Below are 72,089 nucleotides of genomic sequence, written 5' to 3' on the forward strand. Positions count from 1 at the left end.
GCAACAAACAGGAGCTGTATTAATTGACTGCTTGTCAGTAGGAAGGCTTCTGTCCATAGGAGGCTGTTCATGCCTTAAATGAAGTCACATTGCATTAGGACGTGTGTCCCAGGCGTGCATCGTTGAGAATCAATGTGAACCTGCCGCCTCAACCCCCCCCCCCCACTAAAAGTGTTGTTCTGTTCACGGCATCGATTGTCCTCTTTATCCCACTACCCATCTCCTACCCCTTCCCTTTCTGGTGGCCACTAATAGATCATATAGTCCAAAAGCTTGTTTTTCTTTTATTTATTTCATCTGTTTGTTATCTCTGTGAACCGCAGAGGAATGCCGTCATGTGGGATTTGTCTGTCTTTGTCTGACTTATTTCACAACAATAAGCTGCTAATAGTGCTAGGGGAGTCACAAGTTATACTCAGATTTTTGACTGCGTAGGGGGGTGGTGCCCCAAACTCCTGAGTCACTCAAAGGCACCGTGATGTGGATCTGAACAGCAGCCACGCAGCCTGGCTGGGGCGGTGGCTTGAGAGGAAAGCATTTAAAGTGCCCACAGCACACAGTAGGGTCACAATAATTCATTTTGGTCGAAGCTGGCTCGTGGGTAGTTCCGTGTACACTGGGCTGAGAAGGTTCTGCACACTACTTGCAAGAGGGCACTTACACCCCTTCGGCGCACACACATGCAATTGGGCTCCTGACAGACAGGGGTGATTACTGTTTACAACGGGGTGTTGCGCTTTCAGCTGCTCAGCTTCCTCAGGCCCAAAGATGACACAGGTGTGCTCCATGGCTTGTCAGCTCCACACACAGTTCCCGGCGCTGGCACTCTGGCTCCAGGGTGAGGAAAGCAGTGTAGCAGGGCGAATGTCCTGCCGGGTGATCTTGGCTCAGAACCCGTGGCTGCCCCTTGAGCTCGTCTACTGAGAAGGGGTCTGGCTCCATTTTTGCCATGTGGTCCTGGCCATTCATGGCTCGCCCGCCCCCTGCCCTCTGATGGTATCAGCTGATAAGAGAATCAACCACCTGGGCCAGGGGCACCGGGGCCTTCCTGCTGAGCCCAGCCCCTCATCACTAAGCAAACAGAAGCCCTTTTGCACACAGCTTGGGGGCTGGTCCTGCTCCACTAGAGAAAGTTCCATTACATGAATAATAAACCTCTTCATACCATCTCGGTGCATGTGAGTGTCATCAATCTCACTGGCAGAGCACTTGGGGTGGAGGGTTGCTGGTCCACTATCCTGGCCGACCACAAAACATTAGTTTTCCCTTTAGATAAAACATTAGTTTTGCCTTCAATACTCTACTTTGGAGGCTAAGGAGGAAAATAACATTGAAAGGAGGTGAAAATCCTAGACTCTGAGTCTTCTTTGAGCCAGTCATCACCTGTACGGTGTCAGAAATGGCTCATATGCTCTCCTTGTTTTGAGATGGGCAGTGTGGGGAGTCAGGTGAAGGTGGATAAAGACTTGGAGATGACTAAAGCCAAGTTCTCTTTCAGTAGTTGCTGGACTGTTTGGCTGATTCAATGACATAATGACTTTGAGAGGTTAGAATATGAAATAATGACTTTATGGTGTTTGAATGGTGCCGCCTGGCACTTGCAGGTTTTCAGCAAGTTAGCTTTTTTTCCCTCTTCTCTACCCTCTCTTCTCTTGATATTGTTCTGTGTGTTCTGTCCAAATGTTGCACTGGGTGTCATTTCTGAAATATCCTGGTACCTTCTGAAAGTAAACTCATGTCACAAGAAGGCCTGTGATTTCATGAAGCTAAAGAGCTGAGTGGTTCTAGGGCAGGGGCAGGACAAGGAGTCAAAGGAGTTTCCTGGAGTTGTCCTGCCCTATTAGATAACAAGGCCTTGGGGCAATAATTGATCATTTCCACAAGGTCACTTGATAAGGGGAAACCAGATTTGGGGGTTTCACTGGAAATGGGTGTGTCTCATGGCAGAGCAGAAATTCAAACCATGGACTCAGACTTCCCTGGGAGGGTATTTCAGAAAGGAGCAAATGAGCAGCAAAGAGGTAAATCAGACTTTGGGGTGGATCTATGCCAGGGACATCTCCATAAAAGGAGAGGTGCCATTTTCTCCACCCCCACTTAATTTGGGTGGAGCCGAGTGGCCAGATAAAGCTCTCTAATCAGAAGATAGGTGAGTTCAGGGAGAGATACCTGGAGCAGAAGGGAGCTTACTTCATGGCTTTGGACTTGCGCCAGGGATGGAGGAGACACATGAAAGAGAGACATGTAGAGACACTTGAAAGAGACTTGTAGAGAGGATGAAAATGGCAGCCATTACTTTGATTTGGACTTTGAGTTTGCTCCTTCAGTGCCAACTTTCTGGGATCTGCTTCAGAACCCAATTCCCATGGTTCCCCACCAGAAGGTGTCTTAGACTTGTGGCAAGCTTTCAGGCCTCATTGGCCCTGCTTCTGACCAACCCATTTGGCTGGGCATTTACCCACAAGGGGATGAGTGACTGTGGGTGTTTAATTGGGCAACTATTATCCTTTCTTCTCTCTATGCACACTTATCCTATTAAAGTTCTTTCAAGCTAAGAAAGAACTTTGCACAGATGACCAGACCCCTTTAGAGTTTGCCAGTTGGGGTTCCCTAGGTACCCCTCAGTCACACACAGATATAGGTGGGGATCTCACAGTTTGAAATGAAAAGGCAAAGGTTAAAAAATGAATCTCATAATATTTATTGTGGCTATGATTATAAAACACTATAAATTTAGGGCCTTGTAATTTTGAAGACAGCAGTAAAAGTAATGATAGTTAATGTAATCTACTTTTTCTATGAAATAATAAAATTATAAATGACTATCTTTTACTTTTTCAGTTTGATAACACTATTGCATATTTGAACGTTATAAATTATTTTGGCAAAGAAAGTTTTCAAGATTCACTTTCAGCAACTTTCAAATATACAATGTAGTATTAGTAACTATAGTCGCCATACTGTAGATTACATCCCTGGGACTTAACTATCTTATAACTGGACGTTTGTAACTTTTGACCACCTTATCCATTCTGCCCACCTCTGGTACCTGACAACCACCAATTTGTTCTCTGTTTCTATGATCTTGTTTATTGGTTTGTTTTACATCCCACATACAAATAGGATCGTGTGGCTTTTTGTATTTCTCTGATTTATTTCATTTAGAATAATGCCCTCAAGTTCCATCCACATTGTTCCAAGTAATAAGATGCCCTTTTTATGGTTATATAATATTCCACATGTTATGTACGTGCATGCATGCATGTGTCACATATTCTTTATTCCTCCACCAATGGATGCCATGGTGGTTTCCCTTTAGATAAAATACCCAGAGGTAAACTTGTTAGATCATTTGGTGGATCTATTTTTAACTTTTTAAGGAAACTCCATACAGGTTTCTTGAGTAACTGAACGGATATAAGTTCCCACTAACAGTGTACATGTGCCCCCTTTTCTCTATACACTCTCTAGTACTTATTACTTGACAGGAGTGAGGTCACATCTCACTATAGTTTTGATTTTTATTGTCCTGATGATTAGTGCTATTGAATTTTTCACATACCTGTTGGTTATCTGCATGTTTTCTTTGGAAAGAAATATCTTTTTGGATCCTCTGTCCATTTTTAATATGGTTTGGGTTATTGGGTTATATGAGTTCTGTATATATTTTGGATAGTAACTCCTTATAAGATGTAGGATTTGCAATGATCTCCCAGTCAAAAGATGGCCTTTTAATTTTTTGATGGTTTTCTTTGCTCTGCAGAATATTTTCAGTTTGATGTAGTTGCACTTGTTTTTGCCTTTGTTACCTTTCCTTTTGATATAAAAAGGAAACCATCACCAAGACCGATGTGTGGGTACTTCCAACCTAAGTTTTCTTCTGGGAGCTTTATGGTTTCAGGTCTTTTGTTCAAGTCTTTAATCCATTTTGAGCTAGTTTTTTGTGTGCATTGTAAGATAGTGGTCTAGTTTCATTCTTTTGCATGTGGCAGTCCAGTTTTTCCAACACTATTTAGTGAAGAGGCTGATATTTTCCTATTATATATTCTTGGATACATTGTCAGAAATTTATTGACCATATATGCATGGGTTTATTTCTGGGCTCTCCACTCTTTTGGAAACCCTTTTCTTTCAAAGGAATGGTTCTATTTTCTGGCCAAATCACTTTTGTAGAATAATAGAATTCCAGATTATCCAGGCTAGAGTTGTTCTGTAGATGACTCTACAGAATCCAGCTCCTTCTTAGAGATGCAGAGACCAAGACAAATTTAGGTTACATCATTTGCCCAAAATTATACAGTCAATAATCACATATCTTGATTTGTCCCCCTGCTCTACATTCTAGACAATTGATCATTTCTCAGTATGATAAGGAATGTTATTAATCCATCTATATATTAATTAAACTTGATTTTCCCATTAAATTTTTATCTGGGTCACAGAAAGCACATCTTGAAATTTATCCTGTTATACTTTGTGTCCTTTCATTGAACCTGAAAATTAGAGGACAACTTGAAAGTGATATTCCTTAACACCTCATGCAGTGTGGAGATTCCCTTTACATTTCTCTTCATTGAACTTTTACTTTACTTTAACAATTTCAGTGCCAAAGACCCAGCCTAGACTGTAAGTCATCTTGCTTTTTCTTAGTCATTTTTAACACTATTCTCGCTGCCTAAACCTACCTATTCATTCTTCATTTTGGTTTATCCTGTTCCAAAGTTTAAACCTATTATTCTTTGGCCAGAAATATTTTCTCCAAAAACATTGTCTTGGTTCCTTTTAAGTCTCATTGACCTGTTCTATTGTTTACTTGAATGTGTCATCAATTGTTTGAGTCTTCTAAAAATCAGAGCCTATTGTAGAGCTTGAACGACTTGTAAAATTGCAAAGTTTTACCTATTTACTTTCATTTTGATGTTAGTGATTGATATCTCTTTTTAATGTCATAATAACCTCATGAAGGGATGGCACAGGGGCTATTGCTATAGATGAGAACAAGGCTGAGCAAGGCTACTTGAATTACTTACATCCACGCACATGGTGAGCAAGAGATGCTGGACTCACCCTTTAATCTAAACCACTCAAACTCAGTTCTGTTCATAACAACCTCTTGTCTTCATCCCACTGAAGCAATGTCTTCACTAGTTTGGAGATGGTAGGAAATTTGGGGGATGTTCCTTGTGCCCCTAAAACTAACCCACAACTATAATCCCCTCCCCCATACTTGATTTCTGAACATCACCACATACTGCATGATTTTTTATTTTTTATGCTAGGTCTATTTTGAGTAGCTGATTCTCTTTCTCTCTCCCCACCATCATATCTGGCCTAGATCTCTTTGGAAGGAATCACAGTTTTTTCCAGATTGTGCATAACTTCCCAAATTTTTGACAACTGTTTGCTTTTGATTTAACACTGGAATCTTGCCGCTGAAATGTGTCCAACTGTTCCTAGGTAATTTCTCAGTTTTAGGCTAATTCCAATCATATTGAGACAAAATAGGCTTGTGAGACATAAGCTCAGCTTTTAGTTTCTGAGAACTGGTGTTTTTTCATTCCATTCTCAATTTATAAATGAGTTGAGGGAAGGAATGGAAAATGGTAGGCAGCTCTTGGCACCTGGCAGGTGGGGAGTGGTGGTGAATGGGTAGGAAGAACAGGTAGGGCCATGGATCTCCCATCTCTCTGACCCTTAGCATCACCCTTGGGTAGAGGTGCATGCTGGCATATATAGACCCACAGGATGGCAGGTAAAAGTGCCCACATGGTGCCAGAAATATGCAAAGTTCTCAATAAATGGTGATTTCTTCTTTCAAGACAAATGAGATCAGGCATGATAGATGAGAACTGGTGTTTTTTCATTCCATTCTCAAATTATAAATGAGTTGAGGGAAGGAATGGACAATGGTAGGCAGTTCTTGGCACCTGGCAGGTGGGGGGTGGTGGTGAATGGGTAGGAAGAATAGGTAGGGCTTCAAAAATCTCATTGTTATTGTTAGTTAGTTCTTAGGTGCTTAGAGTTTCACTCCTTAATTAGGGGACACACCCTTAACATTTTTAAAGAACATCATTCAATCACAAAGGCTGCCTTTGAGCTCCCTGAATAGGTCCCACTCAGATTTTTAAATACAGTTATAATCGCCAACTAATCATAGTGTAAATGTGCACAGCTTGCTGCCTAGGAAGGGGTAACTCAAAGCCAGTATCCTTCCCCATCAGGTCAGTTTCTCCATTCCTGGATTAGCCAGATAAATATGAGAAAGAGCTCTGATTTTCCCTGATGGGGAGTCTTCCTGCAAAACAAGTCATTCTGGTCTTGGAGGCTATGCTTTCCTACCTTGTCTCCAGGGCTGGGGGACAGGGGACAAAAAAAAGGAAACAGGAGTCAGCGTAGTATTAACAAGCATGCCTCTTGGAATCCCACACAAAGGTTGATTCAAATCCGAGATCAGCCATTCTGTAAGGGGAGCCACTATGTTCCCCATGCCTTTCCATGCTGCTGCCTAGAACCACCAGTGCCAGAGGCTCACGGGATTTCCTGAGCAAGGAAGCTAGGGTGGGGTCAGCAGCCATGTTCGATGTATGGCTGAAGCATTCAAGTTGGGCTTTCTTCTTGTTTTTGTGACCTTGACTCACATTCTGGTACCACTTGTTAGCAGGACAATGGTATTTGACCATGTGTTGGCCACGCCCCCATCCCTCACCCCCTCCTTTCTCCTCCTTTCTAGATGCCTTAATAAATAAGCCTTTATTTACCCTTCATTTCTCTCTGTGTGTTTGCTTTTGGGTTCATCTCCAGTTCTTAAGTGTGCAGGTGAGGACTCACATCCAGGGAGCCCCCGTACCCTGTGGGGTGCCCTGGAACAATTATCCTGCTATAAAGTAGTCCTTTCTTCCTTATTTACAAAAGGGAGACCGTATCACCTCCTCATTGAGTCGATTTGAGATCAAAGGAGATAGTGTATGTGAAGCTCTTGTCACATAGTAGAGGCTAAATGAATGTCAGTTTTCTTTCCAGACTTCCTGTGTATGCTCGGATATCTGTTTCATCAGGATGCTTCTCCATCTGATGCTGGGAATCTGCCCCTCCCCAGTGCCAAACAGTGAGTATTTCCATTTTATGATTTCACAGTCTGCGTAAAGTACCAGAAAGAAGACTATATTTTTATATACTTATCCATTCATTTAACTTATTGACTGTATTGAAATCCTGAGATATGAGATACAGGTTAATTAGAAATTATATTTATTGTTAAAATGTCAACTAATCTCTTGTATTGTTAGAAAATAAGCACAAAAGAGATACATTAGGTCAATGACAGGGTTTCTAAGATGTTATGTATTTTGGAAATGATATAAAGTCTGCAGAAGCTTTTATGAAATGAATCTTGTGAATGATTAATTTACGTTTGTATATCTCAAAAGTTTGCAAAACTATTTTGAGGGCAAATACAAACGTGCTTATACACACATATGTGTGTGTATGTGTGTATACATATATATACACAATTTTATATGTTGTAACTCCACATTAACTGTGTGTGTGTGTGTGTATATATATATATATATATATATATATATCTAACATTTCATTGTGGGTAATAGTTGTGTCATAGTGTCATACTTACATTATTTAGATAGATCTCTGAAGATAAAATATATTCTGTTATTTATTAACAGAATAACTCCAGATTTATTTTGGAAGGGAAAAGAGGTGTCCTGAATGTTTGTGTCTCCTCCAGATTCATATGGTGACACTTTAACCCCAATGTGATGACAGATCAGGAGCGGGGAGCCCTGGTGATGGCATCAGTGTCCAGTGTTGGAGAGAAATAAAAGAACTTACTGCCCCCCTCTCACTGCCTTGTGAATGCAGATGAGAAGCTGACTTCTGTACCCCAGAGAAACCTTCACTAGCCCCGACCATGCTGGTGTCTTGATCTCAGATTTTAGCTTCCAGAATATGAAATATATTTCTGTTTAAGTCACTTATTTTGTTATAGCAGCTGGACTGACTGAGACAAGGTGGAAAAAACTGATTAGGAGAAGTGATTAAGTGGTATAAATAGATTCAAAACATGAAAGGTGAATGCCCAGGATATAGTTTGTTTATTCCAAAAATCCACAAGCCCTCCTGAGTGTGACTGTAGAGCGGACAGAGATACAATGTGAAAACTTTCCTTCCCTTAAGGAATTTTGTCCATGGTAATGCCCATTCCAGCATTTTCCAGGGTCTAGACAAGGATTCATTTCATTGGCATGTCTCTAATGTAAACATAGACATACCCAGCAGTCATAGTTTAATACTATTTGATATTTAGGTTATACAATTTCCTCTCTTTTTGATTCTTTATGAAAAAAATATACTGACTAAAATTTGATTCACCACATTATTCTTCTATAGGGATAAGAACTATTTGTCAAAAGACATGAACAGCTGCTCTCCTTGGCAGTTATATTTTTCATCGTAAATTAATTAAATGACACAGTGTGGATTCCTCCTTGACAGACTGATTCTTTCTTTGCATCCTGGGGAGAAAAATTAGGAGCTGACCCTGGACAAGTGAAATAAAAGCCTACTAGGGGGATTCTGACCAAATAATTATTTAATATCTTGGTCTCTCTTCCCTGAGGAACTGACTTGGGTTTGAGCAACAGAGAGTAAGAGAGTGGAAATCTGGAGGGCATTATGGGGCAGAGAAATGAGGCCTGGCCAGAAGTGGGAGATGCCCTAGCTCTTGTTCTGTCATAAACTCACGGTGTAATCCTCAGCACATGCTGTAAAAACTGTGCGACTGTTTCCCAATCTGCTGGAAAAGAGAAAGATCTTGCCCTCAGCCAGCATTTTACTAAGAATCTAAGGCTAACTCCTGAAAAGTGACTAGAGAAGAGTATCTGTGAAAAAGAATCACCTTTGCAATTATCACTCCTGGCTATGTGAGTCAGAATTACCTGTGGTGAATTTTTATTTTATTTTTTTTAAAGATTTATTTCTTTATACAAGCACTGGGTACAGTCAGAAACGTGGGAGGGTGAGAGAATTCACCAGAGACAGAGTGGGAAACAGAACAGGCAGACTGATGAAATACACTGCTGAGGGGAGCAGGGGGCGTGACAGGAGAGGTCTGCGTGCCTTGTGGGACCCTTGCCAGTGGCTGGGGATCGAACTGGCACTGCAGAGGCTGCAGAGGCTGTGGGCAGCTTCACAGCCCAGCGCTCAACCACTGCACCACCAGGGAAGGCCCTGTGGTGAATTTTTAAAAGCACAAATAACCAGGATGCTCCTTAGACTGTTGATTCAGTGAGTCAGCTCACCCTCTCCCCTCAAACCCTACCCATGGAAAAAAAGGATAAAATGGTTAAATACAGCCCAGCGCTCAACCACTGGGCCACCAGGGAAGGCCTTCTCTGATCTTTTCTTGACCTGTAAAATAAGGTAACATAATATGGAGGCCATTTATGTTTTCTAAAGTGTGGATTTTTGAGAGGTAGAGTTGTTTGAGTTCTGGCCTCAATACTTATGTTTGATTAAGTGGCAAATTAAGTGCACCTGGGCTGTTCATTTCCTTCTGGTTTCTTTTCTTCTGATTACAATGTCCTTTATGCCTAACAGCCTCATTCACTCCTGGTCTCCCTCCTGCCTCCCTTGCTTACAACTAATTACACAGAGTGACAAAAAGTAGATACGTGATGAATGGAGAGATGGTCAAGACTATGATCAGACACATTTGGATCTATAAGGTCTGGAAAATGCAACCTTTTGCATTTTCAAATGCAAAAATATGTATCAATTTCAAAATGCGTATCAATACATATCAAGACAGCGCCTAAGAGGAGGTACTGGAATACTAAACACCCTGTCAGCCCCATTGTAGTTGACAGAGTCCTTTGAGAAATGATCTCATTTGACCTTTCCAGCCATCCTGGATTGTTTTTCACTTTAGCTGAGGGTGCAACTCAAAGAAATTTTAAGTAACTAAGATGCCTACTCTAGCTTCTTGTGGATAACAGCCCTGACCATTGTTATGAAACAGCAATGCCCCTGATTGGAACAGTGTCCTGCAAGGTTTAAACACCTTTCATATCTTATTGTGTCATCTATAAACAATACATCAAAATATATGTTAATTTTACTCAGCCATCTTACAGTCGAAGAAACCCATTCTTGGAGAAATTAAAATTGTCGAATTTCAAAAGAATGAGTAGTGGCTTCAAGAATTCAATTTGCAACATCTTGGAATCTACTCTCATAGTTTCTTTCATTACTTCTGCATTTCCATAGATTCATAATCTTCTCTGAAGAGTTAATGAACAGACTTGAGAAAAATTTGACAACAAAACAGAAGGACTGTCCTGTTTGCATTATTTTATTCTTCTGAGAAATTCAGTCCGTATCAAGAGAAAGATTAGTTCACCAATCCTAAAGGTTCTTAAAAATTAATTCCATTCTATGCCCAAAAATAGTTCCTGAACCCAGACGTCAGCAATGTAAGTGGTTAAATACAGATGATTTCTGATTTGCCCATCAGGGACACCCCACATATGAGAGAGGGAGGAGCATTGGGTAGGTAACATTTTCCCTACCCCACAGCAGGCAGTTAACTTGGATTTTGAGTCCTGGAATGCCATGAACCAGGCTTCCTGAATAGGGGGGCAGCCAGGAAAGGGCAAAGTGGTTCCTTGCCAGAAAGTACCTTAGACTTGTGGCAAGCTTTTGGGCCTCAGCCACCTTGCTTTGGCTGAACCTGGTTGGCTGGGCATTTGCCCATGAGGGGATGGGTAATTTTTGGAGTTTATTGGGAAACTGCTATTTAATATTCTTTCTTCTTTTTCTCTGTAAGCACACCAGCTCTATGAAGAGTCTTTCACATTCAGAATATACTCCCTTTGTCTTTGTGTACAAAATGGAAGGATCTCTTGTAGAGTGTGCACCCTCTACTTTAATAGTCTGGGGTTCCTGGGTAACCCCTTGGTCACATGCTAACAGTGTCAGAGTACTTCAATTTGACTGATTGATTATTGACTTGCACATGAACACTAGGCATTGAGAAAGTTATTGATCTGAATTGTGTGATGACTGCTAAACCCCAGTGTGAGTTTCCAAACATGCCAATTAGCTCATCTAGCTCCATCCACATTTTTCCCTTTTCCTGAATGGTGGTAAGCTGGTTGATATTAACATGTTCAGTTCTTATTTTGTTGTGTATATTTCTAATCTTTCTCAAAATAGATTACCAATGGGATTCGAGTTTCTGTATTAACTTGGTACAATTCTGCATCAAATTGCTAATAACCCATCACATTTGTGCACTATTTTCCCATAAAATATACATGTTTCTCAATTCCTTTAACTCCTATGTACCTTGTAACATTGAGAATAAAATATATTAGGATTCTCACTTTATACATGAAAAAGTAAATGTTGCAAGATTGTTGCTATAGTAATAAGAAACTTGAGAAATTGACTGTGAACTAAGTTCTGCTAAGACTCCTGCATTTCTTTCTACCCTACATATGTGATATGTCTTTAAGGTACCACATATTTGACTATTTGTTATAATCTGATTTTTTAACTGTGTGAGAGTAATTAAGTACTTAGCATTTACCCAGATTGTTCAGTGGCATAAAACACTATAGCTTTTGGTGTTATTAAAAGATGCAATAACAAAAAATTATTTTAAGGTTTGGCAATTCTGAAATGAAAAAAATAATCTCAGCTTTTCAGTGTTTTCCCTCTATGCATTTAATCTAGAGCCTTCTTTATGTGTTTTTGCTCTTACTTGGAGAATTCTTTCTGCAGCTCTTTGTTCTCCTTATCGATGTATTGTGTTGAGTCCCCAAATGAGAAAAAACAGAACGAAAAAAAAAATACCGTTTACATGTTATGATTTATTGTCAAAATGGTTATGGCGGTGAGTGGGGATTCACTCTAGTTTATGAATAATATATTTACACTATTAGGTCTCCCAGTGAATTTATAAGATTAATGCTCAAAAGAGAGACTCTAAGTATGATGAATCGCTACCACATAAAGGTAGTCAATCTTTATCAGCTTCCATTCAAAATGAGCTAGAACCACCGCAGAAATTCTGAGAGAGGTTTCCAATTGCTATAGTCTTACAATTCCTTTAGAAAAAGGATCTTGAACTCCAGATCCATATTTTGTGAAAATTTGGGTGGGCCTAGCAGCAGTATATGCTGGGACTTAGTAATACAGAAGAAGAGGCAAAATCTATTACTCAGAACTGAGCCTCTTGGAGTGACTGAAGGCTTGAAGTGTCGGCACTTGAACATGCACTGCACTGTACTCAAATAGGCTGTGAATTTCACTTAGATTCTAACTGGTGTACAAAAAAGGGATCTAGATGGAGCCAGGCAGCATCAATTTTTGTAAATTACTTTTTATAGCTAACAGTAGCATAGATTCTTGTTTCCTCATTTAACTTCTGTTTATTTAGTGCCCACCATGACCCGCATTGCTAAAGGCATTTGAATACACCAGAGAACAAAGGGGAACTGGCCTTGGTCTCTGGAAACTTAGGTTCTACTTGATAAGAGACAAATAAATGGCTGAATAATATGTAGGAAGTTGGGTGGTGAAAATGACTGTGTTGAGAAATGCAGCAGGGATGGAGAGATAGTTGGATAGAGAAGGAAGATTTTTCTTTTTCGTTGATTAGGGAAGAGCCACGGAGAAGGGACTATCTGAGGAAGGGCTTGGAGGGAGTGATGGAGGAAGTTAGGTGGATATTTCCTAGGAACATTTTGGCTAATGCCACAATCCCCTGACCTTGAAGGGGTAAAAGTGGGCTAGCTGTTGGAGATGATTAGAATAGGAGAAGCATAAGGAATGGACAGAGGCAGTTCTGTGTCTGCTCTGTCCACACTGATCTGTAAGTGACAGCCTGGACAGGAGTTCGGGTGCTCGGCTCCAGGCCCCTGACAATGGTCAGGGCAGGAATCACTGTGTCCTGCACAGACCACACCTTGCAGCAGTTATGCGCGCCCTTCGTCCTTCCATCAGCCCAGTCATGGATGCGTTTCCAGTGCTCTGCTCTCCGGCATCCGAGAGAGAGACCCCAAGAAACCAGGACCTTATTGACAGCGATGCCACCCTCAGGGAGGAATCCATTTGGGTCAGTCATTTCCCCTCCCCAGAGTCCTTTTAAAATTGGGATGGGCCCCCACAGGAGACTATTTTAAATAGGCACTACCCAAAAGGAAGAAAATTCTGGGCAGCAGGGGCTCTGGGAGCCCATGGAGCAAACACCAGGGCTCTGAGGGCAGAATGCCCACACGGCTTTGTGTTAGCTTTAAACTGGGAGCCAGCACTGGCCTCCCCAGCTCACACATCACAGCCCCTGCCATCCCTTCTCCTAACACTGCTGCGGCCACACTTACCTACGTGTCTGGGCCTGCGTGGTGTCGTGGTGGTTCCATGTGGTGACACGGCCTGCCCTCCCCTCGGCTCCCTGCATTTGTTTGTTCGGTGCTTCCTTGCCTCGGAGCCTGCTGTTGGCTGCGTCCTCCCCGAATCTAGCCCCGCTGTTCTGAGCACGCCTTTCCCCTGGGCTCTCGTCACCACGTGGCACTGGGTGATGTGTTGCTGTGACTCTGTGCAGACCCTTTATGTGTGTCTGAGGAGAGCAGAGGGAGGGAACAGGGCTGTGTCCTAGGTTCCCCCTCATAACATGTGGCGAATCTTGGGCTCCCCCTCCTAAGGAGCTGACCTGCAGGGAGATGGTATTAAATGTCCTTCCAAATATCGAAAGCAAGAGCCCGTGGTTCTGAGACATCACACTATTCTCAGGTGGGAGAATGAGTTCACTGTTTCTCCTGGGATCTGAGCTCTACCCCGGAGTTAGAACCTTGGAGCGAATTCTCAGTGCACAGTCATAAGTGTCTGCAGGTTTTAGCTCCACCGTGAACTTCCCGCATGACCTCAGGGAAGTCTCTTCTACACACTTACTCTCATTTTCCTCCTCTACCAATTAGTGATAAGAATACCTACCTCAAATACCTGCGGGGGAGGATTAAATGAGATAAAGTATAAAGGTAGAGCACATGTGATAACTGAAAAAAATGTGAGTTACAGCTACAAAAAGGAGATGTTCAGCACTTGTTACAATTGAGGTTTTATCTGGTTGGGGTTGACATAATTGTAACTATCAGCAGACGCTCCATTGTCTGAGATGCAGCTTCTTCTGTTCCAGAGATAGATTATTACACAGTATAACTCAGTGGCAAGGCTGCTGCTGAGTTTGCAATCAGAGACATTCTGGAGAATCCATAATTAACTCAGCATTTAGTAGACTCTTTTTCATACTTTGCAATATTCAGCCAAAGGACATGTATAGTGATACTTGAAGTTCCTTCATTAAGAAAAAATCAATGGCTTCACAAATACATCTGTAATCATTAAGAAGCTGTTTTCAGTAAATCGTGTAAATCTGTAAATCAGTAAATGAAATGTATTATTTCACCTGTAAGACTAAATGAATCTAGGGATGCAGAAAGGTCATCAGCTGACCTCCCCAGTCACACTACCCTTTCAGAGCTGTCCACTGCAACATATTCAGGGGTGATGTATAAAAAATTAGCTCAAATGACTTCACGTGACAACCTTCTGCTAAAGACACTTTCTCCCAAGTGTTTTTTTGTTTTTGTTCTTGGATTTCAAAAGAACTTGGGGCAGTTCTGAGTGGTCCCTTAAAGTGTAGCAAGCTTAATTAAGGAATGCAAAGAAAATGAGCCTCCATTTCAGAACATTAAAACCTGGGTATGCTATCATCAGGTTGAAAAGGGACCAGAAAACATGGCGAAAGGAATAGTCACACCATTTAGCTGACATTTATTCATTGAGCGTCTAGCATATGTTAGAGACCAGGATTTGTGGAAACACCTGGCACTTGCCTTCAAGATAGTCCTAGGGCAGCTGGAGTGACCAGCATTAGCATCTCATGGGGAATGTGCATGTAGGATGTGGCACTTGAGAGGCATCTTAGGCCCCTATGGCTGCTGTACTAAATTACCACTAACAGTTCTAGAACAACCAAGTTTATTGTCACAAAGCTCTGTAGGTCAGAAGTCCAGCGTGCCTTTCACTGGCTAAAACCCTGGTGTCAGCAGGTCTCTGTTCTTTTTATAGACACTGTAGGAGAATCCTTCTCTTTGTCTTTTCTAGCTTCTAAAGACTGTCCACAAGCTTATGGTCCCTTCTCATAGCCTCAAAATTCAAACTGAGTTCTTCTCCCTTCGCTTTACTCTCATGTCCTCTCCTGCCCCGTCCCCAGCCTTGCAGGTATGTAATTTGCTAGAATTACAGGTTCAAAGACACAAATTGGCAGTAGAGGGGACAGATCCTGGAAGCAAGCTCCTGACACTTTCGAGGGACGAGATGGAACTAACGTGACCTTTATCTCTGTACTCCCAGCTCCCCCAAACCCTTGATAAGAGAGGACCCCAGCCTGGTCTGCCACATTAGGGTACACTCTGTCTTCTAGCCAGGACCCTCCTGATTAGTGCATAATCTGTGGGGTCCATCTCAAGCTGTGTCCTTTCTAGAATACACTCCAGGTCCTTGGACCCTGAAATTTCTGCCCAAACAGGCTGAGTGAGTCTGCTTCTTTGTGGGTCTGTGTGAGTCTTTTCCCCATGTCCATTCTGCCATGATGGATTGTGCCAGTGGAGCATGGCCCCTTAGGCCAATGGAGTGGCCAAGGAGTGGCTATTTTCTGTGGCTGTTTACTGGACTGGGATACCTCTCAGTGTGTGATCTGTGCTGCTTGGATGGTTCCTGGTGCAGAACAGAGTTTGGTGGGAAGAGAAGAGGAATAGCAGACAAGGTGAGTCCTCTGGAATGTGGGATACATTGCCTCCCCCTCAATATTCCAAGGGCAACTTGGTCTACCATGTGAGTGTAGAAATGTACTTGTCAGGGAAGGACACTGTAACACATAGAGTAGGCTATTTTTATTTATTTATAACATTTAGAATATATGATCCTCCATCTGTATTCTTTCTCAAGACCTTGCAAATGTTAGGGGCAATTCTGCTCCCTGCCTTGGGCTCAAGGCCTGTCTCCTAGTAATTGTAACTTGCTGGGCGCTTGCTAACACAGCAGATGGTCCTCTAAGCTCTTTACATGTATTAACTCATTTAATCCTCACAAAAACACATGCCAAGTAAATTGTGGTGAACGCTTGCTGGAACACAGAGCGAAAGGAAGAGAAATAGCTACCAATATCTCTTTGTTTTGCTCTGCAACACAAGCCAGGATTTATCACAATCCTGCATGTTTATCCCCATGTCCTATTTTACCTCACAGCTAAATTTACCCAGCTTCCTACATGAAGTGTCTAAATTTCTTCTTCCTTTTACCACAATGGTCAGCCAAGTCTGTGTTGGCTTATCGGAATCCCTAATAACAATGCTTAGAATGCTTGGGGTCAGGGTAATGTCCCAAAGGTGTCCAGATACTGATCCATGGATGGTATAAAATTGTTACCTGGCATGCCAAAAGGAGTTTGCAAATGAGATTCAGTAAAGGATCTTGAGGGAGGGAATTATCCTAGTTACTCATGTGGAACCAATGAATCACAGGGTCTTTGTAAATGAAAGGGGCGGCAGGAGAGTGAGAGAAGGTGTGAAGATAGAAACAGAAGTTGGAGCAGTGCAATGGCTGGCTGGGCCATTAGCCAAGGCGTGTAAGCAGCATCTGGACAATGGAGAGAACAAGGAAAGCTTTTCCCTTAGAGCCTCCAGATGGAACACTGCTCTCCCCAGCTCTTGATCGTAGAGCCTGAAGACCCATCTCAGACTCCGGACCTCTGCATTGTAAGAGAATAAACTTGTCTCGCTTTGAGCCAATTGTGTGGCTTGCAGCAGCAACTGGAAAGTAATAGTTTTATTGTATTCAGCTTTACTAAAACCAAGTTGAATTATAAGCAGCTGGTTTAGAAAATCTCCAATCTCAGCTTTATTATAAACTACCCAAGTAAACCTGGACCAATCACTGAGCCTCTCTGGGTAGTTTCCTCAACTATAATCTGCAATACCCATATAGAGGATTAATAGTGGGATTAATAGTGTTTGCAGACATTGAAGGGGACTTTCTATTGTCATTTTCAAGGTAGTTTCTCTGGGCTCTGCTGTGTTTTTCTGCTTGATTGACATAAAAAGTTCTACCCACAGGGGTTCCCCAAAACAATTAGTTCTTGGTAATTTCGTTCTTCTTAATGAACAAGTTCATCATTTGCCTAAATGTCAAAAATGTGGTTCAAATAATTTTCCAGCTATTAAAACGTATCTTCCCAATTCCCCTCAAGATTAGAGTTAGGTAAAACTGCATGGTTAAAAGTAATATATTTTAGTAAATTTATCTTTTTTTATATAAATGCTATATGCTTACTGTAAAAATAGAGCTAACAACTTAAAATTGCCTGACTATAATAATAACTACCCCAATCATATCACTGAGCCAATCACAACCATTTCAGTAAACATCCTAGAGGTTTCTTTTTTTATGCACACAAATATATCTGCAAGAATGCTTTCATATTTTTGTCCTCCTTTTTGTTAAGTGTTTCATATTTCATATTCTATTACATGTACTTTGGTGGTAACTAGTGTGTTTTTGCAAAGTATGTGTAATGATCAAATGCCATAATATTTTCTGCATGATTATTATAAATGCTAAAGTGAAAGAAATTTTTCAGACAGCAGTTTTAATAGATACATATTTATACTTTGGCATTTTCCATTCCATGATTTTCTTCATCTGCTCAACTTGGAAATTTATGTTTTAGGTATAAACACTTTGTAATAATGCCTACTGCATGCATTTTCAACACTAGCATTTCCATCAGACTCACTTTGGGTCAGTGTGCACAATAAGGCCACACCAGTTGTTAAAATGTAGAAAATTTGTACCCACTGAACACTGATTGGTGTGTACTACTTGATAATGACCCCTTTGTGCTTCCGATCACCATCTGCCAGGAGTCCTGGCAGCCTGGAACCCAAGGTCTGATACTTAACTCGGGGTCCCAGAGCATCCTCATGCTACTGTGGCTTTAATGTTGGATAAAAACTAATGGATGGCACTCGTTTTGATAGAAATATATATCTATTAAAACTACTTTATGCAAAATTTCTTTCACTTTAGCATTCATCAGCTCTTGATGGGCCATTTATTTAATTAATCACAGCTTACAACACTGCGTATTGCTAATCTTTAGTTTCTGTGAAACTTATTAGGTAAAGCTTTTTATTTTATTTCCATTCTTTAATAATTGGGAAATCAAGCATTCTTTTGTATGGTTACTGGTCATTTTTTTTAATTTATTTATGCATACAAGAGCTGGGGTACAGGCCAGAGATGTGGGGGGGGCGGTGAGAGGATTCACCAGAGACAGAGTAGGGAATAAAACAGGCAGACTGATTGAAACACACTGCTGAGGGGATCCGTGGGCGAGTCAGGAGAGATCTGCTCCACCATGTGGGTTGCTCCCTGGCCGGCTGGGAATCGAACGTGCTGCAGAGGCTGGGGCCCACTTCAAAGTGTGGTGCTTTACCCCTCGCACCACAAGGGAGGCCCTGGTCATTTTTTTTAAGAGGGTCTTTTTGCTCAAATTTTCTTTGAGTCAGGTTTATGGAGGCTTAATTATTTTCACAACTTTATTGCTACACTATGCATCTGGAATTCACAATCTGTGATAGTCACCATTTAAAGCATGCAATTGAATGGATTTTAGTACACTCACAGATTTGTGCAGTGATCATCATAATCTAATTTTAGTACATTTCTTCCCTCCAAACAAGGATGCACTTATTAGCAATCACTCCTTATTACCTTCTCTCCCCCAGCTGGGGCAAGCATTAATCTGCCTTCTGTCATTTTGTATTTGCCTACTACGCGTGTTTTATATGCATATAATCATACAATATTTTGTTACTGACAGTATGATGTTTACAAGGCTTATCTAAATTGTAAAATGCATCATCCTTTATTCTTTTTTATTATGGGATAATATCCTATTGTGTGGATATGTCATATTTTATTTATCCATTTATCAGTTGATGTCATTTGAGTTGTTTCCAATTTGGGGACTAATATGACCTATCCTGTTATACACATTCTCATACATGGCCCAGCCATTTCACTTCTGAGTAAATATACAAAAGAATTAAGAAATATTTGTACATCCATGTTGACAATGGCATTATTCATAATAGCTACAATGTGAAAGCCACTCAGGTACCCGCTAGGTATGAATGGATATGCCTAATGTGGTACATACACACAGTGGCATATTATTCAACCTTAAAAAAGGAAGGACTTTTTGTATTAATTTATTTTTAGTGAGGTAACATTTGTTTACAACATTTAGAGGTATATGCTCACACCTCTTCAGATGTATGTTACCGCACCACACCCAACATCAAAGCAACCATAATCTCCTACCATAATTTGTTGGATCCCCTACTCCCTCTGATCTCCAAGCCCTTTCTCCTACTCTAGTAGTAACAGTTCTTCACTCGGATCTTTAGGGCTGTTTTAGGGTTTGCTTCTGTTTCTTTATATTCCACATGAATGAAATCAGATGGTATTTGTCTTTCTCCTTCTGACTTATTTCACTTAATATCATCCTCTCCAGTTCCATTTTGTCACAAATCACAAGATTTCATCTTTTTTATGGCTGAGCAATATTCTGTTGTGTATCCATACCACATTTTCTTAATCTACTCATTGGCAGCTGGGCTCTTAGGTCGTTTCCATAATGTGGCTAATGTAGGTAGTGCTACAATGAACACAGGAGTGTACAGGACTCTTCAAGTTTATGTGTTTGCATTTTTTACTAGTATAATTTCTAACATGCTATAATGCAAATAAACATTGAGCTCATTATGCTAAATGGAATAAATCAATTACTGTATGGAATAAATCAAATACTGTTTGATTCTACTTGTAGGAGATACTTCAACAGTTGGAATCATAGAGACAGAAAGTAGAATTGTGGTTTATAGAAGCTGAGGGAGAGGGGGAGCATGTAATTATTTTTTAATAGGTATAGAGTTTTACTTTTACAAGATTAAAAATAAATTCTGGAGATGTGGTGATGGTTGCAGAACATTGCAAATTTCTTTAATGGCATTGAACTGTACGCAAAAAATGGTTAAGATGGTAAGTTTTGTTATATGCATGTTACCCTAATGAAAACAATTAGGATAAAATTTATGTGTCATTTTGTGTATACACATATATCTTTCTCTTGGATGTATAACCAGAAGTGGAATTGCTGTGTCATATAGAAATTCTGTGTTTAATATTTTAAGGAGCTGCCAAACTGTTTTTTAATGCATCATTCTAGTTGCATCATTCTAAATTCCCACCAGGAATGCATGAAAGATACAATTTCTCCACACCCTTACCAACACATGTTATTTTCTCTATCTCTCTCTCAGTTTTTTAAATGTAGCCAGGATCCACCACCATAATCAAGACAAAAAATTGTTACCCTGCCCCACGAAATTACTTTGAACTATTACTGATCTATATTTTATTCCTATTTTTTTCCTGCTTTTTCAAGACTATCATGTAAATAAAATACCAGCAATACCAGATGTATTTCTAGTTTTAGTGAGTGGAATGCTGTTGATTAGTGCTTTGTGTGTGTGTGTACATGTAGATAGGCATAGATATAAACATATGTGTTCCCATTTATTATTCCTGGCTTCTTTACCTTTGCTTATGTTTTGACTTTCAGGATTTCTGTCACTTAATTTTTGTGTGTCTCCTTTATATGTTTACAAGTATGTAGATACACATACCTCTGTGTGTGTGTGTGTGTGTGTGTGTGTGTGTGTGTGACACATCAAAATCTTAACCTTCTAATCAGGAATGTAAATTTCTAGGTTAAATTTTCTCTTAAGTTGATAACATTAAAGAACATTTAATAAAGAAGCAGAAATTACCAATGGGCTTGATTGCTAGTTCTCCAGCTTTTTTTGAATAGGAGACTATTTACTTTAAGTGAAACTTTGAATAGACTCTCAATATAAAGCAGTTTCCCTTTTGAATTTGGAATAGAATCCCAACCCACACCTTCCTCTTTGCTTCAGAGCACAGTTTAAGTACCTATGACCTTGCTCCTGATTTAGCCTGAGTTGGTCTATGAGGATTAAGACAGTGGTCATCAGTTCAGTGTCTGGATGAGGAAGAGGGAGGGGCCTGAGAAGCAATTAGCTTCTTTACAGGGTTCTGCTCTCAGGCAAATGGTTTTCCTACTGTGCTCTTTACTGCCCTCAGCTCCCAAGAAGAAAGGATACTCAGGAGCACTGACAACTAACTGTTCTCACACATCAAAAGTTGATCAGAGCTCAAAATCATTCCAGGAGATAGATCTGGAATAAGAGTGGTTAAGCAAACATAAAAGGGGGAAGAGTATTCTAAAAATAAGATCAACTATGGAATAAACTCCTTTTGAATGTGTTTGAGGTAGTGTTTTTATTCTTTATGAAAAACTGGAGCAGATCACGCAAGTTTCCTCCTAGCTTTGTATCCTGGGTCTGCGGGTGCTTGAACACATAGCCCTTCTGTATAGTCCACTCATGTGCTACCTTGCCACTTCCTGCTGTCTTTTTCTAGAGGCATAGATTGGGGGTCTTAGTGGCCAATGATAAGTATACCAAAGTAAATTTTTCTTTAAACCAGTTTTTAATTCCAACTTTATAAAAATTCATAACCCTCAAACTCAAGAGTTTCTAGTGTGCTTTACTTACTACAGTAGCATAAAATTAATTTCAGGCCCTTTCCTATGACATGAGAAATATTTTCAGAAGAACAAGAAGAAATCTAAGCCATGCGTGTTTGTGTGTATGTGTGTTTGTGTGTGTGTGTGTGTGTGTGTAGAGGCAAAGAGGGTGACTTACAGTGAGACATCTCTACTGTTGCTGCCTTTCTACAAACATTCCCCTTCTGACACTGCCTGGGAATATGGAGCTCTCTGGTTCTGCTGATAGCCACCATGGGATTGCACCCATTTATCCTTTGTCCTCTGTGCCTCCCATTGGATTCCCACATGTCCACTGTGATCCTTTTAGCATTAGACCATGTCTACCTGTCAATGTAGGGGTGCTCTCACTTGTTTCTTTAATGAGGCTGCATGGAATGATACAGTACAACACAGTAATGCATTAGCAAGTGATCTAAAGCTCAATAATTCAATATAATTATTGAACTGGTCATTTTATATTTGGAATTTGGGTTTTATTTTGTATTTTCATTGTTTTTTATTCTTCATATTTACCATGTTGGCAGGTTCAATTTGGTATAATTTTGCAGTTTTTAAAAACAAGTGTGATGGATTTAATCAGTTGATGTGACTGTGCCCCGTTTCTGTGGGTCTGGAGTCCAAACACAGCTTAGCTGAATCCTTGATTGCTCACGTTCTCACAAGGCTGCCATCAAGGTATTGAAAATCTGTGTTCTGAAATGAAGGTTCAGATGGAAAAGCATCCTTTTCCAAGTTCATTCAGATTGTTGGCAGATTTAATTTCCCTGTAGTTGTTTAGGTGATCACCTGGCTGGAGGTAACCATCTTAGCTTCGAGGCAGCCATCTTAACTCTTAGAGGCTGCCCACAGTTCTTGCTTCCAGACTTTCTAAACATGGCCACATTTCTCATCAATCCAACAAGATAGGCTCTCACCTTAAAAAGGGTCCAATCTCTCTTTTTAAGAGCTTTCCCCTGACTCAGGCTGACTCAGGATATACTCACTTTTGATTAAATCAGAATTGACCCATTTGAGACCTAAATTTTATCTGACAAATCCCTTCATCTTTGCCACATATATTGGCTAGAAGCAAATCACACAGCCTCCTACACCCAAGGGAGATTTTGTACAGGGTGTGAACACAAGAGGGTGGCAATCTTGGTGGTCACCTTAGCGCCTTCCACCATGGGTATAAACAGAATTCACACTGTGAGCAGCAAGAAGAGGCTCTGGAGTTGATGTAGCTGTGATGCAAGGAATTAAGGTGGTATATAGAAATGAGTTCTAAGAAAGCCATTGTCCGCTCTGGGAAAAGTTCCAAGATGGAGACTGTTGAATTGAACACCTCAGACAGAAAAGTAGTGACTGAATTCCATAATCAAAAACCATCAGGGGGCCTCCCCGGTGGTGCAGCGCTTGAGCACCACGCTGCAAAGCTGTCTGCAGCCTCTGCAGTGCCTGTCCGATTCACCACCAGCCAGGGAGAAACCCACATGGCACGGCAGACCTCTCCTGCCTCACCTGCTGCTCCCCTCAGAAGTGTCTTTGGTCTGTCTGTCTGTTCTGCTCCCCGCTATGGCTCTGGTGAATTCTCTCACCCTCCCACACTTCTGACCTGTACCCCAGTTCTTGCATAAAATAAATAAATAAATCTTAAAAAAAAAAAAAACATCTGGGGGGAATGTTCGAAAGCATTCAAGTTGTCAGCAGGGACACAGTGGGCTAAACTCAGAACAAAAGTGCCCAAAGCTACAGCTTGGTTTTTATGTAACTCTTGAACCTTATTTCGTGGGCACATCAGCTACTTTTACAGGGTTCACCTCTATTGAAATTGTATCAAGCACTATTCTAGTCATTCAAACACATTCTGTCATTTCACTGTGTTTCTGTAAGGATAAAGGACTTTGTCAAATGAACAGTTCTGAAAAACAACAAAGATCTGTTGCCATTAGGTGGCTTTCTCAACTTTCTCTTGGTGCTGCAGTTGTCTTTAGCTCCAAACCCTGGCCTGCCTAATCTCCCGGCCAAGGCCATGGGCATGGCTAGTCTGTCTCTGCATCCCACCCCTAGGGGCTTCCTCACGGGGCAGTGAGGGAACATGTACGTTTAGGGCCAGGTGATCGGGGCCTGCCATAGCAGGTGGGATTGCACTGTGTTGTGGGCAAGTGCTGACTTCTACGACTGAGTGTCAGAATGAAGTTTGTTTAGAGGGCCAGACCAGGCTAAGGCCCTACAGGCTTCAAAGTTTAAGAAATAATAGTAAGGTGTTGCTCAGCGGTGCAGTTGGTGATGTGGGGCCCTGCTAGGGAGCACATAGGGCTTCACCAAACAAGGCAGGAAAGCAGAATTCAGTCCCTGGGGATCCTCCCAGGTGGCAGATGATCATCAGTTCCAGGGATATTTGCTATGGGCTAAATATATATATATCTCCAGCATTTTTGATTGCTTACTGTGAATCAGGTATTGTTCCAAATGCTTTACACAAATTAATGCCGCTGTTCCTCATGGCCATCTTAAGAATTAAGCCTGTTTTACAGATGAAAAATCTGAGCCTTAGAATGAAAAACAATTTGGTCAGGGTGGGCAGGCACAAAGCAGCACACTGCTGTCCCCGTGTGTACATGACGCCCTGCATGTCTGCCAGTCCATGCTCTGCCCCTCCACATCTACCACCTTGGCGAGTGGTGGCAGCTAAATAAAAGTAGGCCCCAGAAGCTAGACTCAGAAGAACACCGATGGCTGGGAGAACTGCAGAGAACCACTTAGGGCCCTTTTCCTAATTGGAGGGTTGGCTTCAGGGAGCCAGTAGCCAGAGCCAAGAAGGAGACGTGCAAAAAGCTGACTGCAGGATTTCTCTCTCAAGGTTGCTTCACAGGATCACCCTAAACTTATGAGGAGGGCTGAGCCTGCGGGAACATTCCAGCTGAGTCCTGGAGGGCAGCGAGCCAAACAGGCCAATTAACTGAACAAGCACTTACCTGTCCTGTGTTAGGGCCTGTTTGGGGTGTGAGGAATTCATCGGGGAGCAAGATCATTCCTGCCCTGGGATTGCTCCCCAGTGTGTGGGCCCACTTGCTATTTAGTCTACATGTGTGTCAGACCCTGATTTTGACCTCAGAGAAGTCAGACCACCATGGCGACTGCAGTCTATCAATATTTCATGACGAAATGGGATTGCATGTGCAATAGGATTCATGGTTTTGGTTTTTTTAAAGATTTATTTATCTATACAAGAACTGGGGTACAGGCCAGATGCGTGGGAGGTTGAGAGGATTTACCAGAGACAGAGCGGGGAGCAGAACAGGCAGACTGACGAAATACGCAGCTGAGGGGAGCAGTGGGCACGACAGGAGAGGTCTGCGCGCCATGTGGGACCCTTGCCGGCTGGCTGGTATCAAAACGGCACTGCAGAGGCTGGGGACGGCTTCTCAGCGTGGCATTCAACTGCCTGCGCCACCAGGGCAGGCCCGGATTCATGGTTTTAAACTTCAAAAGATATTTTGCAATTTTGCTCTTGTTGGGTATTGATGAGTTGACTCAGTCACTGCCTACTCATGTGAAGCCATGAAGTATAATGTGCCAGGGAGGAAGGGGCGGCTGCTTAGAGCGCTGGGCAACAGAGAAGAAGGAAGAGGTGATGGAGAGCAGTACCCAGGCCACAGAGAGCAAACATTGAAAACCTTTTATCTTAAAAAGAGAGAGAGAGTTTTCTAGATTCCTGCTATGAGTGAGACCATCCGGTATTTTTCTTTTTCTTTCTGGCTTATTTCGCTGAGCATGATCCCTTCCAGCGCCATCCATGTTGCTGCAAATGGCATGTGTTTATCTTTTTTGATTGCTGAGTAGTATTCCATTGTGTGGAGAAAGACTAATTATAATAAAGTAAAAATCAAAATCAACAAGCAATTATAAGCCAGAGACACACTACGGGGGACGGGGAGGTAGGTAGAAGGGATTATTGTCAAAATAAGGGGGGTAGGAATTGTATGGGGACAATAACGAAGATGTAAAAGCATACATTGTACAAAAATGAAAAATGATGTAAAACTATATAAAATAAAATAGAGAGAGAGAGAGAAGAGACTAGGGCAAAAGTGAGATTCTGAAGTTTTTTCTTCTTCCTTGGGTGATGGAAAAAAAAGTTTTAGCCTCAGGGTGCTAGAGGGGAAACGAGTTTTTGCACCATTTACCACTCGGGACTCTGGGTGGCATCCACCTTCCAGCCGTCCCTTTAGTACTGCACAAAGGTTGGAAAACTGGTCAGCCATGGAGAGAACCAGAATAATACCCAGCCTTTCTGGGCCCCAGCTCGGCATGTGAGAGCCAGAGTTTCCTGCAAGCTCCTGGGGGCGTGGAGCATGCCGAGTTAGAATCAGAAGGGCTGGTGTGTGGTGGAGAGAGGTGAGGCCTCCACACACACCTTCTCTGCCAGGATCCAAAGGGGAACGTGGGCCTGTAGCCCCAGCAAGAGTAGCAGCGCTTACCAGCAGGTTCTAGTTGTGCTGGAAGGCCAGGTGGTGAGTTGAACTGCTCCAGACCAAGCAGTAGAATCCAGGGGGCCATCCAGCCCAGGAGAACTAGGGACAGGCTTCAGAATCCCTTGGGATTCATGGGACAGTAAGGTCAGAGCTATGCTCAACGACCACATTTTTTAAAAATGGAGGTAACTTTAGATTACAACACTATGTAGAGGTGTCAGGTGTGCAGTTTCTCACCTCAGCACCTGTACAAATCACACCCAAAAGGTGTCCAGTCACCATCTACCACCAACGACTCCACCCCTTTCCCTCTGGTAACCTCCACCCTGTTGTCAGATTCAGAGTTTATTTTGCTGTGTGTGTTCATTTTCTTTGTTCCCTCATATTTCTCGAATGAATGAAAAAAAGGAAAACATGTATTCCTTTTTTTCCTTCTGTTGTATTTCGCTTCCCATAACCCTTTCAAGGCTGAGCCACGTTGTCACAAAAGGCAAGATTTCAGGTTTTTGTACGGCTGATTAGCATTCCATTGTGTCTACGTGCATGTCACCTTTGTCCTCGAAATCATCAGGCATGCGGATTATTCCCATAGGGTGGCTGTTGTGACGAGTGTTGCAGTGAACATGAGGCCCATGTATCCTTTTGTATTAGTGTTTTCAGGCTCTTAGGGCAAATGCCCAGAAGTGAGATTGCTGGATCAGATGGTAGTTCTATTTTAACTATTTGAGGAACCTCCATCCTGTTTTCCACTGCACGCTACCAACTTAAATTCTCACCAACAATGAAGACACCAGGATTCCATTCCCCTACATCCTCTCCAACACTTATTATTTATTTCTTTTTTTAATAATAGAGATTATTACTAGTATGAGGTGAAATTTCGTTATAGTTCTGATTTGCATTTCCCTAATGCTAAATGATAAATATTTTCCATGTGCCTTCTGGCCATTTGTATGTCTTTGGCAAATGCCTATATAGGTTTATACCCAAAACAGATAAACAACTCATCCAAATCAACAAGAAAAAGACCATTCAACTTGATTAAAACATGGCAGAGGATCATCTTCCCTCTGGACAAAGCATCTTCTTAAAAGCAAGATAGTCAGTAAATTCAAAATTCAATTTCTCTGATGATGTCTGTCTTAAAGAAACTGAAGTAGTTTTAACTGACAAGCGTTAGTGGCTCCTACTTTCAGTGGCCCTGGGGAATCGTGGGCCCTGATGTCACTTATAATAAATGTACAGCAGTAAATTAAAACAAGATAGTGTTTATTTGAACAAAGTCCCTGAGCCAGTGGCTTTAGCAGGACGCTGTTTGAGAAGGAAGCTGACTATTCAGCAGGACAGTTGCCTTGTGAAGAACAAATAGTCTAGAGACTGGAGACACAAAATGTTTGCCACAGATCTGGCCAGGAGTCCCAGGTGACCACACAGCAGCACAGGAGAGTGTCTTTAGGATGGTACATGATGGAAGGAAAAGAAAGAAACCAGCCTTTAGAGACAATCCACCGTGTTCTTACAGCTTCACTGTGCCATCTTATTTGCCCCTCACAATGCTCAGAAATGAGTTGTTATGCTGAGCTTATGAAAGAGGAACATACAGCGCAGAGATTTAAATATCTTGCCAAGTTCTACGACTCCTAATTATAGACCTTGGGTTGGAATCCAAGTCTTTGTGGTTTTTATTCTCAGCCCGTGCCCCTCTGTCACGATGGAAAGCTTCGCAGATCTGACTGCACGTTTTTGTTTTTATTTTTAAATCCAGCGAAAGCCTCTGCTAATTGCCTTATCAGTTATCTCTGGATAATGAGGATATTTGAGAGGAAGTGTGAAGGGGGCAGGCTTTACAGCAAGGGGAGGATAAATTGGCTGATTTTAAGACTAGCAGCAATGATTTAAAGGCATGCATTTTGTTTTAATTTATTCAATTTCATTAAATTAAGCTTAATTCATTTCAGTTTAGCTCCATTAACAACCATTCCCTGTAAGCGGTTTCAGTCTAAGTTTTGCACATGTGGAGATGAATTAGATCCAGTCCTGTCCCATCCCCAAGGAATCCATAGTTGGCTGCAGGGATGGCAGTCAAGTTTCAGCTTAAATACCAAATTTTATCATCTTCATACAAAATTTCCCAGGGAAAATATATATTTTAAAATTCTGTATTAATTCATTAAAACTACCCCCATATGATGTTTTGGCTAATTTGAAAGTGTTTTGCTCAACTATTCATTTCCATAGCAAGATATAATTGCAAATTTTGAGACTGACGCAGTGATGTAAAAAATCTTTATCCAGATTTCTATTCATAAACAATTAGTGTATATGAGAAAATGTGTTGTTTGTTTTCAAAATCTTTAATCAAAACAACTGCCAGAATGACTTGTAGAAAGTAATTTTGCCATCTCTCTGCAAATTGCAAAACCAAGTTATATACAAGAGCACTTTCAATATTCAATATAAAACATTCAAAATGAAAATTAATATACCCTTACTTGTTATATTATTTTAACTTAGCGATTTATATGAAAGGTCATCATAAAATATTTTAATAGTGATTGCCTAAGATTATAAAATCACAAAGTTTTTATAGAGATCATTTGTGATCTACGATGGTACAAAATTTTAAAAATATATAGCTAGATTGCCCTTTGAAATTTAATGTAATTAAGTCTTATTTAGGATCACATGAAGTTGATTTGGGGTTTATTTAACAGAAGTTTCAGTTGCTTGTTAAATTATTAGAAAAGATACATTGACAGGATGTAGAGGATAATGTCATGATTGTGATAAAGTAAAAGTTTGTCTTCCACATCTTTCCCCCCAAACAATGCTGATTTAAACCATCACCCACCAATAAGAGTCTTTTTGGAAACCAGGCATCCATTGGAAATGTTCCAGCATGTTGTCGGAGTAAAACATTTCTGGGATTCAATCCATTGAAAAGAGCAACAGCATCATTTGCTCTTTCCCTGCATTGCTTTTCCCTGTGGACCCTGCTGCAGTGCAGCGGGTCCTCCTTGGTGCAGGATTCCTCACAGAGAGGAACCTGCAAGCATGCACGTGAGTGCTGTGTGGGGACAAGGCCGCGTCTTTCTCACCACACTCAGCACATGGAGATGTGTGTTGTGACGAGGAGCTGGGGTGGGGAAGGGTGTGGAGAACAGCAGATAGAGCTCTCAGTGGGCATCTCAGGGACTCAACTCCAACTAGCCGCTTTTGGACTTCACCAGGGAGTTCACCCACAGTCCCAGGGACACCTCACCTGTGGGTCGGAGCCGGCCAGCTGGTTGGTGGCTGCTCCCACCACTCCCCAGGCTTACCCACACCCGCCTCTCCATGGCTGACCCCCACCCTGTGTGTGCTCCAATGGCAGTGAACATTGCTGGTGAATAGGCACAGAAGACTGTTCTGACTCCACAGAGAGGGAGAAATCACACAACCTTGAATGTTCAACACCCTCAGAGAGCCAAACAGGAGTCTGAAAACTTCCAGTCTGGCTTCGTAGGGTGAAGAGAAGGCATGTGATCGCAAGAGTTAGTATGTTATCACTTGTAATCTGAAAAGAACAAAAAGGCAAGCTCATAGGAACAGAGTCTAGAATGGAGCTTCCAGGGGTTTGGGTTCAGGGACATGTCAGTCAAAGATTCCAGCTTTCAGTTTTAAAGCAAGTTCTGAGGCTCTAAAGTAAAGGATTTATAATTAATAACACTGTATTATGACATTAGAATATGCTAAGATAGTAGATATTAAACATCATTGCATTTAAACAATAAAGATAACTAAGATGATGGTGCTAATTTGATATGATAATCATTCCACTAAGTACATGTCTATAAAATCATCACATTGTGTATTTTTAATGTATATAATTTTATCTGTAAATTATGCCTCAATTAAAAAACATTCATGGGTAAGTATGAAATTCATTGGTGAGATCCAAACTTGATGAAATTACTGGTGATGGTTGGAAAGAGGCATCTGTAATGAGTTTACACTGGTGAGTAGGGGCAGCACAGCTCTGTGGCCTTTGCAGCCAGAGCACACCAGGTCTTGTCACCAGGGTTACTTGGTCAGTGGCCTGATACTCAGAATTTCGTCTCTGCACCATACGTCACATTGTGTCTTCTGGATCACAAGAATAGAAACAATTAGTATTATTATTTTTGAGACAAAATTCTCTATGATAATTTCCATGACAATTTTAATACAATCTAAATGGAAATTCAATTTATAAAAAACACATCCTTTCCCGCTTCCTTGTTTCAATTTAATTGGAACATTAATATGTGCCTGAGAAAAGAAAAAAATTAAATTAAAAAACAACAAAAATAATCTCTTGCATGCCGATGACATTGTGTGTTGGGCGACAGTTCTGTCTTTCTGTCCCTGGCCCGTGGGGAGATGGTTGTTCGAGGCAGTTCCTGGCAGCTCTGGGGAGCGCACCCAGAGCCATCAGTCCCAAGCATCCAGGCTGATCAAGAACAAAACTCCAGTGTGTGTGGATCCTTTTAAAAGTAAGTGTTTTCACAGACCCTACACTATTGAATTGGATTGTTTTATCCTCATCTTACCTTAAATGAGCATATGCGTAAGACTAGGTCTAAACTTCTTAGACTTTTAATTCATACAACTCAAGTCGACACAAACTAAAGCAAAACAAATTATAAAAACAAAAAAAATGTTGAACAAGTTTGCTGACACTAAATTGCCGCTTGCACCAGGGCTGGGCATGGCCTCCCTCCAGTTTAGCACGCCCGTCCCACTCTGTTAAACTGGAGTCACGTTTTCCCACACTTTTTGCTCTGCTCGGGACCTTTCTCCCTGCTGTTCGCCGTGCAGTGCTTTGGAGTTCACGCAGCAGGCATGCATCATTTGCCCAGCGGATCCGCCTGTGCTCTTTTCTCATTAGCTGAGACAATTAAAGGAGCACTATTTGGTGAGGACTCATTTATAAATATAATTACAAACTTGGATGCTGGAACTGTGAGACAGGCGTTGGAAATAAAGCAGTTCTAGAATATGCTATTTTTAAATTTTGAATATTTATCAGAGATGTTAAAACATTTTGAAGTCTTAGAGGGAACTTCAAGCTCTGTGGGAACTTGTCCTTGGGCTTCTGTTTGTAAAACACTCCTCAAATCATTGTGATGGAGAGCTGTTTCTCACCCTATGTATTTTCTATTGTCTTTTGGTTTGACTTGGGGTAGAGTGGGGTATGAGGAGTGGCAGGAGGCAAATCAAATATGGAGCTGGACAGAAGGTACTCCTATGGGAAGTTAGGTCATGATGATGTGGGCACACACGGGTCATGAACTCTTGACATCTGGTAGTCAGCAGAATCAGTCGAAACTGTCCACTGCAGCCTTTTCATAATAGCTCTTTGTTGTCTTATGAGTGGACCTTTGGGTTGCTAGGCAAAGGCTGGTGTTCTCCCACAGAACGCCTGCTGGTATCATGTGTAAGTTCAGGATACTCATGCAATTGATGAAGGACTGAAATCTTAAGGTCCATTGTCTTGACCTATAATGAACTTTGATCTAGTCTTGGGTGGAGAATGAGAAATAGTCACTGGACAAAGCTTGTCAATTCCTATCTCAGTCACAGAAGTTCTACCTGTGCACACTGTGTTGCTGGCATGTCAGGGATGGAGGATTTAGCCTCATCTGTAAGAGCTCCGGCTTCCACTTTGGAGCCTGTCCTTTAGAGCTAAAGGACACTGAGCAAGATATTTAGGGAGCTTGTGTAAGTATCTGGTTGTGTTGCTTTTGATGGGAATAACAGTAGCACTTTATAAGGCTCCAGCAAGGAACTACACAGAATAATGCATTGAAAGTTCTTGCCATAGTTCCAAGCTATACTCAGTACACAGCACAGAACAAATAAACTGAGCCATTAGTATTTATAGAATTAATAAAAATTCTATTATTTATATATAGGCATGGGATAGGATGAATCTAGAATAATAGCTCTTATACTTGTCTGCTGAGTAGCCATGAGTGGTAATGCTTGGGTCCCACCTCCAGGGATTCTGATGACTGGTATGTGATATAGCTGGGCATTGGGGTTTTGAAAAGTCATCAGGTGACCCTACTGTGATAGTAGATAATACATCACGCTCCAGAAGAACTCATAGTAGTGGAGGCGGGTGCTATCAGTACTGGCAATTTGCATCTAACTCTGATCTAATAGATAATTGCTGGAGTCCTTGAGCAAGTCACCTTCCTGCTCAGCCTTCCTTCATGTAGAAAGGAGGCCAGGCTTCCAAACAGACTCACCAGTTTAAAAAAAGGGGGGGGCGCCTGCCAATCAAAGGTCATCCCTTTCTATGGCTCCATCCTTCATTTCCTCAGCTCCCCACTGCTGAGCACAGACATGTTCTTCCTCCACTTCAGGAGTTCTGATCCCAATCAAAGAAGGTTTTATGGGGAGAGGAAAATACCCAATTTCTTTTTTGTCTGTCTTTAAAAAAACTAGGGTATTTCAAGCCATGTAATGATTTTCATTATTTTAAAATAGAAATTTATTTTTCATTGAGAGCATATAATGATCTCAACCTTTCAATTAAAAAAGGTAACTGCTGTATTTTGTACGGAATTCTCAATTTCATGCTAAAATCTGCTTTTAAAGAATGTTGGCTTCCAGATGCTAAGATTGTGAAAGTAATCATTTGAATTAGAACAGAATTTAATTCTGATGTTATTCATGCAGATTATTTTAACTTCTAAATAATTGAAATCCATTTTTGGCTAGCAGTAGTCAGGAAAGAAAGCCAGTTGATTTCATTTCTTCTTTCTTGGTCATTATGTATTTTTTTTTCCATTTAAATCAGTGAATTATATATTAGATGTATCTAACAGAAAATGCCCATCTCGTAAGGAAATTGAAGGTTATTAGATCTATATAATTTAAACTAGATGATGTTAGACTTGGATTTGAAATTATCTATTCCAAGCTTCTGAATTCTGGTACTTTTTCTATTAGTTGTTGCTGTATAACCTAAAGAGAATCGCCTCCTTATTGGGTGTCATCTTTTTCCTATATAACAAACTGGATTTAAATTAGTGATTGTTGAGTGGCCTTCCTCATGTCTAACATTCTTCATAATAATTTCAAATTGCCAATCTAAAGACTTCCTCTATAAAATTTAAAGCACAAGGAGTGAGTGTAAAACATCCCATATGTCTCTCATCTACTTGCAGTTACTAAAAATAAAAAGTTATTTCCCTACCTAAGTAAATGATGGTTTCCAGAGGAGGGGATAGTCCTCCCTTTTATTTTACTGTTTTAATTTGTGATATAATGACTCATAATTTATGTGTGTGTGTGTATATACAGGCATGGGTCTCGTGAGATTTTAGATCAATTAATTCTTTTTAAAGCTAAATTGCATATTTAAGGTAGATGCTTAATCACTCTAACATACAAGGATGTTGCACTTCCAAAATGAAACTGAAACTCTGAAACATGATTTCAACCCATTTACAACTGGAAGCTTCTCAGAAATCATCCTTTTATTTCTAGCAGATAGTTCAAGATTCTTCAAAGCCTTTGATTCCATTAAGTGGAGGGCAGCCCAGTGGGGAATTCTTGCTGTGTCTGGTTGTGTCTCTCTCACTACATGTTTCCTTGAATCCAAATACCTGCATTTCATTAGAGCAATCACCCATGACTTCACCTATTCCCTTCAGTTTAATGTTCAGGGGATTAGATGCCTGACCACTCAAAGAGAAAATACAGTCTTGTGAGTCATGGGGCCTTCTCAGAAGTCTTTTAATTCCCACAAGTCCTTAATTTGAAGAGACAGTTCACTTACACTTTCAACAAATTCTAGTGGCCTTGCCATCTGCTTGATTCAAACAAGGTAAAGCACTTGCTCTGCTCCCATCTTGTCCAAGTAGGGCGTGAAAGTGATTTTTGTCTCAATCACTCAGAAGACGCCTGATGCTGCCCCCTACCCCACCCTAGTTCTTCCTTCAGGGTGCAGAACTCACCACCTCTGCAGAGCTGCAGGATGAGGGGAGCCCTTGGGCATGGGGAGCCCTTGGGCAAGCTGCCCTGAGTTGAGTTTTTCATATGCTGTTGTGTTTCTCCTACTGCAGATACTCAGCTGATGGCAAGTGAACTCAGTCTTTCCATGTTTATCCAAACATTCCTGATAGGCAATTGTGAGATCTGTCTTATTATTAAGAAAAATATTTTTGTTGAAAATAGCTGGCAGGTCATTCTGTACTCCCAGAGTCTCTGGCGTACCCAGGACTCAATGGCATTATTGTTAGTTTAATTAAGTGTGTCTCTTAGAAGAGTCTGCTCTCCTTGAGGACAGTAGCTTGTCATCCTCATTTTTACTTCCTGCAGTGCCTACTTGAGTTCCTGGGATGAATGCCCCACTGACTGACTGATCTTTTTTGATCAGACACAGTGAGAGGATATTAACTTTATTTTATATGAAGAAGGCCAAGCATTTTGGCCGAGGACTCTAGATGAGTAAATTGCACAAATGGAAATAAACCCAAAAATCCTGGTACCTGGTTATTTCTACTACACCATTTATTTGTATCACATAATCCATAAAGGAGAAACCTGCTTGGGAGAAAGGAAATTGAAGTGGGGACTTAAAAAATTGGTAAAATTGATAAAATTGCCATTAGTACAGGAAAAATGGGAGAAAAATCTCAGAGAGAGAAAACTGAGTGGAGGTAAGGGTGGAACTTGGACATAAACCTGGTGCTTGTGGATGGGAAGAATTCATTTGCTTAACTGGAATTAGAGCCTAAACTGGAGAAAAGAGGAACCAAAAATAGTTGGTTAGATTTGGGTCTGATTTGGGAAGTTCTTCATGTTAACTATTACCTAAATTGGATATATATCAATTATAAGTTTTTTTACATTTGATTGTATTCATTCACATTTAAAATGTTTTCACAGACGTTATATGTTTTCATCTTTGTAATTTCCTTATGAGGTAGAAAATAAATTGCTCAAATTTCTAATTTTGGACAGAGAAATTATAAACAATACAAGAGTATTTTTACTCTGGATTTTCTGTTCAAAATATTTACTGTGAGTGACAAAATGTTTCTTTGAATTTTGTATGTATACACAAATATACACGTACCCATACATATCAAGTCACCAAATAAATTGTATAAAATATCCTGGAGTATTTTTGCTCCAGAGGGGACAAATGTCTGCCTTCGTAATACACACATACACACACACTGTCTCACAGACACACATGCATAATGCAGACCCATATATATATATATATTATATATATATATATATATATATATATATACACCTGGCCTATAGGAATTCCCAGCTTCCATAATAAAAATTAATTACTGTAACACTTAGAACCTTATATCAACCAATATATATTAAAACTATAAATAAAAAACACAAACTCATTTTAGGACAGTCAAAGGAAAAATAACCAGATATGTTTTTTGAGTAGCAACAGATACAGCTACTAAAACAATTGAAATTGACATTTGCTGACTTCAGTTTGTTTGGAGGGAGGAATAGAATCTACCTAATTCTTCCTTATCATGAGGGCCAATGAAACATGCAACTCCAGTTTGACCCCCTCTTTTAAACAAGCAGCTGTTAACTGCTTGATAATAGACTTATGATTTGATAAGAGAAGTATGTTACAGGTAGCCACAGTCAATGTTATTGTAACTCAGCAATCTTTCATTAATTCTTTCAAAATATATTTACTGAGCTCCAATCCAGGAATGTAGAACCAGTGTTAGGGGATAAAAGTAAAAATATGCAGAAAACAGAATGACTTTAATAATAGTTCCTGTCCCATAGTCTCTTCCTGAACCTTCTCTTTTCCCTGTCAAGGGATAGAGAGTAAGTGATAGAGCACAGCAGCTCTGACTTCTGAGGCGAGGACGTAAAAGCAATACATCTCTGGCTCTCTTAGGCCACTTGCCTTGTGTTTGTCATTTAAGAAGGTGGAGGCTGCCATCTTGTGAGGAAGCCCAGACTAACTCATGTGGGTGAACTGGACATTGATGTGATGAAGTTGACACATGCAGAGGGAGGAAAATCCCAGGAGGAAGAAACAAGTTACCCTCAAATATGTAATTAATCAAATTAATAATTTGTCCATATTTCAATAACAATGTCCAGCTCTACTCTATAGGACATATTTGACATTTCTGAGGTTCTTTGGTGATTTTGTCTTATGACAAAATCAACACTATGTTTCCACACTGATTTGGAATTATTGTCTGTTTCATTTGATCTGCATCCTTTTGAGAGCAGGTGAGATCTGTGACATCCCCTATTTTCATGCAAATGACATTGTCAGACCACCTATCACATTTCTGTCTCATTTAGAGACTTCAAGAAAAACAAGGGAAAATGAGATATTGTCATTCCCCTAAAGGAGCAATGACAAGGTGATCAAGGCAAGAGAGCAGAGCATTCACTATGGCCGTGCAGGGCACTGGGCATCACAGGAAAGGGGAGTTAAGAGACCGAGAGATCAAACTACAGGAACTTGTGAGGTGCCTTGCCTGAGGGGGACCTGGGACAGGTTTGCAGAGAAAGCCACCTCTCACTGAACCTTTGAAGTTCTGCCATGCAGAAAAGGAATGCAAGAATTGTGGGCACGAGAGACAGGAAGAAGAGCCCCCAAATACAACATGATGTGGTTGAAACAACCCAGGGTGCCATGTGCAAGAGGAGGAGCCTGGGAGAGAAGCTGGAAAGGAGGCAGGAGCAGCATCCTGAGGGGACTCCATTCTCTGTTATGCGGAGGCACAGAATTCCATCCCAAAGATGACCGGGAGAGTCTTTGAAAGGTCACAAGTTATTGAGTCTACACGTTCAATTTGTAATTATTTCTCACACAGCCCTTTTCCCTTCAGATGGTTTCTGAGGCTGGAATGCAGTCTTTGATGAAAAGCCATCAAACATCTCACTTTTGCCCACTTTAAAATCCTGCCATCCATTTTCCCAGTGGATTGTATTCACCCTAATGATCGGACCTAATGTAGCCTGAAGAAGTGCCACCTTACAGGAGTCAGAGGCAATCTATTTCAAAGCATTTTCCACTCATGGTGCTTTCTGGAAATGTGGTTTCTCATTCCATGAAACTTGCATGACGCCAGAAAGACACTAATTGTTGAAATTTATGGACGGTGGCTCTGTCAGACCCATTCGATCTCTTCAAGATGGATTAATTACAATTTGAGGACCCTCACACTCCCACACAAACCACATGATTAGCCTGTTCCCATTCAGGATCTCTGGTGGTAAATAATTCACAATAAATACCATCCCAGTGGGGAATGCAACTGCCTCTAGTTCATGGCCCGTGACAGCCACCGTGACACGTGATGCTGGGCCTCTGGGACCAGGGGTTCATTAAGGGACCCTCACCTATTGGGACTGCTCCTGTGGCTCAGGTTATCTGATCTGCCAGAAGTCTCATCATCCATCATCCCCGCGATGAAGGGCAATTCCTCCAGGAAACCCATTCCCATATTTCTTCTCTGCTGTAAGGCTGATGGCGCTGTAAATGCTTTATGATTCCATTTTTCTAGTCAGGTCTTTTAGAGTCCCAGAAAGAGACTCGACTTTCAGCCACTATTCTCCAGAGAAGATACTCACGTTTCCGCTTTATTCAATTAAAACCAAATACTTCCTGGGCGAATTAATCATTGTATTTCAATGTGAACAACACAGACATGGTTCTAGACTGACAGAATTGATGGTAGATCTCTGCATTGTTGAGAAAAGAAAAACATTAGAAATCACAGCGGCTTAGACCTGACTACACATTCCTCACACATGATGGCCTCGGAGTCCTTCTGGACCTGGCTTGGGCCTGTTCTGGTCTGAAGGCTGCTAATTTCATTTTTCCAAATTTCCATACCAGACTTTGCCTTGTTGCCCTTCTGCAGGGGGAGTGTCCAATGCATTTGGTTCTAAAATAAGGAACATACATTCTCACATCATTTAACACTAGTCACAACGCTGCAAGAGAATTCCTGGATACCTCATTTTACCAGTGAGGGAACTGAAGTTTCAAAAACTTGCCCCAGGTCCAGGGCTATGCTGTGGACCTGCTCAGCGGCCACGCCAGGTGGTATGAGTGCTAAGGTCTTTCTCTTTTCATTGCTCTGTGATTGTGGCCTCCCAGATACCTGCATAAAATATTCTCTAGACATTTTCTCTCCCTCAGGACTTTAAGAATATGGCAAAGGAACTTCTTGACAACTATGAATTTTAATGGTATAATTCAGTATAATTCATATGGAGGACAGTTCTTTGTTGTGCTGTCCATCCTTTGAGATTTGGATAGAATTGATTCAAATTTCTGCTGGCTCTGCATTTTTCTTTTCTTTTTTTTTTTAAGATTTATTTATTTATGCATATAAGAGCTGGGGTGTAGGCCAGAGGCCTGGGGTGTGAGAAGACTCACCAGAAGCAGAGTGGGGAACAGAACAGGCAGACTAACCAAAATACACTGCTGAGGGGAGCAGCGGGGAGACAGGAGAGGTCTGCTGCACCATGTGGGCTGCTCCCCGGCCAGCTGGGATCAAACTCATGCTGCAGAGGCTGCAGATTGCTTCATAGTGTAGTGCTTAACCCCTTGCGCCACCAGGGAGGCCCCAGACCCTGCATTTTCACACCTATGTTTCTTTCCCCTCAAAGGTTCAGGAGTGAAATGCAATTCAGGTTCTGTGATTTCTTTCAGAGATATCTAGAAAGCCTGTGTATATATTTTTTATCACTGAGTACTATTCCATTGTGTGTATCTACCAAATAATCTATTGCTTAATTGGGCTACATTATTTTGCATCCTTGTTTATTTTTTCACACTATAGATTTCTCCTCTTAGGTGTGGTCATCCTGGTTTCCAACCGGAGGGAGATGAGAAGAGGAGGTCGAGAAGGCAGAAGGGGCAGGAGGAGCATAGTAGGCTGTGGGAGGCAGGACTCTGGGTGCTTTGGCCGAGGGGGAACTATGGAGAGAAGAAATCCTACGGTGTAAAAAATAAACAAGGATATAAAATCATGTAATTCAATAAAAATGTCCTATTAAAAAAAATCTTCAGTCTGTGTATAAAGTCTGTGTATACAACAGACTTTATTAAAGATTTGGGGGTAGTGATTGGTTTTTAATTGGTAACATTGCAAACAACATAAAATTAAATATTAGGCAGATCATAAAATTAAATATGTAAATTTAATTACAGGAAGAATAGGGTAACTAAGATTCACTATAAACAATACCCAAGAATAAAAATCAAAGTTGTCTTTTACTTTATCCTCTATTTTATTCTTACTGCATCATATGTGAAGTAACTTTCTGGCATCTCACCACTTGAAAATCCTTCCCCAGCGCTCCAGGACCAGCCTGCTCAGCTACGTTCCCTTTAAAAGACTCCATCTCAGTACCTCTCACTTCTAGTTTTTTACTTAGTGTTTTTAACGTCCTTCATTCTTTTTATTGTTTATAAATGTGATTTGCAAAGCAAAAGACACTTTTCTCACTTTGTAACATCTGACAAACCTGCAAATATTTAAGAAAATTTATCTTTCCTCCATAAGTCCTCATTACAGGAAAGATCTGGAATTGACCACTCTCTCCTACCACCCATACACTGACCCCAAAATAGTCAAAGGGGGAAGCTGCTCCCATCAGAGCTGGCTTCATGTATCTATTTTCACGATTTTATCTCTCTACATAGTCATCTACCATCCAGGCACACACACTCTGTGACGAAGAATATTCTGTTAGTAATTTCTATTTTTTAATATTTATTTCTATTTATTTACCCATTGAAGAACTGGGGCTTTGGCTAGAGGTGGGGAAGGGGTGAGAGGATTCACCAGAGACAGAGTGGGGAGCAGAAGAGGCAGACTGACTGAAATGCACTGCTGAAGAAAGAAGCGGGCGAGACAGGAGAGGTCTGCTGTGTCATGTGGGTAGCTCCCTGGCCAGGGATCGAACTCATACTACATACATGATGATAACTTGATAGCACTGAGACTTTACCCCTGTGTCACCAGGGCAGCCCCTGTTAGTAATTTCTCACTAGCTGCTTACTAAGGAATGGAGGAAAACTGTGGTTAACCCTTCTCCTTTTTCTTCTTGCTACTGTCCAGGTCTACTCCTGCTGACGTGTGTTCCATGCCAATCCTAGTCCATGTTGTCTAGATGTACTTCTGGGCTTTTCTTGATCATTGGAAGAAAATGTTTAGTGTTTGACTTAGCTCAGGTTCTGCAGTGTAGGACAGGGTGAGCATAGGATGCCTGGTAGCACCCAACTGAGCACCATCAGACACTCTCAAAGCTTCAGTTTTCTTATCTACAAGTGGGGAGACAAATAATAATGACTTTAAGTATTGTGCAGATGAGAATGGAAATCATTTTGCTGGAGCAGCTGGCATGGCATCTGGCAAAGAGAAAGCTCTCAGTACAGGCAAGTTGCTAATCACAATATTAATTTGGTTATGTGGGTCTCTATTACCTTAGGAATAAAGTCGCTCCTATACAAAACCCCACAACACCCCATCGCTCCTTGGAAAGCTCCATACTACAACCTTCTGCTTGTATGTTCTGTGCCTAGAGGGCTTTTATTTTTCTTTCAGGCAGAAATTAACTGGGCAGAAAATTGATGCCCGACCCCTTCTGGAACAATAATACTTCAATCAAACATTCTCTTCCAAACTTCACCTGCCCAGCGTTGCAGCTGAAAGAGCATCGCTGCTCAATTGTTTCTGTCTGACACTGTGTTTGCTGCCCTTGTTCATGGAATGTCTGTTTTCCAGGAGAGACTGATGGCTGGAGTGATTGAGTCACGGGTGCGGGTGCCTCGTAACCACTGAATCCCTCTCCACGGTCCCATTCATAGGTGGGTCCAAAACATGTTTGCTTGTTGACTAAGTCATTCAGCAAATACTCACCGTGCAACTGGGTAGTGATCAAATAAGGTATATCTGGAGAAACTGTTAAATGGTAGGTTTGCACCATTATTTAGCTGAAAGGTAAAGCTCTTTGTCCTTCTGTTTGCTGTGGGATCTTTATCCATGTAGGAAGCACTGTCAAGCCATTAGCGAGGAAAGGTGAAAATGTACCTCAGTTTGTCCTTTAGTGCCTTCCCCACCCCTTTCTCTAGCTCTTGCCCTGTCCACGGATATTTTTCTCCCTGAACAAGCAAAACACAGAGTGAGAATTGTGTGTGATCTAGTGAGAGAAGGAGAATGTTACCCAGAGTTTCCAGGGTGGACCTGACATAGGGAACAAAACAACTTGTACTCACTTCACTTGGAAAACCAAACTCCTCCAGAAAGGGTGAGATCTGCCGCAGAAGCGAGGACAGGCTCTACAGGACGTGCCTTCACAGGAAGCTTGGCACTTCAAAGCAATTCAATTTGAGTCTCAGACAAATGGGCACCTCTGAGGTCACTTCAATGTGCCTCTCCACAGGCACCAAGCTGCTCACAGAAGTAGCCACTTATCCAGGAACAGCAGAGCCCCACTGTCTAGGAGGGCAGCAGGGGCTCACATTCAAATATCCCCCCATTGCTTCTCAGTTTGGTCCCTTCTTTCCATCACTATCAAACTCATTTTATCTCAACCCTTAATATCCTCCCCTAGGCTCTGGCATCATCCTAACAGGTCCCCATCAGGGGTCTGTTCCCCATCCCCCTCAGTCACCACAATGCCAGGACGTGCACTTTCACTTCAGATTTGTAAATGTTGTGTGTTTCCTGCCCAGACTGAAGGTAAAACGTTCATATTGGATATGATTTGGGATTTTCTGGGGTCTGGACACACTCAAAAATGTTGCTACGTCAATCAATGATGCTCGCATTCCCAGATGCCCAAAATATTCCTACCCAGTAGGAATATTCTGTTTGGGGATAGATTCATAGGGGGAATCTGTAATTCTCTGCTCAGAAGCTCTCTCATCCCAGCAAGGGCATTCAGAGACCTAAATGTTTTGTTCTGTCTATCCAAATTCACTTCCTTTCTCATATTTTATGTTTCATTAGTACTAACATGACAGTTCCTTGCATAGTCCATGGAAGTTGACATGTCTGTGCCTCTAAGTCATGCTCTTCTCTGTTGGGAATACGCATTCTCCTTCCTGCCTCTGGCATCAGCTCTTTCTAAATGTGTAATCCCCCCCTTGATTGAACTAAGGGCTCTACTTTTCCTTAGTGAACATTCATCACTTACCTTTACAAAGGTGTGTTTTCTCCTTCAAAGAAACATCATTGGAGACTAGACAGAGATTCGGATATGGTTTAAATATGTACTTATAAATTCACATTAAAATCTCTTTAAACCCTATTTTTTGCTAAACACTCAATCACCCAACCTAATGGAGGTTATTTGTGTAATGGCTTAGTGCGTGTTTTCAAGTCAGGAAAATTGAGTTCAAAGGATAATTCTGCCAATTACTACTAGGTGTCCTTGAACAATTTCCCTAATTATTGAAATCTTTCTTTAATACACAGACAACAGTGCCAATTAGGATTTTGGTAAAAAGTAAATAATAGCATGTGGACTGGTAAAAATATGTTGATCAATTAATATTAGAAGTAATATCACATGAAGATACATTTCGATTTTCTTCATTGCAGACTCTTCCTATTTTCTCACATAATTTTCTCTTTTCTTGGGCCAGAATTTATAAGTGGTACAATGAAGATCTACACTAGGGTTATAGAAATAGAGAAAAAGAAATGGATGCTTCTTAGTAGGATTTCCTACCTAAGGGTATTATCCTGATGTTGTAATAAATTGACAAATGTACAGTGATTGACACATAACAGACACTCAATACATCTGGATATCCTTCCCACAGATGCCAACAAATTGCTTCTTTGAGGTTATTTCTTTTCTTGGAAAATGATCTAAAGACAAAATGGTAGGCAGGATAATGACTAGCTCAAAAATATCCAAGTCCACATTCTCAGAACCTATGAATACATTAGGTTACACAGCAAAGGGAAGTCAAGGTCGCAGACACAACCAAGATTGCTAATTAGCTGACCTTCAGTAGATGATTCTGGATTATCTGCTGAGTTCAATGTAATCACAAGGGTTATTCCAGATGGAAAAAGGAGACAAAAGAGGAGGATCAGTGAAAAAAAATTGACAATGGAATTGGGGTGAGCAGGATGAAAAGTTTCTGTTTTTTGACATTGGAGAAAAAGATCCTTGAAACCAAGGAAGGGATATGAGTGTCTTCTGGCCCCTTGAAAAGGCAAAGAATGGGTTAACCTGTCTGTGAAGCCTCTAGAAGGAATGCAGCTCTCCATTCTCCTTGATTATGGTCCAGTGCAACCTGTGTTAATTTGCAGGCTCACACACCTGTGTGGTAACTCACCTGTGTGGTTTTAAGTCACTAACTTAGTGTTAATTTGTTCCAGCAATAAAAATATTAATAAATGAAGGGCAAAAAATGTATTTCTGGTGGCCAGAAATCTGGCATTGTGGTCATAGGATGTCACATTGCTAGTTGAACAAAATCGCCTATAGAGTAAGAAACTGGATTTCAGGAGCTCATATATCCTCAAGGCGCATAAATCCTAACAGTTTATGTTTCTCATCCTCAGCCTCCATCTTATCAACCGATTTCAGGGAAAGGTGTAGAGTCCTCAGTAGTCATCACTATGTTGGGGGCCCAGTCTTAGTCTTGCTCGCCCTGTGAGTGAGCCAGATGATTGAATGCTGGTGAGAAAAAGATGTGGCATTGTTCCGCTGCTGCTGCACAGTTGTTAATCACTTACAACAGATAGTGACAACCGCAATAAATACCACTCTGCAATAAATACCATTCATTGTTTGGTATATATCAGGAACTGTACCTTATTTCTAATATTCACCAAAAAGGAGAAAATCACATAAAATAGGTATTATTTAAAATAGAGGAAACTCACACCGAGAAGCAAAATGACTTAACCCAATGCTCGTGTCTTAGTGCCTACACCAAAGCTGAGTTTTTTGTAACCCAAGCCTGTGCATCTATTTCATGTCATTCTGCCTCCTTCATAAGAGGCACCTCTTTCATTTTGGAATAAGAAAGCACTTGACACTGTGCTAAAATTTGCATCACACCGTAGTCTATGAAATTCACCCCCCACCACGAAACTGATCACGTACACAGAGCTACTTGATGGATGAGATATTCAGTGCGTGCTATTTCTAATAGATGTTGCCCGTCAGTCTGCTGCTAACGGTGCCAAGGAGCTATTATTTCACTACACTATCATCATAGAAAATGTCATTGTATTTTCCCAAGCACAGTGCTGCAACATGCAGTAACACTGAAATCAGAGGCCATTAGGACATTTTCCCAGAACAAAATGTGTCCCAGTGGAAACAATGAGATGTGGCTTATCCTGGAGCGTTATTTTCTCCAGAGCACTTGTCTCCTCCCCCTGCAAGTGCACATATTTTAAGCTTCACAAATAACACTTTCAAGAGGACTGTGAAGTGAAAGGCCCACACAGTGATGAAAACTCTGGGGGGCATGTGTGTGTGCTGATTTCTCTAGGCGGATTCTGAAAAGGCACAGGACGTGGGAGGTGGTGTGGTCGTTTTCAGGAGGCCTGGGTGCATGAAAGAATCCCTTCAACAGCCCTATTTTTGCGGAACTTCAAAGTGTGACCAGGAATTATGAGCAGGTTTATGAGCAGTCAGGCTAGGCATTCACCCTCTACTCTGTTTCAATTGTGCATCAAGTCCATGGTGCAGGTGACATTATGCTGTGTTGGGAACTGTTGCTGGTGGTGAGCAGACCAACTTGTCAAAACTGTGTGAACATACCTTGCCATCTGGGGTTTCACTTTCCTTCTGAGCCTGCATGCTTTTGTCGGGAAGAGAATGGCGTGAACAAGAAGCCTATAAGCAAGAGTCCTCCCCTTTTGAGGTTAAGCAATACAAATTATCCCGAAGAAGCTGGAGGTGAGAAAATTCCTGCTTTCTTTCACCCATTCTTTTCAGCCATTTTAACTAAATATCACCAGTACATTTCAATGAGAATAGTGTTTTTTCTTCTAACGCATACCTCTTCAAACATCCTGTGGGCAATATTGAACACTCTTGCGAACTGATCTTGTTCTTAAGAATCTTTCCTAATTCTGGAGAAGAAAATTTCACAAGGCACAATTTTTGGGCTATTTAAAATACCTGCCACAGTAGATTAACACCTAAAAGACTTGAATACAATTTGTCTATGAAAGTGAATCAGCAATACCAGTGGCATGGACAATATATGCCATCTTTCCAAAGAAGGTGCTACTGCCATGAGCCAAAATTACCTGGGAATATTCCAGAAAGCAGCCAGTGTATGAGTTGAACTCTAAGGAAATTGGTAGTGTTTGAAGAGGTGGAGAAGACAAAGGTGTTCTAGATGACGGTGCTGCCATGGTGACATCCCCATGCATCCTTGTGTAGGCGTGGGTGAAGTTGAGGCTTCTTATGGACGAATGAGTGGGGGCCTGGAAAGGCTGGTTAGGCAGGCCCTTTTGTGCTCTGGTGCAAGTTTTCACCTGGTCTTACAGGTAAAGACGGTCTTTCACAAATTGCCTTTGGGGAAAAAATCAGGGTAATGACAGCTTCAAGGCATTGGCTGAGGAGCACTTGTTGTGGTCAGTGTGACATGCTGAGTGCAAAGTGGGTCGAGGGGGCAGGGAACAGGGTGTCCTGCTGGGAAGGCCTTTCTTTGGTACAGCAGTGAGAGAAGGGAGCATGAGAACCAATGAGGCAGACTTCAAGGTGCCCAATGCCAGCAAATGTATGATCCTGGCCTCTCCTCCGTAGATCCTGAGCAGGGGGTAGCATCAGCCTTGCTTTAAAGATGAAGAAACTGAAGCTTGAGCAAGTATATAATGTGCTTCAATTAAAAAGGCTACTGTTTCTGTGGTGCTCTTCTTGACTCTGACTGTCCTGTTCTTTTCACCTCATCAGGCTGCTGGGAGATCAGGGCATAAAGCCACTGCATGTTCTGAATGGGCCTCACATCACTAACAGAGCTCACATCATCCTCACAGACACACAAATGCCCTCAAATTCCCACCACAACTCTCCCCTGTGAGAGGGAGTCAGAATATTGAGGGAAGTGAATTTTCTGTAGGAAGAAGAGATGTTTTTCTTTTTAGTTGTAGTCACCTCCTTAGTGAATGCCACAGCTGGGCGCTCCGTGATCTGGGACACCTGTGAGGATTCCCTCTTTGCAGCTGCTCAGGGGAAGGTATGCTTCATAGTAATGAGTGTTTCTTTCTGGAGGCGAGATTCCTTTCTTGCTTTAATGTCATTGTGCTCACTGTGGCCTGTCCCAGGTCCTGTAGCCAACACTTTCCCAGCCATGAGCACCTTGGGCTGGAGTGTTCTGTTGTGTGTCTCTCCCAAGAGAGACAAGAGGTCTTTGAAACCAAAGATCGTTGCTGCTTTTTTTTTTTTTTTTTTTTTAATGAAAATCTGTTTCCCTGAGTTCTAGATCTTGAAATGCTTTCTTGGTATATTTAATTTAATCAAGTTAGAGGTTAAGATTTCTGCATCCGGTACCATAAACTACTGAGCTTTTCAAAGGCTTTCATGAGATAAGCAAATGGTGGATGTCATTAGTCAAACTGATTAAACAGTTGGACATGAAGATTTAATGTGGATGGCTTTCTGGTATGAATACTTTGTGCTAATATACAAAAGGAACACCTACACATACAAAGAGGAAACCAATTATTTTACTGAATATGCTCAGACCTATGTGTTTTACTATGTCTATTCTCAGTTATCATTGCAATGAGTTTTTGTTATATAAACTTTACTATCATATATGATTGCACTTATGATTTTATATATTAATATGTGTTTTAGGTAATATAGCTATATGTTATTTATCATTACCTAATTAATAGTAATTTATTTTGGTTTCTTCCATGGTGGTATTTTTAATATTCCTGTTTCTATTTCTCACCACATTGCGTCACAGAAACAAAAATCTGGGGACTTGAGTTGTAGTTCCTGTCAGCCACAAACTGACTTTGTCCCATTGAACACGTCATTTATCCTTCCTAGGCATCATGCTCCCCATCTGTGAAGTAAATAAGTCACTCTAAGTACGTCTGACCATTGCACCAATTCTCAGATTTGAGACACAGGAAGGTATGGTTGTTGTGTCTGGAGGTCACACATTGACCATAACCTGTGGAAGTGTCCAGAAGGCACACACCTGCCAGGCAGGTCTGAGCTGACCAAAACATCTTTCCTGGCCTATAGTCCCAGCTTGGATGCCCTCTTAGCTCTAGCCCAAACCCCCTAGCAGACTGTCAGTTGCTCCCCAGGAACACGGGGGTAGGTACACCTGCTGCAATGGCCATTCCTGGTCCCAGATCACCATTAGTAAGAATCTTTTTTTAAGTTGTGGCCCCCATAACTCTTTATTTTTGCCATTTTTGCCAAGTAAATACCATTATTCATCTATCGATTTCTCTTCCTCTATTTGTGTTAACAAAAGGATATAAAATTATTAACTGAGCTTCTGGTAAGACTGTGATTCTCCAGTTAAAAACAAATAAGCTTTGTTATTTCAAGTGATCTGTTTAGAGAGAAATGTATGATTTCCAGAAGGGGCAGGGTGTTTGCATGAGGTTGAAGAAGAATGTTCTGGAACAGTGTAGGAATAGGAAGTAATCTGATGTCATGTGCTTTGTTAGAGAACACCGCCAGGAAGGGAATCATCAGGGCCTAGCCAGCTTGTCGTTAGATCAGAAGGAGACACACAGCAGAGTATCACATATGTCAGCAAGCTTCTTCACCAGAAAAAATGCAGATTCAAATGGAAAAACAGAAAGAACCCAAGAAGTGGGTTAGGGAAATACAGAAATGTGAAGTCTATACTTGACTTTAAGAACCAATCATTTTTAATAACCTAGAATGATAGACATGGGCTTGAGTAATTGATCTTATGTCTAAAACAATATTTTGGTGTCAAATGACTTTTCTATAATGTTAATTCATTGTGGGTGAGCTATCTCCACCTGATGTCATAGGACTGTTCTGCGGGGCTCAGAGTTAGTTGGAAATGGACTCTGAGTAAGTTATTGAGTGTTCTATTGGTTCTGCAGTCAGCTTGAGAACCAAGCCCAAATCTATGGAAACCTGGTATATGGTTATTGAAACATTAGTGAATATTGTTTAAATTGTACTGGCTATTTGGCATTTCAAAAATAGATAGAATACATGAATATATAAATGACCTATTTTTAACATCTATTGAAGAAATCAAGAAGAGTCCAAATGAGAGTGGATGTGGGCTAGATTGGAAGAAGGAGAGATATTGTGCAGCAGATGTCAGTCCCGATGTTCCCCAGGATTGGGTGGGGAAGCCAACTTGCCAAAGAAATACCACAACTCTGAGGTGTAGAAAAAATCCTTAATATTTAGTGACCTGACCTCAGTCCAGAGAAACAGGAGGATTTAGGTCCTGGTTTTCTATGAGATCCTAGGACAGTCCTTAGTCAGCAATGAGGGACCTTAGCATCCTTCAAGACTGTTAAATCATTGAATGCACCCCTCAATTTGTGTCTAAGGAAACTGAGACCCATGGAAGTAAAAGGATTAGCTCAGGGTCACACAGAAAAAGGCAGAGGGGCCTCTGGAGCCCAGCCTCATGCTGTCTCCCCTCTGGAAGGACAAATCCCCAGAAAAACTCTGCATCTGGACTATCTCAGAAGTTTCTTCAATGTTCTATTAGACCTCCTTCCACTGACACTCCTCCCAAATGGTACCATCAATTGGTGTTCTTTTCCCTCATGAAGCTGTTAGGAATCTTCTGGTCACATTTGACAAGTGGAGCAGAACTCATAGGCTTCAGCAAGGCCTTTCATTAGCCAAATACAGGAAGCCTCATTAATTTGAGTGAATCAGTGAAGGGCAATCAAAATAGGAATTTTGAACCAAGCTAAACCCTGACCCCCAAAGCAGAACAGGCTTTTTAGGCTAAAGAAACTTGAATGGCAATCTATGGAACTATTGCACACAAGTATTCTTTCGTCTTTTATTAGGTTTGAATCCCATGCTAAGTCATAAATTAGCTTGGAGGATGCAAGATTAAACACAAATAAAATTCTTACTTTTTTAGGTTGTAAATAGTCACTAGACTTTCGCCGCTGTCAGTATTACCTAATAAAGATCGGCAGAGAAGACCCAATTTGGTTGTGCGTGGACACACTCATATTTGCTAAATAAGGCATATTCTTGATTATTTCCCTTTTGTTTCTCTGCTCCCTGGGGCAGAGTTGGGTCACCTCTACCTGGGTGTCAGTGTGGTAGGCACAGGCCTGCCTCTGCTGAGGGTGTGTGAGGGTGTGTGTGTGTGTGTAGGGGGGTCCTGCTGCCATGCTGGGCACCCAGCTAATGTGGCAGTTACCTGCCACTGCAGTCCCAGCAACAAGGACTGAGCCTGCAGGCACAACTGCCTTTGAAAGTTTTCCAGAATGGCCACTCTGCTCACTCCCTCACCTAGTAGACCCCTCATTGAGGACATCAGGGGCAGCATTCAGACCTCAGCATTGAGCAGGCATTGTCCTGCTGTCAGCCCCTGGTTCTGGCAGGAAGAGCTGAGTTGTTTGTTCCTGGCCCGGGAGGCCACACCTGCAGGCCTGAAGTCCTGGGAGCAGTCATCAACCACTCCAGGCCACTCTGCGAGATTAACAGTGTCAGCACTTGATTTTACAGAGGAGGAAACCGGGGACTGAAAAATTAATTAGCAAGTCTGAGAGTCAATATTTGAAACTGAAGATCAAAGCAGATTGTTCCTTGTCTGGAATGTCCTTTGCGGCCTAGTGAGAGTAGCCTACAGGAGGTGGAGAGTTTTACATCTCAGTTTTCACATGGTCTACACCAATGGCATGTGGTTTGCAGAAGAGGTGAGTGAGATGAGAAAGAAGTAGTATCTGATATATTGTCTCTCTTTTCACGGTTTTAAAGCCAGTAATATTTCTCCCAACAAGGCTTTTCCTAAGACTAACTCAGCCCATGTCAGCAGAAGACTCTGTGGTCCAGACTCACTTGAAATCAAACTGTTTTCAAAGCACTCACTGATGAGGTGTTAGTTTCCCGGGGAGGTTCTCTCCTATTTTTTCCCTAAGCCTTCCCTGTTGTTGACTCCTCATTGTTTATTTTAGTTATTATCCTCAGGACCTTACCTAATTCCCAGGTCTTAATGCAATTTCACGACAAGATTTGAAGGGTGCAAATCTTCACGACTAACTTTGCTGTTAACCTGTTAAAGAAACATTTTTCTTTTCAACAGAAAATCTGTTCCTTACCCCCAGGTCATACTCAGCCCAGGCACTCCTTGATGTGCCTCTGACAGCCTCATCTGTTCTAGAAACTTGCATGGAGCAGAAGCACTCCTGTTAGAGCCACACAGACCTGAGTTAGCTCCTGTGTTCATTCCTTACCATGTAACGTTGGCAAGGTATTTGATCACTGGATTGCTTGTCTGAAAGCTGAGGCTATGATTCCCACATTGAGAGATTAGAGCTATGAAGGACAAACAGTTACATTTATGAGATATGTACTCAGTAAATAGTGTCTTCCTTTATCCCCAGACTTTAAAAAAAATGCATGTTTAGCGATGAATTGATGGAGAGAACAGGAAATGTGTATTACTGAGAATTTAACTCCTTAGGATATATGCATTGCAGCAGACAGCAGAGTCATCAAAATTATTTTCAAGTTGTTAAAGGCAGATTTTGATTCAAATTAGCATCAGAACAATCTCCCTAAAAAGAACTTCATATAATCCCGTTCAGGTTCTCATAATTTTTCAATGACTCTTTATTGCCTGCAGAATCAAGTTCTAACCTGTTTGGGCATTCAAGACCCCACATAACATCACCCAAAATTAAAATAAAAGTGTTCTCATTACTTCCTTTTGTGGCATTATGGTCCAGCCAACTTGAAATATTCATTATTCCTAGAAGATGTTTCTCAGATTCTATGCTTTGTTGCATTCTCTATCTTTGTCTTGGCATATTCTCTCTGTATTTCTGCCTGGTGATTATTCTTTAAGGGCTCTTGTTAAAAGCAATTACTCTAGGTCTCTGTAACTCATGTTCCAACAAAATGCCAATTATTCCTCCCTCCATGTCTCCATGGCATTTTGTGTTCCCTCTACCCAAATTTACAGTATTCCATCTTGAATTGATTTGGGGGTGTGATCAATAGCCTCCCCATTAGCTCACCTGCTCAAGAGCAGGACTGAGATTTTATCACCTTAAACACTTGCAACACTTGGCACGGGGCATGTCACCATGGCCTACCTTTGAATATTTATTGAACAAATGAAACAGATAAGCTGAACAAAACCTCTTGACCTCAGAGTTACACACCTGGATTCTAATCATAGTGATCTTAGGAGAGTCTTTTGTCTGTTGTTGTTCTATATTAGCTCACCTGTACAGTAGAAAATATGGTTAGTAGCTTTCCAACGAGGCTTCAGGAAGTCAAAGAATTTCATTTAAGTTCTTCTGGCTCAACACTGGAGGCAGATACAGTTCTAGAATGACTCTCCTATTTCTAAACAAAGCTCCTCTTTCATCTATTCATATCAAGATGTCAAAGGAGCTTTCAGTGAAAGAAAATATCTAGTCCATTAAATAAATTTAACCATGAGAGTAGCTAATCTGTGAGGCTCCTTTCACTTCTGACTCTGAATTTTTGACATAAATATTCATCTCTTAAGAGTTATATTTAAGTAATGCTCCAAGGAGCTTCTTCAAATTCAGAAATGAAGGGACAGAAATGTTCATTTATTGAACAATAATTAGGTGGCCTGAACCCCTGCTAAGTGCCAGTTAGGTGTTAGAAATTTTATTTAATCTCTTATTTCAAAATTTGTGGTATACCTATATATATGCCCCCTTTACATGTGACAAAGCAGAAAGTAAGAACATCCCATACCAAACAGCCAAGAGCTTGTGTTCTTTCCCTGGGATGATCCTTAAATCAACAGAAATGAATTCTGAGAACTAAAAGCACACAAGCATTAGCAAAACAATAGTGTGGTTTTAGAAACACCTCCCTTCTCCCTGTCTGGAAGATGACTAGTTATTTGGGCAGTAGTCACTGGGACAGCCAGAGCATGTCACTCATTGCAATTTCCTGTCTGAAGTTCAGGTCAGGCCAGTGAAGGAAATGATGGCAAAGCCTGTTCTGTGCTGGGCACCTCCCCTCTGCTGAAGCATGAACAGCTTCCGTCGTGCTGGCTGGCCATGTTGTGTTGTATTTGCTGCCCAGCAAACATGCAGTGAGATATTAGTGAAAGTCACCAGCAGGAAAAAGAAGCCCATATTGGTCATGGGTAGAGGGAGGTGGCACAGGCTGAAGGGAGTCTAAGAAAGTCAATTGCTGGCACAGATCTGACTGGTGGTGGCTCTGCTGAATTAAATTTATTTAGGCATCAGATGCAGAATTAGGCACCCAGTACACCAGAATCTGTGGTTTTGCGTTTGAGACACTTCAAAGACTCCTTCTTTAATATCAGGATCAACACAGCAGAGGCCGCCCTGCAGAAGTGAATCATAGACACTTAAGAGATCATTTAGTGTGAAAGTGTCAGACTGTTTGATTGTGTTCCATTTTAATGAGGAAAACTCCCCGACCATCACCAACATCATCCTTTTTTCCAGTTGGAAAAAAACTCAGTCACTGAAACAAAATAAACCTTAGGAGAGATTATTATATATTCGCTTTAACAATAGAGGGTAAGTGAGTCAAATACGAGCCAAGGGCAGTGACTTTGGCCTGATCTGCTCACTGCTGGGTTCCCCCTCACAATAGGAGCCCCGAACCAGTGCTTGGGATGGCAGCAAAATGCACCTCCAGGGAAATAATATTTGAAAACCTAATTATTGAACAAATGATTGTTGATTTAAATGTGTATCACCAGACCTTATAGAGTTAATCGAATAACAGCAAGCACTGGCAAGAACAAGAGTTAACAGTAATTTCTAATAAAAAGCAAAAATAGTAATTGAAAAGCACAGCTCATAACGATCCTGGTGCTTTATATCCTTCCCTGCACACGGAAACTCAATTATGGGCAAACATGCTTGTGCTGGAAGAACTTTCTAGTGTTCTCTAGCATGAGGGTCAGATTTTTGGTAGTCTACTGAATGGAGAGTCATTATAAAACTCTAAAAAGATTATCTTTTGAACTGAAAATACCATTATTTTATTCACTTAATAGATTATTCGCAAGTGGCTTTTTTTTTGCAATTGGCATATTTTTAATTTTTATTTTTTTAAAGATTTATTTATTTATTTATACAAGCACTGGGTACAGTCACAAGCGCGGGAGGGCAAGAGGATCCACCAGAGCCAGAGCAGGGAACAGAACATGCAGAATGACCGAAATACACCGCTGAGGGGAGCAGCGGGCGGCAGGAGAGGTCTGCGCGCCATTTGGGACCCTCGCTGGCAGCCGGGGATTGAACCTGTGCTGCAGAGGCTGCGGGCAGCTTCGCAGCCCAGCACTCAACCACTGTGCCACCAGGGGAGGCCCAATTGGCATATTTTTTAAGTGAAACAAGTGGCCAGAAATGTGTCCTCTCATTTACACACCACACTGTTTCTATTTTGGGGCTGGGTGTCAGAAAGTGGGACCTTTGGCAGGACCCTCTCGGTCATGGGCGAGCTCAGAACACAAATGTGACAATGATATTTCGTGCACTAGTTTCCAGGGTCACCTTGGGTGAGAAGAGAGTGAGTCAGAAGCCAGAGTTTGGGACTCAGCCAAATAGGTTAAAACCTAACCTGTTTTCTTTTTCCTTTCAATATGGTGCAATTTCTTGTTGAGGGCACATTTACACTAGCGTGAGCCAGGTTTTGTGACTGATTTCTGGAAAAGAAGGTTTGCTGGTAAGAGTTTATTCTGTTAAGGACAAAATGGGAAGGAACACCAGATGGTGCCGTAGGGGGTGGGGACAGAATCCTATCAATGAATTCCTTTTTTCAGCTAAGCAGCCAAATTCAGGGTAGCCAAGGATATAGAACATACAGATGAGGCTGGCACAAATATGGGAGATACCCATTATTGTTTCCTGAGGGTGGGGGGCACCGAGCAACATGTAGCTTGAGGGATTGGTGGGAGATGGATAACTGCAGTATCCTACAGCTCTCCCAGGAAGGTATAACCAAGGGCCTTAGGGATGTGGGATTCCATTAATCTGTGCACAGACTCCCAGGCTAAGCCAGGTGCTGTGCTAAGCAGGATGTTGCAGAGAAGGTGCAGCCCTTGAGTTGGAGGAACTCACCCTCTGGATCCCCTGCTCCTTCTATAAATGTGAGCAGAGAAGAATGCAGCCACGAGTGTTCATCAAACATTTTAATAGGGCCTGATTCCTTCCTCGCCATGAAATCCTGAAGGGAAGGACTGAGCCTTGTTTTTGTCAGTGGCACATAATTGGTTCCCAATGAATAAATGAAAGTCTGGAATTCAGAATTTAAAATGTTTTAGTATTTATATGCTATCTTAGAATAGTTGCCATTTTGTTTCTTTGTTTTTCCCCTTATAATCTGATTGCCAGTAATTTCAAAGAGATCAGCTTGGACTTTGGCCTGGAATGGAATATTCTCAAATACATTGAGTCATGTAATGTCAAAACGATGACCTCGAAATATGTCAAAAACGATGTCCTCTACATAGAGACCTTGGATGTATTTCTCCTTTTGGTACCATGAAAAAACTGAGATCTAGGAGATTCGGGAGATTTTGTAAAATGGCACATCTGCTAAGAAATCAGACCGTGGGTTTTCAGGTGAGGCTCTCCTATTCCACAGTAAGGTTCTAAAAACTGGGGCCTCCCATGGTGGTGCAGGTGGTTGAGCACTGCGCTAGAAAGCTGTCCACAGCCTCTGCAGTGTGGGTTCGATCGAGGCTGGTGGGCGAGGGTCCTACATGGTGCAGCAGACCGCTCCTGTCTCACCCGCTGCTCCCCTCAGCGGTGTGTTTCATCAGTCTGCCTGTTCTTTTCCCCGCTCTGTCTCTGGTGGATCCTGTCACTCTCCTGAGGTTCTGGCCTGTACCCCGGTTCTTGTATAAATAAATAAATAAATCTTAAAAAAAGAAAGGTTCTAAAACTGTAGTTGCTGAGCTATCATTAATTAAGTTTTGGGGCGTTCTAAGGCTGAATTTTATTGATGCATATCCTAAACATGACTCTCCACAGAATTTTTCAAATGACTTTGAAAAACAGATTGATGATCATGAAGACAATACCAGTGCAGGTAAGCACGGGAATCCCTGAGCTTGTTCTCACCTGGATTATGTGCAGCTGTTCAGTTTACTGTTAGCATATGTCTATGAGCAAACGTACCCAAACCTAGGATACATCAACTTAAGATAAGCTTCAGCTATAAGACTTTAAAACTATCAATTTGTTTCACAGGCACTTTGTGAAAGTTATCTTGGAAAGATTAATATCCTGATTTTTTTTCAGTGTCAAATTTTGTTATATTCAATAATTATTATTCATGGTTTTCTTTTCAATTCTTTTGAATATCCTACAAGTAGAATCATGCCATCTGTGACTATGTATTGTTAATTTCCCCCCTTCCAATTCCTGTAAATTACACTTCCTTTTTCTTGACATATTGTACTGGATATGACCTTTGGGTGAATAGAAATGATCATAGATGTTATAATGGTCTCTTTACCAATCCCTGGAGGGACATTTACTGCTAAGCTAATATCACTGCCTATTTTTTATAGATATCCTATATCAGAATAAAGATGATCTTTTCTATGCTTAGTTTACTAAGGGTTTTCTTTTTAATCATGATGAATGCTGCATTGAACTCAATATATTCTCTGTCAATTCGTTAATCATGAGGATATTCTTTTTTAATTCTATAATGATTGACATTGATTGAGTTTCTAGTTTTCAAGTAGCCTTGCATCTTTATAATATTGACTGTGGTGCATTATCACTGGTGTATGCTGCTAGGTTTTGTTTTCTAATATATAGTGTAGGGTTTTGAATTCATATTTATAGGAAGGTTTCAGATTAAACTTTCTATTTTTCTAAGGTTTTACATTTTAAGCAACATTTTTCAAAGTTTATAAATAATTATGAATTATTTTTCAATGCATTGGAAAATTCTGTAAAAGATTTTGGTTAGGTATTTATTAAAGGCTGATAAAATTCATTGGTGAATTCAGCTATACCTAGAGTTTTCTTTGTGTGTCTCCTTCACATATATTTGTTCAATTTCAATCTTTTTTTCCCACATTTATGTGTGTTATCTATACATTACTAATAACTGAATTATTCCTTTTTTTTATTAACTGTGTGAAAATCTCAGACTTTTTCTAAGGGAACTTAGCCACTCATATTTATTTTAATCTCTGATATGTTGAAAATAATTGCTTTGCCATTTTATTATTTTTACTTATGATTATATTTTATTAAACCCCTTCTTTAATCTTTCATTGATTTGTATCATCATACTTTTTGTGTTTGCATCTTTACATCAAGTCATTTCTTAATTAGATCTAATTTATTTTTCATTCCTTTGAATTCCTAATGGCAGATTTCAACTTGGAATTTCATGTAAATCTTGTAAATAAATCCATTGTTTCTAAGTAATATACAGACAACAGTGAAGAACAGGGAGGGGTTTGAATTGCAGCTGCAATACTTGTGAGCATATGACCTTCGGAAAGTCATATGGTCTTTCTACCTCAGTTTTCTCATCTGTAAATGTGGATAAAATGCACGCATCTCAGATGGTGGCTCTTAGAATTCAGTGAGTTCCAAGTATTTAGATATCAGCAAATGCTATTTAACATTAGCTTTTATAAAAGTTGCCTTCCAAATATCACTGACATTTTAGATGTACATTTTTCAGTAATGGTCCCAGTTTTTTAATAGAATTTTAATGTTATACTTTTACTAGGAGGCATATTTTTAAATCTCCTCAAAATTATGTAGTAAATACTCATGAGATTGCTGATGAAATTTTGCCTCTCCACTTGTAGGTAATGATAACTACAGGGATGATAATATATCATGGTTTATAAAATCAGATTGAAACAATTATTTTTTTCTCAAAAGGGTGAAATGTGACTGCATTGTGTTTTAGCATGAATTTTGCAAATAAAAAGTCAGTATAATATGGCAGTACAATCCTCTTTGTTCCCTATGCTTTTTTCCAGAAGTTTTCAGAGTAGAAGACAAAGGAAGATAAAAAAAAAAAATTCTTGGCCCTCAAAAATCATACAAGCATGCATCTGACCATGGTTATATTTTTATTATTTTTCCTTGACCTGTTAGAACTTTTCCACCTTCCCACTTCACTCTTTGAACAGATTTAATTCCCCCTTGCCTATCTTTGTTCTCTTGCTATTTCTTTTAGATGACTATTTCAACCCCTAGATTTTTCTTTTATGTCCGTTTATTTTCTCTCTCTCACCATTTATCTTTGTAATTATTGAAAAGATTTCTATTTAATTTAGTAACTCAGAAATACAATATCTAGATATGGCTAGTTTATTAATGACTGTATTCTATTTTTAATAGTTATAAAAATTTTCCTCTTGTTGTATTTGCTCTGTTAATTTGTGTTGTTGGTAATGACCACAGTCATGTGTCCAGGTGTAGGCATCTATGTGCACTCACTTATCTCGAACCAGTTGTCCAGTTTTTAGAGGCAGATGGAGTATGAATGGATGAATGGGGGGTGTCATAATCTATCTGTAGTTAATGAGACCCCTACTGAACTCAGGGCAGGGGCTACATAAAAGCCCTTTCTCTCCCACTACTTTCACCTTTCTCTGTCTTCCTGTGTCTTCCGAGTCCCTAACTCTTCCTCTTGTTTCCACACTTGTACCTTTATTCCTTCCCTCACTGAGCTGTCACCTGAGGACTATGGCAGTGGCATGGGGGACAGTAAGGATTGATAGCATTCCATCCTCTTAAATGTCCTTGTTTTTTCTTCCCCTTCACTTTCAATAACCATTATTAGATCTTTTCTGTCTTGTAGATAATGCCTTTTACATGCCATTAAATATTAAGTTATCATTTTATTAAGTATGTTTTTGTGCCAGGTAGTTTAAATACAGTTTCTCATTTAACTTTTATAACATTTCAGTGAAGTAAGTGTATCTCTATTTTGAAATGAAAAATCTTGAGAACATAGGAGTTAAGAAAGTTGGAAAAGATCAGAGTTTAAGAAAGGCAAATTTAAGATTTGAAACTCTGTCTCTCTGGTTCCAAAGGCCATTCCCCCTCCTGGCCCTACCTGTGATAATGATTCTACTCACTTTGTCACCTTATACGTGCATTGATCAGATACTCACTGGGCACATGAGTGGTTGTCTTTGTCCTAATGAATTTATGATCTCAAGGAAAAACCTGGAAAGGGGTTTTTAAAACTAAAGAGATGTCAGTTGTCATCCGTTCCATGGAGGGAACAGTTCCATGAATGGGAACAAAATACAATGAGTGAGATTAAAAGACTAAGAATTAATCATTTCCCCATAGGAGGTGACAATGTTAGGGGAGGTATGGATGAAAGAGACTAGGGTAAGATACAGGGTACAGGGAGATTGAATTGACTCTCTCTAATCTCATTCATCTGTACTAGCCATCTTTGCTCCTAAATATTCCTATGCTGGCAACACTCAGCTTGGTTTTGTTCAGAATCTGTAAGACCATGCTGAATTCACACCTTTGAACTCAAAGACACATGGGGTTCATATTGCTCCTAGTCAGACCTCCAGCTAACTTTTGAACATGGGGTGAAAAGGGTGGGTTTAGAGGCCTGGGCCCTGCACAGTCCTAGGATACCTGCCAGTTGACCCTTTCTGCCAGTAAGTTCCTCATTTGCTGATTCAGCCATTGTGGTCATGGAACCCATGGCAGGAAAAGGCCCATGTACAGCTCAACCCAGACAGTTCAAACCTGGTGTTCAAGAGTCAATCCAATTTCCTCTACTTTATATTTTGGCACTATAATGATTTCCTGCTTAACTATTTATAACAGCCTACCTTGTCTTAAAGTTATTTATGCATTTTTGCTTTTAAAAACAGGTTTTAAGTCATTGAAAACTAGAGACTTTCTTTTGCTTCTTTGAGATATCAAAGAATATCCCATCAAACATATATAATGCTTAGCACATAGCTGACTTTCAAAAATTATCAAAATGATCCTAGGAAAAGTATTTCGCATTTTGTTGTTTGTAATCAGAATTGGAGAAGGGGAACATATTATGTTCCCTACATGGAAAAAAAATGAAATATAAAAGTCTTGGGGTCTTGGGATAACACTGATCTTCAGCAGAGGTTCTGAAACTTGAGGCACATCAGAATCACATTGAGGTCTTGATAAAACTCAGCTGGAGTCCATCTCCTAAGTTCTGGTGTGGTAGGTCACTGAGTGGATTTCTAGAAAGTCCCACATGGTTCCTGTCCCACAACTACATTTTGAATTACATTGTTCAAGAAAATCTCCCATACAGAGAGGTGATGCGTTCTGGTTAAGCACACTCTTTCAGAAACAATGGAGTTATTTGTAAGTTTTGGATACTTACATGTCGTTGTGAAGGCTGTTGTTGAAAGGTTCTAAGCAGAAGTGACATAAAATCCTGTCCCTTCATCATTTCTGCAGGAGACAAAACTATCTGAGCTTCACAATCCTCTTCTTTTAAAATCTAGGTCCAAAAAACTACCTCTAGGTACATTATGAAGATCTCTGAGACTGAAAGTAGAAGTGACATGTGAAGTGCTGAGTAAATTGTAACATCTCCCAGTGAAGCGGGGACCAGGCAACTCGACTTTCAAAATAGCTGTTTCCACATCAGATCCTTTGTTTCGCTGTTGTCTTTTCTGTTTTCTCAGCTTCTATTCCATAGAATTTTTAAATTTCCGGTTTCATTCTGTGATATATGTCTTCATTTTCTTTTATTTTTTTTTGTTCCTCCCTCCTTCCTTCCTTTACCCATTTTATTTTTCTTCCATCCTTGCTTTTTTAAAAAAAAATTGTCTCATACTTAATACTGGAGTCTCATTATTCTATGAGGTCATTACTGGTGAATGCTAAAAAAAATATGTAATTGTGTAATAATTAGGATATATCCTCAAGTAGATTGTTAAAAAAGAACTAGATAACCCAATTTCATGAAATCACTCGTGATTAAGAAGTAGGCGTTTTGAGTAGGCTTGAAATTTTTAGATCATTAAAAGGCTGATTGAGAAGTATTATAATAGCTGTCTATTTCCTTTCTATGTTTCTTGGAAATGTTTCTATTTTATTTTCTGACTTAAAAGCTTATCACTCTGACTGAAGCCCCCTGGCATATATCTCAAAGGATTTCTAGGTTAGAAGTACGTGCTTACTCTTTTTAATTCCATGCGATTGTTGCATCAATGGACACAGTGTGCACATCAGAAGAATCCAGAGTGGACCTTACCCAGAAAGAAATTAAAATCAGTTGTATGAGTGTCCTTATCATAGAATATTAAATCTGAGAAAACTCTTTGACATTGCCTTTTTTTTTAAGAGCTGGGGTACAGGCCAGAGGCACAGGGGTAGGGGGCGAGCGGATCCACCAGAGACAGAGCGGGGAGCAGAACAGGCAGACTGACTGAAATACACTGCTCAGGGGTGCAGCGGGTGAGGCAGGAGAGGTCTGCTGCGCCATGTGGATTGCTCCCTGGCTGGCCAGGAATCGAACTAGTGCTGCAGTGGCCATGGATAGCTTCATAGGTTGCATTCCAACCTCTGAACCTCCAGGGAAGCCCCTCGACATTGCCTTTCATAACCTCTAATTTTTGTTTAGATTGGGAAATCAAAGTCTGGATAGAGATAAGAAATTACATGATATCAGATAAACTTAAGTTTCTGCTGTGTTCAGTTTATTAATCAGGGATCTTTGCATGTGACAGATACACCACTTTATAGAGCCTACTCTATTGGTTCTTGGACTTTAAGGAAAGGTTGAGTGACAGGTACCTTAAGCAGAGGTGGAGCTGTCCTCAGGACGACGATGCTCCTCTCCCAAGCTCTCATCCCTGCTTCCTTCAGTATGCCCTGGCACTGTCCATGATCACCAACTTCTCTGAGGTGGTGACATGTTATCAGTTAGTCCTGAAAGAGGCTAATGGATATTCTACACCCAACATTGGGAGAAGAGTTGGGTCAGGTACAACCCTTGGATCATTCACCTGTGACTAGTGTGGGTCTGTGTGATGATGCAGACAGCTTCCATTAAGACAGCAGATGGATTGTCCATTCCCCAAAGATCCATCCTCTCCTGGGTAGGGGAGGTGTCGGGCACAAAAACCAATAGTTGATTTCTCTGGTTAGTGATAAGTTTTGACAAATATGATTTCTTTAGTTGGCACCAGATGACAGTGATTTAAAGCTGAGATTCCTTTAATTACCCTGTAAACTCCTGTGGTGGTTAAGCTCACTGAATTATTTATGTTAGTACTTAGCTGTGTCTGTGAGGATAACACAATTCACTCTTTCTTCATTTTGGCAGATCTCAGGAAAAATTACCCTTTAACTTTAAAGACTAATACTAGAGCTGACATTGTGATGTCTAAGAAGTATATACGTCTATATATATGCCTATCCATTTATATAGATATCTCTATATGTCTATGTATATCTATATATCTATATACATATACGGATATATAGAAAGATATAAACACTCAGTCATAAAAATGACCAGAATGCATTTCTTATATAAATTTGGTCTTCATTCACAGTTCCTGCCTTATAATTCCCAGAAGCTTGAAGCTCCCTGTTACTAAGGGTGATAAAGATGTTTCTTGTTATGTTAATGAGGTGACTTTTGGGGAAACACCTGGAGGGTAGCCCTTCTTGGAGAACAACCCAGTAATTAGATTACTTCCAGTCCTAACCCCAGACCTCTGGGGCGAAGAGAGGAGAGGTGCTGGAGATTGAGTTCAATTGCCAGTGGTGAATGATTTATCATTAATGCTTAACTAATGAAGCTTCCATTAAAATTCCCAAAAGGAGGGGCTTCACTGAGCTTCCAGGTTGGTAAACACACAGAGATTTGGGGAGAATGCCTTGTCTGAAGAGGACAGAGAATCTCTAAGTCATTCTCCCCATGCCTAGCCTTGTGTGTCTCTTCTAGCTGACTGTTCCCCAGTTCCAGCCTTTATAATTAATTAGTGATGTAATGAGTAAATAGGTTTCCTGAATTCAGAGACCACTCTAGCAAATCAAACCTGAAGAAGGCATCCTGGAAACCTCTGATTAATAGCCAGTCAGTCAGAATCACAGGTGAAAACTCTGGCTTGTGACTGGAACCTGTAGTCTGAGGAAGGGGGCGGTGAGCTCCGCCAATATGTAGCTGGCTGGTGGAAAAGACCTGTAATAGCCAGGGCTTTTGGCCAACTTTTGAGGTGAATCACAGTTAGGAGACTGAGGCCTCTGCCTGTGGAATCAGGTGTCCTCTCCAGGTAGACTGTGTCAAAATTGAGTTGAATTCTCAGACACTGAGAACACTGCTGGCGTCTGAGAATTGTTTGTTGGTACAGGAAAGCCTCCATACACACTCTGTTGCAATTGGAACCAGGAACCCTGTTTGCAGCCATCTTTATACCTAAAACTGTATAATATTATACAAATAGGATCTTTCAGAGGTAAATGCTTCTCTACCCTGTCCCATGAGGTTTGTGTAAGTTTTGTCTTTTTACTTCTCTTTGAGTACTTAAAAATATACCAAGATGTAGTCTCTTAATGAAAGTCTAGAAGGATAGTATGTATTTATTCTAAAAATCAGTGTCCAAATAATAGCAGAAATTGAATACAACTCACTGTAATCTACATGGTGTGAACATGCATAAACAGAGAACAAACAGATATAAACATAAAAGTGCAAAGTTTAATTATCAACTTCATCTCAATAGAGCACTTATAGAGCCATTGGCAAATGTTAGCTGAATTAGTAACATTGTGATTTTCATACAGTTTGTGTTTGCTGGCTTGTTTCTTTGGTTTGGGCTGTTTCTGTATCCTCTTTCTATTTGTTTCAGTTCCCCACTGGTCCCCAATACACTGGCTTCTTTTTTCCATACCTCATGTAATAGTTGTAGAGAACGCAAAGTTTCTCTTCAAATGCATCAAGTTCAATTTTCTCCCTTGTTCAAGACCTCTATCAGCTATATGTGCCTATCAAAGTGGGGAGTGACCCCTAATCCTGAATTGGGTGCCTTGGGCGCCTGCAAACCTGAGAGCATAGTTGAGGTATCAGCAGAGTGACACCTCGGAGTGAATGGCTTCCGAGCTGAGTGATAGACAGTAAAGTATTATTCACCAGTAAGGAGACTAAGGGATTGTATTGCTGGCAGCAGAAATAACACACACACACACACACACACACATACACACACACAGACCAAGGGGAGCATTTCCCCTAAATAGTAAGTGGTCAAATATGTGATTCCAAACATTATTAGAGAAATCTTAGTTACATATAAATATTTTGGAACCACCTGTATTTAAAGGGTAACTAAGTTAATGTGAGATGAAGGTGATTGGGAACACCAGAGAGAACACCAGAATTTAAAGGTTAAAGAGAAAGTAGAAATTCACAAAACTCCGTTCTTACCTAAGATCTATTTCCAGAAGAAAGTTGTTGTCAACATTGTCCCATGCCACCAAGGGGTAAAAGATTAAGATTGAGAAATACCTTCAGATTTAATAACACCTGTTTATTTCATATCTCCTCCTGTTTCTCGTTCTTCTGCCTCAGTGGGAATATTCAATAGTAGAGTAGAGTGGCCTTGCAAGATTAGGGTTTTATAATCGGAACCCCTCCAAATATAGATTATATTGTCAGGGAATCCTTTGCAAACACTCTTTGGCTAATTTTAATAAGCTTAATCATTATCATCATCATCGTGAGCATTTACCATGAGACGAATTGTGCTTAGTGTCTAAAGGCAATTGATGATAAATCCTTACAACTCTACATTTTACGGATCAAGAAATTATAATAAATTTATGAAATTCTTGAGCCTCAGATTTAGGGGTCAATGATTTGGATTTTGGTCTTGTTGACACTTAGGGCTCAGTCCTTAGTCTCCTATTCATTGTCTCATTAGTGATTTTACACATTCTCTCAGAGTCACATAGCGCTCCTATCCCCCTATATGCCAACATCTTCCAATTCCTGTCTCGAGCCCAGACATATCCCCTTAGCTACCTACTTTTTGATCCAGTTGCTCTCTTGAAAGTATAGTATTATTTATACTGAGGTAACAATGCTTTATAACATTTTATATGATTTAGAGATAAAGAATCACCCCCTTCAGGTGTTGTTACCACATCGCTCCCATCTCCAAGACGCCCACAGTCCTCCACCGGAGTCCATGGAGCCACCTCGCACACTTTGTTCTCTCCCAATCCTTCTCCCTCTGGATGCCCCAGTTCTACACTCAGATTTCTGGGGTTTGTTATTGGTTTGACTTTACCTGGCTCTGCTTTATTTTCTTATATTCTACACGAGTGACACCACCTGGTATTTGTCTTTCTCCTTCTGACTTACTCTAATTTCTCTCAACATCTTTGGTAAATGACTTAAAGTCTTAAAAACATGCCTGAAACTGAACTTCTGAGTTGTTCCCTTTATATATCCTCTCACCATCTTCTCCATTTATTTTAATTGGTGGCCACTTCATCATTCTATTTTGCTCAGGATAAAATCCTTGAAGTCAGTGATTGTTCTTTTTTCTTTCATACTCAATTAAATCTATGAGAAAATTCTGCCTTGAAAATATATCCAGAGTCCGACTACTTCTTATAACCTCCAACGTTTATCATAGAAATCACCACCATTTTTTCTTACCTAGAGAAATATTGTGGTTTCCCTGTTGTCACTATTTTTTGTTAACATAGTCATCTTATAATTTTTAAAAAATATGCTTGAACATTTCATTCTTCAATGCCTTCCAGGGGCTTTCATATCTCAGAATAAAAGCTGAAGTCTTCGCAATCGTGTACAAGTACACATAGGATTTGAGTCTGCCATCCTGGCTTACCTCATCCTTCCTCTCATCCTCAGTGATGACATTCTTCTCCGCCCCATTGCTCTCCAACAATTCTTTGATCCTACCAAGCATGCCTCTGCATTGAGGACTTTGTGCTGACTAGTCTCTCTGCCTGGGAAACACTCCTCACAGATGTATATAATTGACTTCCTCTATATTAAGTTTTGTTCAAGATTCTCCTTTTAAATTTCAAGATTGCATAAGACAATGAGGAAACAAAGAATTGATCACTTTTACATTCCCTTTCATTTTCATTGCATTGTGGACTCATCCTGAAGTTCAAAGCAGTTCATAAACAAATGAGTCAGATGGAGTCCAGCATGCATGTTATTTGCATTCATTTATTAAAAAAAAAGATCATATTTAGTGATGCAAGCAAGAGAAGGAAAATAGAATTAAATGCTTTTGTTTTTGCATGTGAAGAGAGTATATTGTCTGTTAAGAATTTAACATATAACAAAATCCCCAAAGACAGGCAACAGGCTCAGTGGAGAATGGAACATCATCAGCCTTTTTTTTTATTTGACAAATGTTTCTTGGGTCAACAGTCTGCTAGACTGGGATTAGCACAGAGTGTAATCACTGGGGTTGATGATAGAGGGAAAAAATAATCTATAGAAGCTTAGAGTTGAGAGAGAATCAGACAAAAAAAAAAAAAGGTAGAGTCAGGGTAGAGTGAGGTACAAAGAAAGGCATGGTAATTACACCTGAGGTGAGGTGGGGCAAAACTAAATGATCTTCAAAAAAACTTTATTAAAAAAGTGAAAAATGTGTATCTTGAAAGATAGGTAAGCATTTGCCATGTAGACAAAGGTGGGGAATGGTGTGCAGAGAAAGGAGCCAGGAGAATGTCTATCATATGTGCAGAGAATGTAGTGAAATTTCCAAATTATCCCCTTCCTTCGTGCATAATAAAATATAACTGAAAATTACATGATCTTCCTTTTTGGGTGCTGAGCAAATTTCTCATAATTGAAAGCTAGCTATCTCAAAGCATGTATGAATCTTTCAAAAACATGTGGACACACGTTTTCACTAAGCATTATTGTTCTACACATTATCTTTCATCTTTGTTGTAGTTCCCCTAATCGCAAACCTTTCTGAAACCTCGATGAAAGCAACATTTAATCCTTCGGTTTTGGTTTCTGTGTTCAGGATGTCAGGAAGGATCAGCATCATCCCTCCAAGAATGGGAAACCATAGCCTGATGTAAAAACTAGTCAGTTTTCTGCACTGATTTCTAGGGGCCTACCCAAGGCACCTTGGAAATGAAGGAACTTATGTTTACAGCGCTCTTTTTGATTTATCTGGATGAACGCTACATATTTTAAATGCTGTGTTCTCCTATTTGGACAGAAAAGCTTTCAGGCAATTGTTTATGTGAAAAACAGGGATCTTGGATTTTCTCTTTCATCATTCCATTAGCCATGCAGAGTAAGCCCAGATGGATTGAGGATTTGTGTGCACAACTTAAATCTGTTTTAAGCAGCATTGTTTAGGTCTTTGAATACCTCAGCCTCAAATTGACAGTTGATTTTGCTTTTTCTCCCCTCCAATTTTTTCTTTCCTGAATTGCTTGTACTCATACTACTGAACACTTGACAGCAAGATTTCACTTTATCCAAAGTTTCTTAGAAATGGCAACTTTGAGAGAAATGAATCTAACAAAATCAGGTCCTCAAATGGTATCATTTCATTCAACATGGGCAAGGATTGGTTTTTCTCATCAATGTTATTAGAAGATATTGGGGAAAAGGTGTTTATTTGAGGACCCACTGCTGTATTTGAGACTGAACATGAGGTAATGGAACATACAGCATTCACCCTGGTTGTCTGTCATTTGATGGATTTATTGAAATCCAGTGCTGAGGGGAGCAGTGGGTGAAATGGGAGAGATCTGCCGCGCCATGGGGTCAGCTCCCTGAGTGGGGATGGAACTCAGGCCATCTGGGTGATAATGCTGAGACTTATCCACTAGGATACCAGGGAGGCCCCCTACCTTCTAAAATTTGTTTCCTGAATGTTTCTCTTCTTGAATTGCTCCTTCCATGATTTGGAGTTTCATTTATTAACTGAGTGTGAGAATCACACACACATCAAATGTGGGGATTTTTTTCTAGCTACCACCTTGACCCCTACCAATGGGTGAGGGTCAGTCTCTCCACAGGGTTGCTCATCCAACCATCCCAATTTCATTTGCATTTTCAGTAGAGGGATATAGACATTAAAATTTCATCAGGACCCTGGAGCATATACATCCCCCACCCCCCAAAAAAAAGTTGAAAATACATTTAGTGCTCTTGTTTTGGATTTAGGAAAGAAAATCTAGAGCTAATTTAGTTTTAATTCTTTTTTCTTTCTTTTGAATTTTGTCTTCATTTGAATTTTAAAGCCAGCAGACTCTTTATGTCTGGAACATTTATCATTAATTTACTGAATGTTCCATTTGTAGAGTGGAATACTACTAGTTGGTAGGAGGAAGAATGAGCTATTGCCACCCTTAGCAACAGAGCTGGATCTTCCAGGTCGAATGGCAAGTAAAAGACGTCAATGAGGATTCCGTTGAGTGAATCTATATTGATGATGCTGGACTAAAGGCATCTTCTGAGGAGATGTAAACATTGCATCTGTAGATGTGGAGAGTATTTACATGAAGTGCACAGATGTAAAAATTTACAAACCTTTACATTACAGATTTGGGAAGTTTGTTGTATAAATTACATCTGCTCTTCCAGATGCCATATTTTTCCTGAGTGAATTAATAGTAGAATGCGAGTCGTGACTAGAACACTAAACTCATTTTTACCTTTTTTGGGTATCTTTTGTTTTTGTCTCTGATCAGAGCAAAAGGGATACCATGCTTGATAGGGCTTTTGGATTCTGGAACAAGGTGTAGCCAAGTTAAATGCCAGTGGACCCTAGTTTAGGAAGACCCCAAAGTCTGCCAGTTGTTAAGAGGTGGTCACAGCAGCAGGGACTCCATGGGCTCAGCCACAGCAAAGCTTCACCCTGGTGCTGGACCAGCATGTCCAGCCTTGCTCGCAGCAGGAGACTGGGTCTTGGGCAGACCCTTAAAGGGCAAATCCCAGCCAATCCGCCTTGGTTCTAAAGCAAATTTATAACATGTAGGCAAGTAACTATTCATTTCAAAGTACTTCTTGGATTCGTTTTGGACTTGGGCAGAGTCTACAGAAGTTTTAGTCCAACAAACTATGGTCCCCAGCCCATCTGACCTGTGCTTTATAGCCTGTGAGTTATGAATGATTGTTACATTGCTAAAGAATTGTACAAAACTAAACAGAATGATACGTTGTGTGATGTTCCAAACTGGAGATCTATGACTTTTTTTTAAAGATTTATTTACTTATACAAGAACTGGGGTACAGGGGAGAGGCGTTGGAGGCTGAGAGAATTCATCAGAGACACAGCAGGGAATAGAACAGGCAGACTGACTGAAATACACTGATGAGGGGAGCAGTGGGCAAGACAGGAGAGGTCTGCTGCACCATGTGGGTAGCTCCCTGGCTGGCCAGAATCAAACCGGTGCTGCAGAGGCTGCGGACAGCTTCACAGCGCTGAGCTCAACCTGCTGTGCCACCAGGGAACCCACAGTCACACTCATTCATTTCCCTACTGTATACGCTGCCTTCACACAGCAGAGGTGAGCTGAGGCTATAGACTGAGGCCCATAAAACCTAAAAAATATATTCTATGTGGCCCTGGAGAGCAGGTTTGTCAAGCTTTTGACTAGATGCTTGGTTATGGCTCCTCGGTAACTGTGCTAACTAGACTTTCTACCCTGTCCTGAGTTTTACTGAGTCACACTAGAGTGCCACTGAGAGCTCAAGGCGTACCCCGTTACCAGCCAGAAGTGCGTTCACAGAACTGGGATTGTGCACTTCTGAGTGTGCAGGTCACCTGCCCGAGTGGCTCACATTCCCATGGTGCTGTCTGTGGCCACCTGGAGAGCTAGCCCTAAATAGCTAACGCAGGAAGAAGATAAATCAAGTTTGATTTATAAATGGCTCTGCATAAAGGAGAGTGGTGTGAGCAGAGCAGGCTGAGCAGAGCAGGCTGAAGGAATGTTACAGTTTCACCCTAGGAAGCCATTAGAGAAGGGGAGGGAAGCAAGTCTCCCCACTGAGTATGGATGGGAGTAAGAACCTCTAGCTGTTTATCGGCAGTGGCTAATCACCTGACTGCGGAATATGTGGATAAGCCTCTCAGAATAGGCTGAAAACGTGAGAATATTTCTGTACCCCATGAATGCTTACCAGCCACAAAATAGAACCTACCAACTCGGAGAGCTGTCTGGAGGGAGAATTCGGTGTCAAATGGAATGGATGTGGGTCAGCCCCATTCGCCTATCACCCAAGTGGCTTCCCAGTGGCTTCCACTAAGTGACTAAGGTGTTCAGAATGGAGGCTGTGTATGTGTCCATGCTTCATTTACAAAAATTGAGCTATCTTCTGCTGCTGCAGAATGTCCAACTGTCCTTAAGAATAACTCATTCTGAGCCCCAGGAAGTCCATTATAGTCTGCTTAGGCCAGTCAGTTACCTAGTAGCAAATTGATTATATTTGACTCCAATCATGGAACAGGTAGTTCTCCCTGGAATAAACATCCCACTGCCTCTTGTTTGCATCCCCTATTTCTCACGTTTCTAACAATGTTATAATCAAGGAGCCCACTGGATGCCTTTGTTCCATCAGAATCTCCCTCACATGGTAAACTGTTCAATATTTATTTTTCCAACCAGTTCATTTTATTGTTAAAAATAAAACTACTGAGTGTTTGCCTTATATAATCTATCAACCCAAGGGAGCTGGCATTGTATAATAGACCAATGGGATGTTGCAGGTCTGTTAAGGAGCAAGTTGGAAAAACATAATTCTTTTCTTCTAGACAGTGTCTATTTTGAACCAGCAATCAATCCATGGTGCTGATTCTCTCATTGCTATGAATTAAAGACAGATAAAATAAGCAACATGACATCTCTCATAATTCTAACTAACCACTTACATACATTTTGCATTCCATCCTTGTTACTCTTGCCTAGACTGGTTTATAGAATTTAGTGCCAAAGTACAACTGCATTCACCATGGGGTCTAATAATAGTTCCATTGGACCTGACAGACCACACCAAGCTCCCCTTACCACTACGAAAAGGACCTAAAACAGGGATTATTGAAAAACTAGGGGATTAAACCTCGATGTCCATGGAAAGCAGGGGCATCACTAGCTGATGGGTGGTGTAACACTGAGTGTATGTGGCACATGGGAAATCCCCAGGACACAGAACACCTCCAGGGACTGCTGTGTTAAAAGTTACTGATAACTGACTTCAATCCTATCTTGTCAGGGACACAGTTTTTCAGAGCCATTAGGCATTAAAGTTTGAGTGACTTAACTGCAGGATGCCACTGAAGAACTACAGGACTGGCTAAATGTGAAGAACACGAAGGGCAAATATACAAAAAGAGGAGTCATAAACACCAACTACGAGATAGTTGTAGATTTCAGGGCTATTGCATCTACCAGCGTTGTTTTTTTTTTATTGTGGGAAAATGAAATAGCTATATAATTTAATGTCTTTTTCCTTTTATTGACACCGATTATTTGATAAAGGGTATGAGGATGACAGGCATAGCGTATTGTGGTGAAATACAAAGTGCTACCTCAGAGGAAAGAGATACAATTGGGATGTATTGGACTTGTAATGAGGGGGAATAACTGATGATATTTTTGAAATCTCTTTCCTTGTGGGGTATTTTGTCAGGTGTGTGTGTGTGTGTGTGTGTGTGTTTTAAATTATAGAGTGGAAAGACATGTGTGCTTGTATCTTGTTCACTAAAAGAGTGAACAGACTGACATCTGCCCATTTAATGGCTCAACATCCAATACTCCATTTTGGTGGAAGTTCTAAACAGATGGGAGTCATGGGGCTGTGACTAAACTAGTCAATCACTTGCCCCAGCAAGTTAAATCTTTCTAGAATGGCATGGAGGTGTAGAATCTGTCAGATGTTACTTACAGTGGCTGCAGGGGAGTCAGGATTCAATGATGAGTTGTTGAGTGTCCCTAGACAGCAAAGGCTGGTGCTCCCAATGCCAGTATCTAGGGAATGACCTTAGCTCTGCTCAGCCTCCCTTGGATCATGCCTGAGCTTGCATTGCCTGCCTTCTAGACAATTTTGTGAGTTATATGGTTCCTTTTCAATAAATTCATTTTTTGGTTATGTTAGCCATCATTATCTGTTATTTGACATCAAGAGTTCTACCTCATTCAGTGGATCTGGTTGACAAGAGTTTGAGAGTGACAAATATATAGAAAATAAGAACCACAGCTTGCAAGAAACCTGGATACAGAGTTTAAGAGGAGAGGATTTGTTCCCAGAACTAAGAACAAAGAACACCTCGTAAACCAAAATGGAGTCACTGGTTTCCAAAGCAAGGACTTATCAATAAGGTAGGCAAGAGCAGTACATTAATGCAGAAAATGTGTCCAGTTACACAAAGTATCCTCAGGTGCATTGTATTTATTTGTCTCTTCAATTCAGTGGCTTTCCTAGTATGGCCCCTGAAGAGTCCTTCACAATGGATCTTTTAAGACAAAACTATTTTCACAATGACTCTGAGAATTTATTTGCTTTTTCCTTGTTGACAGGTATTGGAGGAGATAAAACAGTGGTGGGCTAAACCATGGATGCTTTCACGTGAAACATGTCAGTGTCAGCAAATTTTC

The sequence above is a fragment of the Talpa occidentalis genome, unplaced genomic scaffold, assembly GCF_014898055.3.
Source record: "Talpa occidentalis isolate TD23 unplaced genomic scaffold, MPIMG_talOcc4v2.1 talOcc4.5, whole genome shotgun sequence".
In the NCBI taxonomy this organism is placed as follows: domain Eukaryota; kingdom Metazoa; phylum Chordata; class Mammalia; order Eulipotyphla; family Talpidae; genus Talpa; species Talpa occidentalis.